Raw genomic sequence first — 69663 nt, 5'->3', positions numbered from 1 at the left:
TCAGATCATCCAAGAGCCTTTATGCTTTTCTAGCTTTCAAGAACATATCAATTACCAGGCTGGATGCAGGGACCGATTGTCTAGGGCTCTGTTTCAACAACACTTTGTGGGCGACAGAGGGATTGTGTCGAGGCAAGCTTGGACCTGGCTTCCTTGGAATGAAAATCCGAGTTGATAGCCGTGATTTCCATCAATGGCTCCTCTACTGAAAGTCTTCAAGTTGGCTCTCTGGTGGTAGAGAACAGCACATGAATTATCAAGTATTTTATGTCTAATTTTAGAAGTATATCTTTCATTCACACGGACGAAAAGTTGCATGCTTGTGGAAGGGGGACTTGCCGTTTGTCTAAAATTTAAAGGAGCTCCTTGTTATTTCCAATAACATCCCTTGTTTCTGTGGCTTCCCCATTCTGTTTGCATGTAATTATATGGATTACTTGCGTGTGGTTGGTACCTTCCCTAGGTCGTTGACTCTCGTCCTTTCCACAAGGCGCCCTCCTTGTGGACTGGCCTGTTTCCCAGTCAACGTAACCTTAGGTGCATGCTTTAGTTCAAAATGGACAGCACTCCTCAGACGTGGAAATGTTCCAAATGGCGTAAAGAGAAGAGCTAGGCTTGCACCACCGGTTTGCATCCCTATGGAAGCCTTCCTAGTACATTTACCCTCTTCTCTCTGACAGGCCGGCACCCAAGAGGATCCCGACGAAGGAGGACCGTTTTGAATCCGAGTCAAAGGGATGCTCTGCAAGCATTGTTTCAACAGAACCCCTACCCCGGGATCGCCACCAGAGAACGACTGGCCCAAGAAATTGACATTCCGGAAGCCAGAGTCCAGGTAGGCTTGAGTTTCTCTCTCATCCTCTCCCAGGCTCAAGGTACAGACACAATCGGAGCTAAGCAATCTGCAGTCAGTCTCTTTGGTCAGGGAGTTGGCTTAGAAGCTTTTTTTCTGCTTGTGTCATGCCATGCGAAGAACGCAATCACAACAACAAGACACGTGTCTATGCCTTTCACCAACGCTGGAAATCTTGGTTTGGTGTACTCACTGATGGAGGAAGGGAGTACACTGGGTCATTCACCAGAGAGCCAAACGTTCAGTCATATGTGGTCACTCGAGAGGATTTAAGCCATGGGGTCAACATGGTCGTGATATGTTGCGCTTGATCACTGCCGTCGCTACTACAGAAGACGGAGTACCCTGCAGCACTGAGTCCTCTGGTTAAGAGTTGATGGGTGTCCCGGGTTCTCAGAGCGGTTTTTGTTTTGTTTTGACACTTGCTTTAGTGCTACCAAGGGTTTCAAATGGGTCGGGCACATGGGACAGTTTAAAGCCCAACCCCATATTGAATGATTGTCCAAGCAGTGGTCGATAGAGAAAGGAAAGTCAACCTAATGTCTCCCCTGACCAAAGAGACAGCTGGGAAGTACACGCTCACTCTAGGAGAAGCCGGCTTCAGATCGCCAACCAAGAATTTAAGGCGACTTAGCAGAGGCAGGTATTGAAGGCGGGGTTTTTGGATTTGCTCTAGTCCCCGATGAGCCACGGGGTATGGGGACTTCAATTTGAGGGCCTGCTCGGGAGGAGGCCTATTTCATTCTCTTGACGCTCCCCTTCTGGGTGTCCAAGACAACACTGACTCAAATCCTAGTACTGAATGTGCCTCCCTTGGCAGCACTTGGCCATAGGTGGTTGAGTGTCTCTGGGCCCATTTGAATCCATGGTCAGGCAGGAAAGTCCCCGAAACCATAAAGGATGAGGCTGGCTGTGCCACGGCATTTGTCCCTTTACTCCTTGCCCCCAAGGAACCACCTGTCAGGTTTGAAGTAAGTCACCAAGGAATCAGAAGTAACACTTGAGCACAATGCCTGGGACATTAGAAGAGGCCAACAGACATTGGATGTCTTTCACTCTAGACATTTCTCCTGAGAGTAGTCAAATTTTCCACACGAAACCGTCAGAAATGATTGGTGGAAGAAAATTTTAGAAAACCACTGCTCTTCTGTCTCTGGTACTGAGGAAAAACGTACCTCATCCCATTGTTTATGAGAGTGACACTCGGTTCCAAAATAGGTATGGGTATGTCAGAGCCTCCTAACCTAGAGGTGACTGTGGAATGAACTCAGTAAGAGCCAACTCTGAATGAGTCTCTCCCTAACAGCACAGGCTAGTCATTATTGACCTCCTGCTGCAGTGAATTTATTACTTCGCACTTCCCCATGTATTGTGTGTCAGGAAATAGTATTGCCTGTAGGAACAAGAGACAGGTGAAGAAACGGTAATCAGGCACTGAGCACAGCAAAGATGAGGCGCAAAGAGCCAGAGAGAGCAAGGGAGAGAAGAGGGAGGGGGGAGAGAGGGAGACAGAGACAGAGAGACAGGGACAGGAAGAGAGAGAGACAGAGATGGACAGACAGAGAGAAAGAGAGACAGAAAGGCAGAGAGAGAAACCGGTATGGTTCAAGAAAATAGGAGAGGGAGAGTGAGGACACGTTGGCGAGCTCGTTCTGCCTTTGGCAAGGCAAGCATTGTCTCCTCAATCAGGGGCATTCACTTTGGAGAGCAGGGAGATGACCAAAGAAGCAATGATTCTTTCCACGGATTGCAGATTGTGTCTTTTCCCACATTTCGTGCTCTCCTTTGGAGAGGAAAGCATTCTCCTTTGGATAATATAGTGCCTTCGAATTATAAACGTGTCCACGCTGGGCAGACAGCTATTTCGGGGTTTTCCTTAGTCAGTTAGTTAGTTAGTTCTTAGTTAGTTAGTTAGGTTGTTTGTTCTCTTTTGAATCACTGCAAAAGATCTCTGGAATTCTGCTGACAAGAGTTGCATAACAATTGATTCTTCTTCTGGCACTCAGATTTGGTTTCAAAACCAACGCAGGAGACATCTAAGGCAGGGCCGATTGGGGTCCACAGACTCTGCGGGAGAAGGGCAATTGCATGGAGTGGAGCAGCCTCAAGCTTGCACTGCAAGTGAGTACTCAGCATTCCAGAAGCATTTGCTCCGAGGATCTCCTTCCCAAGCAAAACTCACTGCAGGGGGTTGCCAAATGTTTGGCAAGGAGCGCTTAGGAGAAGAGCCAAAGATATCTTCTTCCGGCTCCCTCAGTGTTCCAGATAGGAGCACCGTGCCCCTCTTTGGCCAGCGGGCTGTTTCTTGGCCAGGAAGGGTTTGAACCCTCTGCTCCCAAAACTGCTAGGTAGTGCAGATTCCTCTTCTCCCATCACCTCGGGGGTTTTCTCCAAGGGCTACGTAGCACTGGTCAATGACTGTCTCAGAGGACTCAGTGGGAGGAAAGGTGGTGGGAAAAAAATATAGATGTAGATACACGTGCCCACACAAACACACAGACACACACACACCAATTTCTGTTTCACGTTGAATGTGCCATCCGCCTAAAATGCCTCTTTTCTTCCTTTGTTCCCCTTTAGAATGCCACCCAAAAGAAGGCAGGAGACAGCGGACACGCATCACTCCATCGCAAACCAGGATCCTCGTTCAAAACTTCGAGAAGAACCGATTTCCCGGCATTGCTGCCAGGGAAGAACTGGCCAGACTAACAGGCATCCCAGAGTCGAGAATTCAGGTAAGCTCTCAGTGTGTGACACACGGTTTGTCCCACGTGGAAGGGGTCTTGGCCGTTTAGTTGCTGCCGGCTAAAAGTGGGCTCTTTGGGGTCATCCCGCTGATCCAGGGCCAAGACATGGTGTGGAAAGCCCTGGCCTGGCGAGTGAGAGTCCACCCGAAGGAGGAATTTCCAAATCCAATTGGTGGTTGTGCCCATGCATGTAAAAGCAGTGGCAGGACAAAAGTGGGAAACCGTGAAGGCCGCTAGCTATTTTGAGAAAACCCTGTCTGTCAGGGCTTCTCAAGCTTAGCAGTGCTGGCATCTGGGCCCAGAGATTTCTTTGTGGTGAGGGGGGGAGCTGTCCTGTGGGTGGTGGCACGTTGCTCAGTGTCTTGGGCCTCGAGGCCCTAGGAGCCCGTAGGGACCCGGCCAACCACGCGACTCTAGCCCTTTCCCCCTCCCTTCTGCCCCCTCCCCCCTGAAGATAAGCTAATCATCTAGGGTCATTGGCCTTATCCTGGCTGGGGGTGGGGGCACCTTCACGGTTGGTTGTGAACTCTTGCTCTCCCTAAGTCATGGAGACAGTGGTTTGGGGTACATAAACTAGGAAGCAGGTTCGTAGTTGTTTCGAGACAGAGCCTCTGAAACACTCTCACTTGGATCCAAGAACCTGTGGCTCTGCTTCAACGGGCTGACAAGGCCCTGTGTTCTTGCCTCCGTTCTCCATGGATGGGGAGGAAACTGAACCACTTCGGGAGAGCTCCTTTTCTGAGGCAGCCATGGAAATCGAGGGCCCATTCTAGACCCAGGTGTTGTTCACCTGGATTCGGTGGCTGCCTGTGTCTGGACCTCCCTCCACAATTGATTGGCTTGTAGACGTGTCAAGTGGAGATGTGTGCTGGAGGCATGGGTTTCAACCCAGGCCTGAACCAGCAAAGGCATCTGAGCCAGAGAAGGTGACTTTTCATTTGCATCACAGCCATTGGCAGACAGGGGATAGCTTGGTTTTGAGGAAGGCCTGTAGAGCTGACAACTTGGAGTCTTCTGGGTAAGGAAGGGGAGGGGGGCCTCTTAAGAATTTACCTCAAGGCTCATAAGGTGGGTGATACGAAGGCATGGACTCCCAGGGAGTGAGAGGGCAAGAGAGCTAGGGAGCAGGGTGTGAAGGGCCTGCCATTCTAGAAAATCAAGGTGGGATCCACACTGTTAGGCAGATGTCAGCAGTTGCCCTGAACGGGCACCTAGTTTGCAAGGACCAGGTGAAAGGTATAGATAGAATCCCCTTGAGATTAGGCCTCACGGACTTTGCCCACTGCCTGACAGATCGGGGGGCAGATAGAGCTGGAATCCCTTACTTCTTCTGATGTCCATGTCTCTCTTTTTCTGTCCCAGGTATGGTTTCAGAACCGAAGAGCTCGGCACCCAGAGAAGACGAGGAGTGGACCCGTGAAAGCCTTGATGCAAGGCCCCAATGCCAGGCCTCCTCTGGCTGCTCTGCAGGACCAAAGCAACCTGTCCACTGTCCCCAGCAGCTCACCTCCTCTCCCTGCCTGCAATCCTCTCAGGAGCATCCAATCGCTTGCTATAGCAGCTCCTCCTCTCTGCCCGACGTGCTTCCTTCCTTGGTTTTCTCCTGCTGCCTCTGTAGGCCAGTCCCCGGGGCCCCTGGTGGTCCTGCCCACGCAGCCTGTGCAGGGAAAGGAGAACACTCACCCTCCTGGGACACTTGCGTGCCACTGGTCAACCAGACCAACTCTGGGAGGGGCTCTCCCGCCTACTCACCCTCCTCTCCTGCCCCCATACCGAGGAATATGCCAGGAGCACAATGAGCACACTGGCATGGCAGCGCTGCCCTTCCAAGACTCCCCTCAGCCTGACCCTGACAATCCTAAGCAACAGTTGCAGGATCTGGCTCAGCCAGGCACATCCCACGCTATGCAGCAGTGGGGCGAGGGGCCTCAGGTTGTCACGGCCAGAGAGGAGCCTCAGGAAAGGGCAGTTCTGCAGCCTGCGCACACTGACACACACGTGTGGCAGCAGCAGGTGTTATGGGCCAAAGAGCCCGCTCCTGCGCCAGGCCAACAGCACCAGCGCTCTGCAGAAACCTCCAGCCTCTTAGATGAAGTCCTCGCAGATGCAGAGGTTCAGGAAAAGGCACAACCTTTTCTGAATGGGGATCTGCAGGCAGAGGAGCCTCCAGGAACACCGGAAGAACTTCTCAGCGGAGAAGAATTTCAGGCTCTGTTCGACATGCTGCAATGCTCACCAGGGCCTCCGATTTAGGGGCAGGAAGGCATCATTTCCCACACCCCCATTCAGGCTTCTCCTCCAGTGGTGCCAAGCCAGCATGACCAGGAAGGAGGAGAGACAAGGAACACTCAGCGTGGTCAGGAGGGAGGCCAAGGCTGGAAGCATTGTCCATCACTTGGGATCCCAAAGAGAGCATGTCCCCCTGTCCTGTGGGCCCCACCGCATTGCCTCCACGACTGTTGCCAAGCTCCACAGGGCCTCTGGAGGCACCATGGGCACCAGGCTGTGGGTGCCCTCCCTGAAGTCTGATGGAGCTAAAGCCTTGTCAGGACACACGTGACCTCCTCCTCTCCTCGGCCATCTGGACCATCCCGGAACTGGAACCCAATCGAGGCCAGGGCCATAAGTCTAAGAAGGACACACGCACGCGTGTTTCCCTTCTGGCATGCCTGGAAGTCAAACATGACCTCAGCTTGGGGCGTGCTTAGAAAAGGAGGGCATGCTACATTTCTTAAACGAGTGAGTCCAGGAAGGTGTGATTTTATCCTAGCTGTGAGTTTTGAACCTGGCACCTGGAAGCGACTTCAGTCTCCATCTATCAATGATTCATTTGAAGATCAAGTCCATACTCCCATGGAGTATTTGCCTAGGAGTTTCCCTGGGAGCATTGAACTTGTACAGAAAACGGCAGGGAAAGATACAATAGCAACACCAAGCAATCACTCAGGAAAGTGGATGAAGCTCACTCTTCGGTCATTTTCACATTTGTGCATGTATGGGCATGAATAGCTCCCTATATTCTTTCCTAGTGTTTTGTAGAGAAGGTGTCCGTTATCTCAGAGCCCCTCGGCAGTCTTCCTTCATCCATGGCTCCTCCCTTCCCTTCAAGTGGTACTTTGAGCAATGCCTCTTGCACTTTCAGGTGGCATGTGACTCTCCTTAGGTACAATAAAAATATCTTTGAAAATGTAATGTGACTTCTTGGTTGTGATTTGGTCCACACGCCCTCTGTCTCATCTGTCATGCAATTCTTCGGAGATTGGCAATGCCTCCTTTGCCTGGGACGGTGCGAGAAGGAGGTCGGGATGCCCAGCTCTAGTTCAAAGCTTCTGTCTACAAAGATACCAGATTGGAATCACTAAAATCGTCCCGCAGTGAACAACCTTACCTTCGATTTGGGCAGCCTAATGCGCAAGCCTTCCTCAAGGCTGTATACATTGAGTACAAGTGCCACAATAATCCCAGCACACTCTTTATGAACAGATTATACTCAGCAGAGGTCATGTCAACCCCTAAGGCTGATGGTATTATGTAGGCCATAAAATCGACCCTCCAGGTCTCCTTGCCCCTCTCTTTATCTCTAAATCTCCCTCCCTGCCTCTCTCTCTCTCTCTTCCTCACCGAGTCTCTTTCTCTCTTTCTCTCTCTTTCTCTCTCTCTCTCTCTCTCACACACACACACACACACACACACAAACACCCAAAAGCATTTTGAAGCATACTGTGAATGCCAGTAGCTCACTTCCCTGGTTATCTCATTCTGTCTCAAGACCGTTCCCCAGTATGCTCTGAGGTAAGACATTCTGAACACACTAGCTTCATGCCCATATTTCCTACTCCCATGTGATTAGACTTGGCCAATAATGAAAGAATTCTGATACTGACCAATGAAAGCCCATACACAACTATATCTGTATCTCTGTCTACATCTGCCTCCACCTCTATTTGTCTAGAGAGTGTATCACTCTATAGATATATCTAGTCCTAAAAATCCCTGCCCATCTCTCCTCCCCTAGGTTCCCCTTTGGCCATATCTCTCTATATGACAATCTACCTGTAATTTCTGTAGAGACAGGGAAAGAATGTGTTTCGCTGGCTGAACGTGTTCGGATAGAGCTTCTGAAACAAGAGTCTGGCCACGGTGGGCTCAAGACAAATGGGACTGGCTCTTTAGCAAAGGAAGCCACCTGGAGGAATGGCCCTTTTAAGAGGGGAAGAGGAAAGCTGTCTCAGGGTGCCTGGAAGCCTCAGTTCCGTTGTGTGCCGGCCTTCCGCGGACGGTGTAGCTACATCGAAGAGGCAGGTTTCAGTCCTGTGAGGATGCAATGCTGACTCCTGCAGAGGAGTCTGAGAGCCGGGGCTGGGCCATCGGAGCCTACACTGTCAATGGATGTCCTGGGCGAAAACACATCTGGGCGCTCTCAGGAGGCCCTGGCTGCTCTGCATAAGGCAGCTGCCACGCTCACGAACAACCTGCCAGACGAGGTGTCCTAGTGGGAGCTGGTGGATGTCTGACAACTAGCACGTCTGCAGGAGTAGCACTCTACGGTGAGGTTCCAGGTGCTTTTCTCTGCAAGGAGATCCGCACCCAAACCTGGGAGAGCCGCCATGAGCCCAACAAGATGATGGCATCGCCCTCTGATGTCCCGTGCCTCACAACTAGGGTCCGGGATTCGGATATATTGAACACATCCTCCTGGGACTCTTAGGCCACGTCCAGTCCCCTTGGCATCCACCCTCGGGCTCCACCTAGTGAGCACCTACATGTGGGCAAATAGTTTAAGAAATATACACATCAATGAATAAATAAATGAATGAATATACACATAAGTAAATGAAAGAGAGAATCAGAGAGTAAGGATGCCATAGCGAGCAGATTGGACATTTGGCCTCTGGAGCCAAGATCAGAACTTTGCTCCTGTACCAGGTTGGGGGTTTTATGCTTTTGGGGAAGGCTCCGCAGTTAGGGCGTCACCCCTGCAAATGAAATTGACCCCTTCGTGGAGCCTCCCTGCCCACCTGACACCTTCTGCTGTATGGCAGCTCTCTAACACAATCCTGCTGAAACCCACGGTCTGAGAACAACCTATTAAATGGCAAGGATCCTGTCCTTCCACATCGCCTTACTTCTATTTATATTTACTTCCTTTTTTTGTTTTTGTAATTGCAGTAACATTGGTTGGTAACATTGTGTAAATTTCAGGCATACCGCTATTTCTGCATTGATTACACCACGTCCACCACCCAAATACTAATTACAGTCCATCACCACACACATGTGCCTAATCATCCCTTTCGCCACCCCCCTCCTCCCCTCTGGTAAGCACCAATCTAATCTCTGTCTCTATGTGTTGATTTGTTGTGGTTTTCTTCTTCTACTTATGAGTGAGATCGTACCGTATTTGACCTTCTCCCTCTGACTTATTTCGCTTGGCGTAATACCCTCAATGTCCATCCATGTTGTCACAAATGGCTGGCTTTCATTGTTTCTAAGTGCCCATCAAGGGACGAATGGATGAAGGAGTTGTGGTCTATATACACAATGGAATACTCCTTACTCGTATTTAAATAGGCGATGTTTCTTCTATGTCAAGCCGGTGGCCTTTCTGCTACCTAAAAATACACACATACACACACAGACACAAAAGCACACTCCTCCCTAGTACTATTTTAAAATAATTGAATGCATTTAGTTTCTGGTATAAATAGTCTCATCTTCACTTCATTCTCCTTAGGCTGATTTTCTTCCTCTTAGCACACAGAGTTGGGTTTCACAGCCTTGGGTGGCAAAAGTATACACTAGTGTTCGAAGGTTGGTCGTTTGGTTGGTTGGTTGCTTGCCTTGCTTGCTTCCCTCGATTTTGGGGGTTTCCTAAAAGTTATCTGGAGCATATACTCGATTGAAATGATTGACTGGTAACACTTTTTTATCCAACCATTCCTTTCAACCACAGCTGTCACATCCACCGTCTAAGCTTTTGCTTTTATAAACCCCTCATTTTTTTTAACATAAATCGGCACTTTTGGTTTCTAGTTTGTTTTCATTTTCTATGAAAGAAAGGTCTATCTTCAAAGACATGGGACTCCTGTCAGCATTCTCATGTTCTTTGAATTGTCTTCCCCCTCTCCCGTGTTGTTAAGCAGTGCTATCCTTTTCTGACCTCTTGAATCTCTTGACCTACCCTGACAATAGGCATCAAGAACAGTAGAAACCAGCTAGAGATAGTCTGTTTCCCTTCCTTCAAACCATAAAAAGTATTATGTTTCATTCCGACTTTTGAGGTTTTGACAGCAGACAATGCTTCAGCCTCCATTTCGACGTGCATGACCTGGGTTGACCTCAGCCTAGCCTTCAATGCCCTTGGGCATGACTCATGGGTAAAACCCAGAAAACGATTCACCTGTTGAATTTTAAGTATTCGTTCCTCACCCGAAAGTAAAAGGAAATGCTTCGAGGTTGGAAAAAAGTGCATTCCGGGGCATGCTGAGGGAAATGTGCAAAGTACACGATCAAAGCAAGGCTCTCCGCATTGGATATACGACGGTTATCCGCAATCACGGAAAACCCAGAGGAATGGAACGTATCAGGGAGCAAACTGTTTCTACGTGTGCAAAGTCGTCAGCCTGAAGTCAAAGTTATACTGGGAAAAGGATTATGACGGTTGCAAAGGTCCCCGCTAGCCTCTCAACTGGCCCTTAACGGTCAACTTCCACCTGTTTGGTGGGATCCCCGCAAGGTCATAAATATTGAATGAAGCGCTACCATAGGAAGCTATTGAAAGAAATAGGGGCGGGCCAAGCTGGGCCTTGATAAGCCCTGTGCTTCCGGGTACCGCTCAGTTGGCCAGCCGTCTCTGTGGAATCCAAGTGACTCTCCCAAGATGGATTCGAGCAGCTCATTAAGCGGTAAGTTCCCATCTGCATCTCGGCTCTGTAGTCAGATCATCCAAGAGCCTTCATGCTTTTCTAGCTTTCAAGAACATATCAATTACCAGGCTGGATGCAGGGACCGATTGTCTAGGGCTCTGTTTCAGCGACACTTTGTGGGCGACAGAGGGATTGTGTCGAGACAAGCTTGGACCTGGCTTCCTTGGAATGAAAATCCGAGTTGATAGCCGTGATTTCCATCAATGGCTCCTCTACTGAAAGTCTTCAAGTTGGCTCTCTGGTGGTAGAGAACAGCACATGAATTATCAAGTATTTTATGTCTAATTTTAGAAGTATATCTTTCATTCACACGGACGAAAAGTTGCATGCTTGTGGAAGGGGGACTTGCCGTTTGTCTAAAATTTAAAGGAGCTCCTTGTTATTTCCAGTAACATCCCTTGTTTCTGTGGCTTCCCCATTCTGTTTGCATGTAATTATATGGATTACTTGCGTGTGGTTGGTACCTTCCCTAGGTCGTTGACTCTCGTCCTTTCCACAAGGCGCCCTCCTTGTGGACTGGCCTGTTTCCCAGTCAACGTAACCTTAGGTGCATGCTTTAGTTCAAAATGGACAGCACTCCTCAGACGTGGAAATGTTCCAAATGGCGTAAAGAGAAGAGCTAGGCTTGCACCACCGGTTTGCATCCCTATGGAAGCCTTCCTAGTACGTTTACCCTCTTCTCTCTGACAGGCCGGCACCCAAGAGGATCCCGACGAAGGAGGACCGTTTTGAATCCGAGTCAAAGGGATGCTCTGCAAGCATTGTTTCAACAGAACCCCTACCCCGGGATCGCCACCAGAGAACGACTGGCCCAAGAAATTGACATTCCGGAAGCCAGAGTCCAGGTAGGCTTGAGTTTCTCTCTCATCCTCTCCCAGGCTCAAGGTACAGACACAATCGGAGCTAAGCAATCTGCAGTCAGTCTCTTTGGTCAGGGAGTTGGCTTAGAAGCTTTTTTTCTGCTTGTGTCATGCCATGCGAAGAACGCAATCACAACAACAAGACACGTGTCTATGCCTTTCACCAACGCTGGAAATCTTGGTTTGGTGTACTCACTGATGGAGGAAGGGAGTACACTGGGTCATTCACCAGAGAGCCAAACGTTCAGTCATATGTGGTCACTCGTGAGGATTTAAGCCATGGGGTCAACATGGTCGTGATATGTTGCGCTTGATCACTGCCGTCGCTACTACAGAAGACGGAGTACCCTGCAGCACTGAGTCCTCTGGTTAAGAGTTGATGGGTGTCCCGGGTTCTCAGAGCGGTTTTTGTTTTGTTTTGACACTTGCTTTAGTGCTACCAAGGGTTTCAAATGGGTCGGGCACATGGGACAGTTTAAAGCCCAACCCCATATTGAATGATTGTCCAAGCAGTGGTCGATAGAGAAAGGAAAGTCAACCTAATGTCTCCCCTGACCAAAGAGACAGCTGGGAAGTACACGCTCACTCTAGGAGAAGCCGGCTTCAGATCGCCAACCAAGAATTTAAGGCGACTTAGCAGAGGCAGGTATTGAAGGCGGGGTTTTTGGATTTGCTCTAGTCCCCGATGAGCCACGGGGTATGGGGACTTCAATTTGAGGGCCTGCTCGGGAGGAGGCCTATTTCATTCTCTTGACGCTCCCCTTCTGGGTGTCCAAGACAACACTGACTCAAATCCTAGTACTGAATGTGCCTCCCTTGGCAGCACTTGGCCATAGGTGGTTGAGTGTCTCTGGGCCCATTTGAATCCATGGTCAGGCAGGAAAGTCCCCGAAACCATAAAGGATGAGGCTGGCTGTGCCACGGCATTTGTCCCTTTACTCCTTGCCCCCAAGGAACCACCTGTCAGGTTTGAAGTAAGTCACCAAGGAATCAGAAGTAACACTTGAGCACAATGCCTGGGACATTAGAAGAGGCCAACAGACATTGGATGTCTTTCACTCTAGACATTTTTCCTGAGAGTAGTCAAATTTTCCACACGAAACCGTCAGAAATGATTGGTGGAAGAAAATTTTAGAAAACCACTGCTCTTCTGTCTCTGGTACTGAGGAAAAACGTACCTCATCCCATTGTTTATGAGAGTGACACTCAGTTCCAAAATAGGTATGGGTATGTCAGAGCCTCCTAACCTAGAGGTGACTGTGGAATGAACTCAGTAAGAGCCAACTCTGAATGAGTCTCTCCCTAACAGCACAGGCTAGTCATTATTGACCTCCTGCTGTAGTGAATTTATTACTGGGGCACTTCCCCATGTATTGTGTGTCAGGAAATAGTACTGCCTGTGGGAACAAGAGACAGGTGAAGAAACGGTAATCAGGCACTGAGCACAGCAAAGATGAGGCGCAAAGAGCCAGAGAGAGCAAGGGAGAGAAGAGGGAGGGGGGAGAGAGAGAGACAGAGACAGAGAGACAGGGACAGGAAGAGAGAGAGACAGAGATGGACAGACAGAGAGAAAGAGAGACAGAAAGACAGAGAGAGAAACTGGTATGGTTCAAGAAAATAGGAGAGGGAGAGTGAGGACACGTTGGCGAGCTCGTTCTGCCTTGGGCAAGGCAAGCATTGTCTCCTCAATCAGGGGCATTCACTTTGGAGAGCAGGGAGATGACCAAAGAAGCAATGATTCTTTCCACGGATTGCAGATGGTGTCTTTTCCCACATTTCGTGCTCTCCTTTGGAGAGGAAAGCATTCTCCTTTGGATAATATAGTGCCTTCGAATTATAAACGTGTCCACTCTGGGCAGACAGCTATTTCGGGGTTTTCCTTAGTCAGTTAGTTAGTTAGTTCTTAGTTAGTTAGTTAGGTTGTTTGTTCTCTTTTGAATCACTGCAAAAGATCTCTGGAATTCTGCTGACAAGAGTTGCATAACAATTGATTCTTCTTCTGGCACTCAGATTTGGTTTCAAAACCAACGCAGGAGACATCTAAGGCAGGGCTGATTGGGGTCTACAGACTCTGCGGGAGAAGGGCAATTGCATGGAGTGGAGCAGCCTCAAGCTCGCACTGCAAGTGAGTACTCAGCATTCCAGAAGCATTTGCTCCGAGGATCTCCTTCCCAAGCAAAACTCACTGCAGGGGGTTGCCAAATGTTTGGCAAGGAGCGCTTAGGAGAAGAGCCAAAGATATCTTCTTCCGGCTCCCTCAGTGTTCCAGATAGGAGCACCGTGCCCCTCTTTGGCCAGCGGGCTGTTTCTTGGCCAGGAAGGGTTTGAACCCTCTGCTCCCAAAACTGCTAGGAAGTGCAGATTCCTCTTCTCCCATCACCTCGGGGGTTTTCTCCAAGGGCTACGTAGCACTGGTCAATGACTGTCTCAGAGGACTCAGTGGGAGGAAAGGTGGTGGGAAAAAAATATAGATGTAGATACACGTGCCCACACAAACACACAGACACACACACACCAATTTCTGTTTCACGTTGAATGTGCCATCCGCCTAAAATGCCTCTTTTCTTCCTTTGTTCCCCTTTAGAATGCCACCCAAAAGAAGGCAGGAGACAGCGGACACGCATCACTCCATCGCAAACCAGGATCCTCGTTCAAAACTTCGAGAAGAACCGATTTCCCGGCATTGCTGCCAGGGAAGAACTGGCCAGACTAACAGGCATCCCAGAGTCGAGAATTCAGGTAAGTTCTCAGTGTGTGACACACGGTTTGTCCCACGTGGAAGGGGTCTTGGCCGTTTAGTTGCTGCCGGCTAAAAGTGGGCTCTTTGGGGTCATCCCGCTGATCCAGGGCCAAGACATGGTGTGGAAAGCCCTGGCCTGGCGAGTGAGAGTCCACCCGAAGGAGGAATTTCCAAATCCAATTGGTGGTTGTGCCCATGCATGTAAAAGCAGTGGCAGGACAAAAGTGGGAAACCGTGAAGGCCGCTAGCTATTTTGAGAAAACCCTGTCTGTCAGGGCTTCTCAAGCTTAGCAGTGCTGGCATCTGGGCCCAGAGATTTCTTTGTGGTGAGGGGGGGAGCTGTCCTGTGGGTGGTGGCACGTTGCTCAGTGTCTTGGGCCTCGAGGCCCTAGGAGCCCGTAGGGACCCGGCCAACCACGCGACTCTAGCCCTTTCCCCCTCCCTTCTGCCCCCTCCCCCCTGAAGATAAGCTAATCATCTAGGGTCATTGGCCTTATCCTGGCTGGGGGTGGGGGCACCTTCACGGTTGGTTGTGAACTCTTGCTCTCCCTAAGTCATGGAGACAGTGGTTTGGGGTACATAAACTAGGAAGCAGGTTCGTAGTTGTTTCGAGACAGAGCCTCTGAAACACTCTCACTTGGATCCAAGAACCTGTGGCTCTGCTTCAACGGGCTGACAAGGCCCTGTGTTCTTGCCTCCGTTCTCCATGGATGAGGAGGAAACTGAACCACTTCGGGAGAGCTCCTTTTCTGAGGCAGCCATGGAAATCGAGGGCCCATTCTAGACCCAGGTGTTGTTCACCTGGATTCGGTGGCTGCCTGTGTCTGGACCTCCCTCCACAATTGATTGGCTTGTAGACGTGTCAAGTGGAGATGTGTGCTGGAGGCATGGGTTTCAACCCAGGCCTGAACCAGCAAAGGCATCTGAGCCAGAGAAGGTGACTTTTCATTTGCATCACAGCCATTGGCAGACAGGGGATAGCTTGGTTTTGAGGAAGGCCTGTAGAGCTGACAACTTGGAGTCTTCTGGGTAAGGAAGGGGAGGGGGGCCTCTTAAGAATTTACCTCAAGGCTCATAAGGTGGGTGATACGAAGGCATGGACTCCCAGGGAGTGAGAGGGCAAGAGAGCTAGGGAGCAGGGTGTGAAGGGCCTGCCATTCTAGAAAATCAAGGTGGGATCCACACTGTTAGGCAGATGTCAGCAGTTGCCCTGAACGGGCACCTAGTTTGCAAGGACCAGGTGAAAGGTATAGATAGAATCCCCTTGAGATTAGGCCTCACGGACTTTGCCCACTGCCTGACAGATCGGGGGGCAGATAGAGCTGGAATCCCTTACTTCTTCTGATGTCCATGTCTCTCTTTTTCTGTCCCAGGTATGGTTTCAGAACCGAAGAGCTCGGCACCCAGAGCAGACGAGGAGTGGACCCGTGAAAGCCTTGATGCAAGGCCCCAATGCCAGGCCTCCTCTGGCTGCTCTGCAGGACCAAAGCAACCTGTCCACTGTCCCCAGCAGCTCACCTCCTCTCCCTGCCTGCAATCCTCTCAGGAGCATCCAATCGCTTGCTATAGCAGCTCCTCCTCTCTGCCCGACGTGCTTCCTTCCTTGGTTTTCTCCTGCTGCCTCTGTGGGCCAGTCCCCGGGGCCCCTGGTGGTCCTGCCCACGCAGCCTGTGCAGGGAAAGGAGAACACTCACCCTCCTGGGACACTTGCGTGCCACTGGTCAACCAGACCAACTCTGGGAGGGGCTCTCCCGCCTACTCACCCTCCTCTCCTGCCCCCATACCGAGGAATATGCCAGGAGCACAATGAGCACACTGGCATGGCAGCGCTGCCCTTCCAAGACTCCCCTCAGCCTGACCCTGACAATCCTAAGCAACAGTTGCAGGATCTGGCTCAGCCAGGCACATCCCACGCTATGCAGCAGTGGGGCGAGGGGCCTCAGGTTGTCACGGCCAGAGAGGAGCCTCAGGAAAGGGCAGTTCTGCAGCCTGCGCACACTGACACACACGTGTGGCAGCAGCAGGTGTTGTCGGCCAAAGAGCCCGCTCCTCCGCCAGGCCAACAGCACCAGCGCTCTGCAGAAACCTCCAGCCTCTTAGATGAACTCCTCGCAGATGCAGAGGTTCAGGAAAAGGCACAACCTTTTCTGAATGGGGATCTGCAGGCAGAGGAGCCTCCAGGAACACCGGAAGAACTTCTCAGCGGAGAAGAATTTCAGGCTCTGCTCGACATGCTGCAATGCTCACCAGGGCCTCCGGTTTAGGGGCAGGAAGGCATCATTTCCCACACCCCCATTCAGGCTTCTCCTCCAGTGGTGCCAAGCCAGCATGACCAGGAAGGAGGAGAGACAAGGAACACTCAGCGTGGTCAGGAGGGAGGCCAAGGCTGGAAGCATTGTCCATCACTTGGGATCCCAAAGGGAGCATGTCCCCCTGTCCTGTGGGCCCCACCGCATTGCCTCCACGACTGTTGCCAAGCTCCACAGGGCCTCTGGAGGCACCATGGGCACCAGGCTGTGGGTGCCCTCCCTGAAGTCTGATGGAGCTAAAGCCTTGTCAGGACAAACGTGACCTCCTCCTCTCCTCGGCCATCTGGACCATCCCGGAACTGGAACCCAATCGAGGCCAGGGCCATAGGTCTAAGAAGGACACACGCACGCGTGTTTCCCTTCTGGCATGCCTGGAAGTCAAACATGACCTCAGCTTGGGGCATGCTTAGAAAAGGAGGGCATGCTACATTTCTTAAACGAGTGAGTCCAGGAAGGTGAGATTTTATGCTAGCTGTGAGTTTTGAACCTGGCACCTGGAAGCGACTTCAGTCTCCATCTATCAATGATTCATTTGAAGATCAAGTCCATACTCCCATGGAGTCTTTGCCTAGGAGTTTCCCTGGGAGCATTGAACTTGTACAGAAAACGGCAGGGAAAGATACAATAGCAACACCAAGCAATCACTCAGGAAAGTGGATGAAGCTCACTCTTCGGTCATTTTCACATTTGTGCATGTATGGGCATGAATAGCTCCCTATATTCTTTCCTAGTGTTTTGTAGAGAAGGTGTCCGTTATCTCAGAGCCCCTCGGCAGTCTTCCTTCATCCATGGCTCCTCCCTTCCCTTCAAGTGGTACTTTGAGCAATGCCTCTTGCACTTTCAGGTGGCATGTGACTCTCCTTAGGTACAATAAAAATATCTTTGAAAATGTAATGTGACTTCTTGGTTGTGATTTGGTCCACACGCCCTCTGTCTCATCTGTCATGCAATTCTTCGGAGATTGGCAATGCCTCCTTTGCCTGGGACGGTGCGAGAAGGAGGTCGGGATGCCCAGCTCTAGTTCAAAGCTTCTGTCTACAAAGATACCAGATTGGAATCACTAAAATCGTCCCGCAGTGAACAACCTTACCTTCGATTTGGGCAGCCTAATGCGCAAGCCTTCCTCAAGGCTGTATACATTGAGTACAAGTGCCACAATAATCCCAGCACACTCTTTATGAACAGATTATACTCAGCAGAGGTCATGTCAACCCCTAAGGCTGATGGTATTATGTAGGCCATAAAATCGACCCTCCAGGTCTCCTTGCCCCTCTCTTTATCTCTAAATCTCCCTCCCTGCCTCTCTCTCTCTCTCTTCCTCACCGAGTCTCTTTCTCTCTTTCTCTCTCTTTCTCTCTCTCTCTCTCACACACACACACACACACACACACACAAACACCCAAAAGCATTTTGAAGCATACTGTGAATGCCAGTAGCTCACTTCCCTGGTTATCTCATTCTGTCTCAAGACCGTTCCCCAGTATGCTCTGAGGTAAGACATTCTGAACACACTAGCTTCATGCCCATATTTCCTACTCCCATGTGATTAGACTTGGCCAATAATGAAAGAATTCTGATACTGACCAATGAAAGCCCATACACAACTATATCTGTATCTCTGTCTACATCTGCCTCCACCTCTATTTGTCTAGAGAGTGTATCACTCTATAGATATATCTAGTCCTAAAAATCCCTGCCCATCTCTCCTCCCCTAGGTTCCCCTTTGGCCATATCTCTCTATATGACAATCTACCTGTAATTTCTGTAGAGACAGGGAAAGAATGTGTTTCGCTGGCTGAACGTGTTCGGATAGAGCTTCTGAAACAAGAGTCTGGCCACGGTGGGCTCAAGACAAATGGGACTGGCTCTTTAGCAAAGGAAGCCACCTGGAGGAATGGCCCTTTTAGGAGGGGAAGAGGAAAGCTGTCTCAGGGTGCCTGGAAGCCTCAGTTCCGTTGTGTGCCGGCCTTCCGCGGACGGTGTAGCTACATCGAAGAGGCAGGTTTCAGTCCTGTGAGGATGCAATGCTGACTCCTGCAGAGGAGTCTGAGAGCCGGGGCTGGGCCATCGGAGCCTACACTGTCAATGGATGTCCTGGGCGAAAACACATCTGGGCGCTCTCAGGAGGCCCTGGCTGCTCTGCATAAGGCAGCTGCCACGCTCACGAACAACCTGCCAGACGAGGTGTCCTAGTGGGAGCTGGTGGATGTCTGACAACTAGCACGTCTGCAGGAGTAGCACTCTACGGTGAGGTTCCAGGTGCTTTTCTCTGCAAGGAGATCCGCACCCAAACCTGGGAGAGACGCCATGAGCCCAACAAGATGATGGCATCGCCCTCTGATGTCCCGTGCCTCACAACTAGGGTCCGGGATTCGGATATATTGAACACATCCTCCTGGGACTCTTAGGCCACGTCCAGTCCCCTTGGCATCCACCCTCGGGCTCCACCTAGTGAGCACCTACATGTGGGCAAATAGTTTAAGAAATATACACATCAATGAATAAATAAATGAATGAATATACACATAAGTAAATGAAAGAGAGAATCAGAGAGCAAGGATGCCATAGCGGGCAGATTGGACATTTGGCCTCTGGAGCCAAGATCAGAACTTTGCTCCTGTACCAGGTTGGGGGTTTTATGCTTTTGGGGAAGGCTCCGCAGTTAGGGCGTCACCCCTGCAAACGAAATTGACCCCTTCGTGGAGCCTCCCTGCCCACCTGACACCTTCTGCTGTATGGCAGCTCTCTAACACAATCCTGCTGAAACCCACGGTCTGAGAACAACCTATTAAATGGCAAGGATCCTGTCCTTCCACATCGCCTTACTTCTATTTATATTTACTTCCTTTTTTTGTTTTTGTAATTGCAGTAACATTGGTTGGTAACATTGTGTAAATTTCAGGCATACCGCTATTTCTGCATTGATTACACCACGTCCACCACCCAAATACTAATTACAGTCCATCACCACACACATGTGCCTAATCATCCCTTTCGCCACCCCCCTCCTCCCCTCTGGTAAGCACCAATCTAATCTCTGTCTCTATGTGTTGATTTGTTGTGGTTTTCTTCTTCTACTTATGAGTGAGATCGTACCGTATTTGACCTTCTCCCTCTGACTTATTTCGCTTGGCATAATACCCTCAATGTCCATCCATGTTGTCACAAATGGCTGGCTTTCATTGTTTCTAAGTGCCCATCAAGGGACGAATGGATGAAGGAGTTGTGGTCTATATACACAATGGAATACTCCTTACTCGTATTTAAATAGGCGATGTTTCTTCTATGTCAAGCCGGTGGCCTTTCTGCTACCTAAAAATACACACACACACACACACACACACACAGACACAAAAGCACACTCCTCCCTAGTACTATTTTAAAATAATTGAATGCATTTTGTTTCTGGTATAAATAGTCTCATCTTCACTTCATTCTCCTTAGGCTGATTTTCTTCCTCTTAGCACACAGAGTTGGGTTTCACAGCCTTGGGTGGCAAAAGTATACACTAGTGTTCGAAGGTTGGTCGTTTGGTTGGTTGGTTGCTTGCCTTGCTTGCTTCCCTCGATTTTGGGGGTTTCCTAAAAGTTATCTGGAGCATATACTCGATTGAAATGATTGACTGGTAACACTTTTTTATCCAACCATTCCTTTCAACCACAGCTGTCACATCCACCGTCTAAGCTTTTGCTTTTATAAACCCCTCATTTTTTTTAACATAAATCGGCACTTTTGGTTTCTAGTTTGTTTTCATTTTCTATGAAAGAAAGGTCTATCTTCAAAGACATGGGACTCCTGTCAGCATTCTCATGTTCTTTGAATTGTCTTCCCCCTCTCCCGTGTTGTTAAGCAGTGCTATCCTTTTCTGACCTCTTGAATCTCTTGACCTACCCTGACAATAGGCATCAAGAACAGTAGAAACCAGCTAGAGATAGTCTGTTTCCCTTCCTTCAAGCCATAAAAAGTATTATGTTTCATTCCGACTTTTGAGGTTTTGACAGCAGACAATGCTTCAGCCTCCATTTCGACGTGCATGACCTGGGTTGACCTCAGCCTAGCCTTCAATGCCCTTGGGCATGACTCATGGGTAAAACCCAGAAAACGATTCACCTGTTGAATTTTAAGTATTCGTTCCTCACCCGAAAGTAAAAGGAAATGCTTCGAGGTTGGAAAAAAGTGCATTCCGGGGCATGCTGAGGGAAATGTGCAAAGTACACGATCAAAGCAAGGCTCTCCGCATTGGATATACGACGGTTATCCGCAATCACGGAAAACCCAGAGGAATGGAACGTATCAGGGAGCAAACTGTTTCTACGTGTGCAAAGTCGTCAGCCTGAAGTCAAAGTTATACTGGGAAAAGGATTATGACGGTTGCAAAGGTCCCCGCTAGCCTCTCAACTGGCCCTTAACGGTCAACTTCCACCTGTTTGGTGGGATCCCCGCAAGGTCATAAATATTGAATGAAGCGCTACCATAGGAAGCTATTGAAAGAAATAGGGGCGGGCCAAGCTGGGCCTTGATAAGCCCTGTGCTTCCGGGTACCGCTCAGTTGGCCAGCCGTCTCTGTGGAATCCAAGTGACTCTCCCAAGATGGATTCGAGCAGCTCATTAAGCGGTAAGTTCCCATCTGCATCTCGGCTCTGTAGTCAGATCATCCAAGAGCCTTCATGCTTTTCTAGCTTTCAAGAACATATCAATTACCAGGCTGGATGCAGGGACCGATTGTCTAGGGCTCTGTTTCAGCGACACTTTGTGGGCGACAGAGGGATTGTGTCGAGACAAGCTTGGACCTGGCTTCCTTGGAATGAAAATCCAAGTTGATAGCCGTGATTTCCATCAATGGCTCCTCTACTGAAAGTCTTCAAGTTGGCTCTCTGGTGGTAGAGAACAGCACATGAATTATCAAGTATTTTATGTCTAATTTTAGAAGTATATCTTTCATTCACACGGACGAAAAGTTGCATGCTTGTGGAAGGGGGACTTGCCGTTTGTCTAAAATTTAAAGGAGCTCCTTGTTATTTCCAATAACATCCCTTGTTTCTGTGGCTTCCCCATTCTGTTTGCATGTAATTATATGGATTACTTGCGTGTGGTTGGTACCTTCCCTAGGTCGTTGACTCTCGTCCTTTCCACAAGGCGCCCTCCTTGTGGACCGGCCTGTTTCCCAGTCAACGTAACCTTAGGTGCATGCTTTAGTTCAAAATGGACAGCACTCCTCAGACGTGGAAATGTTCCAAATGGCGTAAAGAGAAGAGCTAGGCTTGCACCACCGGTTTGCATCCCTATGGAAGCCTTCCTAGTACGTTTACCCTCTTCTCTCTGACAGGCCGGCACCCAAGAGGATCCCGACGAAGGAGGACCGTTTTGAATCCGAGTCAAAGGGATGCTCTGCAAGCATTGTTTCAACAGAACCCCTACCCCGGGATCGCCACCAGAGAACGACTGGCCCAAGAAATTGACATTCCGGAAGCCAGAGTCCAGGTAGGCTTGAGTTTCTCTCTCATCCTCTCCCAGGCTCAAGGTACAGACACAATCGGAGCTAAGCAATCTGCAGTCAGTCTCTTTGGTCAGGGAGTTGGCTTAGAAGCTTTTTTTCTGCTTGTGTCATGCCATGCGAAGAACGCAATCACAACAACAAGACACGTGTCTATGCCTTTCACCAACGCTGGAAATCTTGGTTTGGTGTACTCACTGATGGAGGAAGGGAGTACACTGGGTCATTCACCAGAGAGCCAAACGTTCAGTCATATGTGGTCACTCGAGAGGATTTAAGCCATGGGGTCAACATGGTCGTGATATGTTGCGCTTGATCACTGCCGTCGCTACTACAGAAGACGGAGTACCCTGCAGCACTGAGTCCTCTGGTTAAGAGTTGATGGGTGTCCCGGGTTCTCAGAGCGGTTTTTGTTTTGTTTTGACACTTGCTTTAGTGCTACCAAGGGTTTCAAATGGGTCGGGCACATGGGACAGTTTAAAGCCCAACCCCATATTGAATGATTGTCCAAGCAGTGGTCGATAGAGAAAGGAAAGTCAACCTAATGTCTCCCCTGACCAAAGAGACAGCTGGGAAGTACACGCTCACTCTAGGAGAAGCCGGCTTCAGATCGCCAACCAAGAATTTAAGGCGACTTAGCAGAGGCAGGTATTGAAGGCGGGGTTTTTGGATTTGCTCTAGTCCCCGATGAGCCACGGGGTATGGGGACTTCAATTTGAGGGCCTGCTCGGGAGGAGGCCTATTTCATTCTCTTGACGCTCCCCTTCTGGGTGTCCAAGACAACACTGACTCAAATCCTAGTACTGAATGTGCCTCCCTTGGCAGCACTTGGCCATAGGTGGTTGAGTGTCTCTGGGCCCATTTGAATCCATGGTCAGGCAGGAAAGTCCCCGAAACCATAAAGGATGAGGCTGGCTGTGCCACGGCATTTGTCCCTTTACTCCTTGCCCCCAAGGAACCACCTGTCAGGTTTGAAGTAAGTCACCAAGGAATCAGAAGTAACACTTGAGCACAATGCCTGGGACATTAGAAGAGGCCAACAGACATTGGATGTCTTTCACTCTAGACATTTTTCCTGAGAGTAGTCAAATTTTCCACACCAAACCGTCAGAAATGATTGGTGGAAGAAAATTTTAGAAAACCACTGCTCTTCTGTCTCTGGTACTGAGGAAAAACGTACCTCATCCCATTGTTTATGAGAGTGACACTCGGTTCCAAAATAGGTATGGGTATGTCAGAGCCTCCTAACCTAGAGGTGACTGTGGAATGAACTCAGTAAGAGCCAACTCTGAATGAGTCTCTCCCTAACAGCACAGGCTAGTCATTATTGACCTCCTGCTGTAGTGAATTTATTACTGGGGCACTTCCCCATGTATTGTGTGTCAGGAAATAGTACTGCCTGTGGGAACAAGAGACAGGTGAAGAAACGGTAATCAGGCACTGAGCACAGCAAAGATGAGGCGCAAAGAGCCAGAGAGAGCAAGGGAGAGAAGAGGGAGGGGGGAGAGAGAGAGACAGAGACAGAGAGACAGGGACAGGAAGAGAGAGAAACAGAGATGGACAGACAGAGAGAAAGAGAGACAGAAAGACAGAGAGAGAAACTGGTATGGTTCAAGAAAATAGGAGAGGGAGAGTGAGGACACGTTGGCGAGCTCGTTCTGCCTTGGGCAAGGCAAGCATTGTCTCCTCAATCAGGGGCATTCACTTTGGAGAGCAGGGAGATGACCAAAGAAGCAATGATTCTTTCCACGGATTGCAGATGGTGTCTTTTCCCACATTTCGTGCTCTCCTTTGGAGAGGAAAGCATTCTCCTTTGGATAATATAGTGACTTCGAATTATAAACGTGTCCACTCTGGGCAGACAGCTATTTCGGGGTTTTCCTTAGTCAGTTAGTTAGTTAGTTCTTAGTTAGTTAGTTAGGTTGTTTGTTCTCTTTTGAATCACTGCAAAAGATCTCTGGAATTCTGCTGACAAGAGTTGCATAACAATTGATTCTTCTTCTGGCACTCAGATTTGGTTTCAAAACCAACGCAGGAGACATCTAAGGCAGGGCCGATTGGGGTCCAGAGACTCTGCGGGAGAAGGGCAATTGCATGGAGTGGAGCAGCCTCAAGCTCGCACTGCAAGTGAGTACTCAGCATTCCAGAAGCATTTGCTCCGAGGATCTCCTTCCCAAGCAAAACTCACTGCAGGGGGTTGCCAAATGTTTGGCAAAGAGCGCTTAGGAGAAGAGCCAAAGATATCTTCTTCCGGCTCCCTCAGTGTTCCAGATAGGAGCACCGTGCCCCTCTTTGGCCAGCGGGCTCTTTCTTGGCCAGGAAGGGTTTGAACCCTCTGCTCCCAAAACTGCTAGGAAGTGCAGATTCCTCTTCTCCCATCACCTCGGGGGTTTTCTCCAAGGGCTACGTAGCACTGGTCAATGACTGTCTCAGAGGACTCAGTGGGAGGAAAGGTGGTGGGAAAAAAATATAGATGTAGATACACGTGCCCACACAAACACACAGACACACACACACCAATTTCTGTTTCACGTTGAATGTGCCATCCGCCTAAAATGCCTCTTTTCTTCCTTTGTTCCCCTTTAGAATGCCACCCAAAAGAAGGCAGGAGACAGCGGACACGCATCACTCCATCGCAAACCAGGATCCTCGTTCAAAACTTCGAGAAGAACCGATTTCCCGGCATTGCTGCCAGGGAAGAACTGGCCAGACTAACAGGCATCCCAGAGTCGAGAATTCAGGTAAGTTCTCAGTGTGTGACACACGGTTTGTCCCACGTGGAAGGGGTCTTGGCCGTTTAGTTGCTGCCGGCTAAAAGTGGGCTCTTTGGGGTCATCCCGCTGATCCAGGGCCAAGACATGGTGTGGAAAGCCCTGGCCTGGCGAGTGAGAGTCCACCCGAAGGAGGAATTTCCAAATCCAATTGGTGGTTGTGCCCATGCATGTAAAAGCAGTGGCAGGACAAAAGTGGGAAACCGTGAAGGCCGCTAGCTATTTTGAGAAAACCCTGTCTGTCAGGGCTTCTCAAGCTTAGCAGTGCTGGCATCTGGGCCCAGAGATTTCTTTGTGGTGAGGGGGGGAGCTGTCCTGTGGGTGGTGGCACGTTGCTCAGTGTCTTGGGCCTCGAGGCCCTAGGAGCCCGTAGGGACCCGGCCAACCACGCAACTCTAGCCCTTTCCCCCTCCCTTCTGCCCCCTCCCCCCTGAAGATAAGCTAATCATCTAGGGTCATTGGCCTTATCCTGGCTGGGGGTGGGGGCACCTTCACGGTTGGTTGTGAACTCTTGCTCTCCCTAAGTCATGGAGACAGTGGTTTGGGGTACATAAACTAGGAAGCAGGTTCGTAGTTGTTTCGAGACAGAGCCTCTGAAACACTCTCACTTGGATCCAAGAACCTGTGGCTCTGCTTCAACGGGCTGACAAGGCCAAGTGTTCTTGCCTCCGTTCTCCATGGATGGGGAGGAAACTGAACCACTTCGGGAGAGCTCCTTTTCTGACGCAGCCATGGAAATCGAGGGCCCATTCTAGACCCAGGTGTTGTTCACCTGGATTCGGTGGCTGCCTGTGTCTGGACCTCCCTCCACAATTGATTGGCTTGTAGACGTGTCAAGTGGAGATGTGTGCTGGAGGCATGGGTTTCAACCCAGGCCTGAACCAGCAAAGGCATCTGAGCCAGAGAAGGTGACTTTTCATTTGCATCACAGCCATTGGCAGACAGGGGATAGCTTGGTTTTGAGGAAGGCCTGTAGAGCTGACAACTTGGAGTCTTCTGGGTAAGGAAGGGGAGGGGGGCCTCTTAAGAATTTACCTCAAGGCTCATAAGGTGGGTGATACGAAGGCATGGACTCCCAGGGAGTGAGAGGGCAAGAGAGCTAGGGAGCAGGGTGTGAAGGGCCTGCCATTCTAGAAAATCAAGGTGGGATCCACACTGTTAGGCAGATGTCAGCAGTTGCCCTGAACGGGCACCTAGTTTGCAAGGACCAGGTGAAAGGTATAGATAGAATCCCCTTGAGATTAGGCCTCACGGACTTTGCCCACTGCCTGACAGATCGGGGGGCAGATAGAGCTGGAATCCCTTACTTCTTCTGATGTCCATGTCTCTCTTTTTCTGTCCCAGGTATGGTTTCAGAACCGAAGAGCTCGGCACCCAGAGCAGACGAGGAGTGGACCCGTGAAAGCCTTGATGCAAGGCCCCAATGCCAGGCCTCCTCTGGCTGCTCTGCAGGACCAAAGCAACCTGTCCACTGTCCCCAGCAGCTCACCTCCTCTCCCTGCCTGCAATCCTCTCAGGAGCATCCAATCGCTTGCTATAGCAGCTCCTCCTCTCTGCCCGACGTGCTTCCTTCCTTGGTTTTCTCCTGCTGCCTCTGTGGGCCAGTCCCCGGGGCCCCTGGTGGTCCTGCCCACGCAGCCTGTGCAGGGAAAGGAGAACACTCACCCTCCTGGGACACTTGCGTGCCACTGGTCAACCAGACCAACTCTGGGAGGGGCTCTCCCGCCTACTCACCCTCCTCTCCTGCCCCCATACCGAGGAATATGCCAGGAGCACAATGAGCACACTGGCATGGCAGCGCTGCCCTTCCAAGACTCCCCTCAGCCTGACCCTGACAATCCTAAGCAACAGTTGCAGGATCTGGCTCAGCCAGGCACATCCCACGCTATGCAGCAGTGGGGCGAGGGGCCTCAGGTTGTCACGGCCAGAGAGGAGCCTCAGGAAAGGGCAGTTCTGCAGCCTGCGCACACTGACACACACGTGTGGCAGCAGCAGGTGTTGTCGGCCAAAGAGCCCGCTCCTGCGCCAGGCCAACAGCACCAGCGCTCTGCAGAAACCTCCAGCCTCTTAGATGAACTCCTCGCAGATGCAGAGGTTCAGGAAAAGGCACAACCTTTTCTGAATGGGGATCTGCAGGCAGAGGAGCCTCCAGGAACACCGGAAGAACTTCTCAGCGGAGAAGAATTACAGGCTCTGCTCGACATGCTGCAATGCTCACCAGGGCCTCCGATTTAGGGGCAGGAAGGCATCATTTCCCACACCCCCATTCAGGCTTCTCCTCCAGTGGTGCCAAGCCAGCATGACCAGGAAGGAGGAGAGACAAGGAACACTCAGCGTGGTCAGGAGGGAGGCCAAGGCTGGAAGCATTGTCCATCACTTGGGATCCCAAAGGGAGCATGTCCCCCTGTCCTGTGGGCCCCACCGCATTGTCTCCACGACTGTTGCCAAGCTCCACAGGGCCTCTGGAGGCACCATGGGCACCAGGCTGTGGGTGCCCTCCCTGAAGTCTGATGGAGCTAAAGCCTTGTCAGGACAAACGTGACCTCCTCCTCTCCTCGGCCATCTGGACCATCCCGGAACTGGAACCCAATCGAGACCAGGGCCATAGGTCTAAGAAGGACACACGCACGCGTGTTTCCCTTCTGGCATGCCTGGAAGTCAAACATGACCTCAGCTTGGGGCATGCTTAGAAAAGGAGGGCATGCTACATTTCTTAAACGAGTGAGTCCAGGAAGGTGAGATTTTATGCTAGCTGTGAGTTTTGAACCTGGCACCTGGAAGCGACTTCAGTCTCCATCTATCAATGATTCATTTGAAGATCAAGTCCATACTCCCATGGAGTCTTTGCCTAGGAGTTTCCCTGGGAGCATTGAACTTGTACAGAAAACGGCAGGGAAAGGTACAATAGCAACACCAAGCAATCGCTCACGAAAGTGGATGAAGCTCACTCTTCGGTCATTTTCACATTTGTGCATGTATGGGCATGAATAGCTCCCTATATTCTTTCCTAGTGTTTTGTAGAGAAGGTGTCCGTTATCTCAGAGCCCCTCGGCAGTCTTCCTTCATCCATGGCTCCTCCCTTCCCTTCAAGTGGTACTTTGAGCAATGCCTCTTGCACTTTCAGGTGGCATGTGACTCTCCTTAGGTACAATAAAAATATCTTTGAAAATGTAATGTGACTTCTTGGTTGTGATTTGGTCCACACGCCCTCTGTCTCATCTGTCATGCAATTCTTCGGAGATTGGCAATGCCTCCTTTGCCTGGGACGGTGCGAGAAGGAGGTCGGGATGCCCAGCTCTAGTTCAAAGCTTCTGTCTACAAAGATACCAGATTGGAATCACTAAAATCGTCCCGCAGTGAACAACCTTACCTTCGATTTGGGCAGCCTAATGCGCAAGCCTTCCTCAAGGCTGTATACATTGAGTACAAGTGCCACAATAATCCCAGCACACTCTTTATGAACAGATTATACTCAGCAGAGGTCATGTCAACCCCTAAGGCTGATGGTATTATGTAGGCCATAAAATCGACCCTCCAGGTCTCCTTGCCCCTCTCTTTATCTCTAAATCTCCCTCCCTGCCTCTCTCTCTCTCTCTTCCTCACCGAGTCTCTTTCTCTCTTTCTCTCTCTTTCTCTCTCTCTCTCTCACACACACACACACACACACACACACAAACACCCAAAAGCATTTTGAAGCATACTGTGAATGCCAGTAGCTCACTTCCCTGGTTATCTCATTCTGTCTCAAGACCGTTCCCCAGTATGCTCTGAGGTAAGACATTCTGAACACACTAGCTTCATGCCCATATTTCCTACTCCCATGTGATTAGACTTGGCCAATAATGAAAGAATTCTGATACTGACCAATGAAAGCCCATACACAACTATATCTGTATCTCTGTCTACATCTGCCTCCACCTCTATTTGTCTAGAGAGTGTATCACTCTATAGATATATCTAGTCCTAAAAATCCCTGCCCATCTCTCCTCCCCTAGGTTCCCCTTTGGCCATATCTCTCTATATGACAATCTACCTGTAATTTCTGTAGAGACAGGGAAAGAATGTGTTTCGCTGGCTGAACGTGTTCGGATAGAGCTTCTGAAACAAGAGTCTGGCCACGGTGGGCTCAAGACAAATGGGACTGGCTCTTTAGCAAAGGAAGCCACCTGGAGGAATGGCCCTTTTAGGAGGGGAAGAGGAAAGCTGTCTCAGGGTGCCTGGAAGCCTCAGTTCCGTTGTGTGCCGGCCTTCCGCGGACGGTGTAGCTACATCGAAGAGGCAGGTTTCAGTCCTGTGAGGATGCAATGCTGACTCCTGCAGAGGAGTCTGAGAGCCGGGGCTGGGCCATCGGAGCCTACACTGTCAATGGATGTCCTGGGCGAAAACACATCTGGGCGCTCTCAGGAGGCCCTGGCTGCTCTGCATAAGGCAGCTGCCACGCTCACGAACAACCTGCCAGACGAGGTGTCCTAGTGGGAGCTGGTGGATGTCTGACAACTAGCACGTCTGCAGGAGTAGCACTCTACGGTGAGGTTCCAGGTGCTTTTCTCTGCAAGGAGATCCGCACCCAAACCTGGGAGAGCCGCCATGAGCCCAACAAGATGATGGCATCGCCCTCTGATGTCCCGTGCCTCACAACTAGGGTCCGGGATTCGGATATATTGAACACATCCTCCTGGGACTCTTAGGCCACGTCCAGTCCCCTTGGCATCCACCCTCGGGCTCCACCTAGTGAGCACCTACATGTGGGCAAATAGTTTAAGAAATATACACATCAATGAATAAATAAATGAATGAATATACACATAAGTAAATGAAAGAGAGAATCAGAGAGCAAGGATGCCATAGCGGGCAGATTGGACATTTGGCCTCTGGAGCCAAGATCAGAACTTTGCTCCTGTACCAGGTTGGGGGTTTTATGCTTTTGGGGAAGGCTCCGCAGTTAGGGCGTCACCCCTGCAAACGAAATTGACCCCTTCGTGGAGCCTCCCTGCCCACCTGACACCTTCTGCTGTATGGCAGCTCTCTAACACAATCCTGCTGAAACCCACGGTCTGAGAACAACCTATTAAATGGCAAGGATCCTGTCCTTCCACATCGCCTTACTTCTATTTATATTTACTTCCTTTTTTTGTTTTTGTAATTGCAGTAACATTGGTTGGTAACATTGTGTAAATTTCAGGCATACCGCTATTTCTGCATTGATTACACCACGTCCACCACCCAAATACTAATTACAGTCCATCACCACACACATGTGCCTAATCATCCCTTTCGCCACCCCCCTCCTCCCCTCTGGTAAGCACCAATCTAATCTCTGTCTCTATGTGTTGATTTGTTGTGGTTTTCTTCTTCTACTTATGAGTGAGATCGTACCGTATTTGACCTTCTCCCTCTGACTTATTTCGCTTGGCATAATACCCTCAATGTCCATCCATGTTGTCACAAATGGCTGGCTTTCATTGTTTCTAAGTGCCCATCAAGGGACGAATGGATGAAGGAGTTGTGGTCTATATACACAATGGAATACTCCTTACTCGTATTTAAATAGGCGATGTTTCTTCTATGTCAAGCCGGTGGCCTTTCTGCTACCTAAAAATACACACACACACACACACACACAGACACAAAAGCACACTCCTCCCTAGTACTATTTTAAAATAATTGAATGCATTTAGTTTCTGGTATAAATAGTCTCATCTTCACTTCATTCTCCTTAGGCTGATTTTCTTCCTCTTAGCACACAGAGTTGGGTTTCACAGCCTTGGGTGGCAAAAGTATACACTAGTGTTCGAAGGTTGGTCGTTTGGTTGGTTGGTTGCTTGCCTTGCTTGCTTCCCTCGATTTTGGGGGTTTCCTAAAAGTTATCTGGAGCATATACTCGATTGAAATGATTGACTGGTAACACTTTTTTATCCAACCATTCCTTTCAACCACAGCTGTCACATCCACCGTCTAAGCTTTTGCTTTTATAAACCCCTCATTTTTTTTAACATAAATCGGCACTTTTGGTTTCTAGTTTGTTTTCATTTTCTATGAAAGAAAGGTCTATCTTCAAAGACATGGGACTCCTGTCAGCATTCTCATGTTCTTTGAATTGTCTTCCCCCTCTCCCGTGTTGTTAAGCAGTGCTATCCTTTTCTGACCTCTTGAATCTCTTGACCTACCCTGACAATAGGCATCAAGAACAGTAGAAACCAGCTAGAGATAGTCTGTTTCCCTTCCTTCAAACCATAAAAAGTATTATGTTTCATTCCGACTTTTGAGGTTTTGACAGCAGACAATGCTTCAGCCTCCATTTCGACGTGCATGACCTGGGTTGACCTCAGCCTAGCCTTCAATGCCCTTGGGCATGACTCATGGGTAAAACCCAGAAAACGATTCACCTGTTGAATTTTAAGTATTCGTTCCTCACCCGAAAGTAAAAGGAAATGCTTCGAGGTTGGAAAAAAGTGCATTCCGGGGCATGCTGAGGGAAATGTGCAAAGTCCACGATCAAAGCAAGGCTCTCCGCATTGGATATACGACGGTTATCCGCAATCACGGAAAACCCAGAGGAATGGAACGTATCAGGGAGCAAACTGTTTCTACGTGTGCAAAGTCGTCAGCCTGAAGTCAAAGTTATACTGGGAAAAGGATTATGACGGTTGCAAAGGTCCCCGCTAGCCTCTCAACTGGCCCTTAACGGTCAACTTCCACCTGTTTGGTGGGATCCCCGCAAGGTCATAAATATTGAATGAAGCGCTACCATAGGAAGCTATTGAAAGAAATAGGGGCGGGCCAAGCTGGGCCTTGATAAGCCCTGTGCTTCCGGGTACCGCTCAGTTGGCCAGCCGTCTCTGTGGAATCCAAGTGACTCTCCCAAGATGGATTCGAGCAGCTCATTAAGCGGTAAGTTCCCATCTGCATCTCGGCTCTGTAGTCAGATCATCCAAGAGCCTTCATGCTTTTCTAGCTTTCAAGAACATATCAATTACCAGGCTGGATGTAGGGACCGATTGTCTAGGGCTCTGTTTCAGCGACACTTTGTGGGCGACAGAGGGATTGTGTCGAGACAAGCTTGGACCTGGCTTCCTTGGAATGAAAATCCGAGTTGATAGCCGTGATTTCCATCAATGGCTCCTCTACTGAAAGTCTTCAAGTTGGCTCTCTGGTGGTAGAGAACAGCACATGAATTATCAAGTATTTTATGTCTAATTTTAGAAGTATGTCTTTCATTCACACGGACGAAAAGTTGCATGCTTGTGGAAGGGGGACTTGCCGTTTGTCTAAAATTTAAAGGAGCTCCTTGTTATTTCCAGTAACATCCCTTGTTTCTGTGGCTTCCCCATTCTGTTTGCATGTAATTATATGGATTACTTGCGTGTGGTTGGTACCTTCCCTAGGTCGTTGACTCTCGTCCTTTCCACAAGGCGCCCTCCTTGTGGACCGGCCTGTTTCCCAGTCAACGTAACCTTAGGTGCATGCTTTAGTTCAAAATGGACAGCACTCCTCAGACGTGGAAATGTTCCAAACGGCGTAAAGAGAAGAGCTAGGCTTGCACCACCGGTTTGCATCCCTATGGAAGCCTTCCTAGTACGTTTACCCTCTTCTCTCTGACAGGCCGGCACCCAAGAGGATCCCGACGAAGGAGGACCGTTTTGAATCCGAGTCAAAGGGATGCTCTGCAAGCATTGTTTCAACAGAACCCCTACCCCGGGATCGCCACCAGAGAACGACTGGCCCAAGAAATTGACATTCCGGAAGCCAGAGTCCAGGTAGGCTTGAGTTTCTCTCTCATCCTCTCCCAGGCTCAAGGTACAGACACAATCGGAGCTAAGCAATCTGCAGTCAGTCTCTTTGGTCAGGGAGTTGGCTTAGAAGCTTTTTTTCTGCTTGTGTCATGCCATGCGAAGAACGCAATCACAACAACAAGACACGTGTCTATGCCTTTCACCAACGCTGGAAATCTTGGTTTGGTGTACTCACTGATGGAGGAAGGGAGTACACTGGGTCATTCACCAGAGAGCCAAACGTTCAGTCATATGTGGTCACTCGAGAGGATTTAAGCCATGGGGTCAACATGGTCGTGATATGTTGCGCTTGATCACTGCCGTCGCTACTACAGAAGACGGAGTACCCTGCAGCACTGAGTCCTCTGGTTAAGAGTTGATGGGTGTCCCGGGTTCTCAGAGCGGTTTTTGTTTTGTTTTGACACTTGCTTTAGTGCTACCAAGGGTTTCAAATGGGTCGGGCACATGGGACAGTTTAAAGCCCAACCCCATATTGAATGATTGTCCAAGCAGTGGTCGATAGAGAAAGGAAAGTCAACCTAATGTCTCCCCTGACCAAAGAGACAGCTGGGAAGTACACGCTCACTCTAGGAGAAGCCGGCTTCAGATCGCCAACCAAGAATTTAAGGCGACTTAGCAGAGGCAGGTATTGAAGGCGGGGTTTTTGGATTTGCTCTAGTCCCCGATGAGCCACGGGGTATGGGGACTTCAATTTGAGAGCCTGCTCGGGAGGAGGCCTATTTCATTCTCTTGACGCTCCCCTTCTGGGTGTCCAAGACAACACTGACTCAAATCCTAGTACTGAATGTGCCTCCCTTGGCAGCACTTGGCCATAGGTGGTTGAGTGTCTCTGGGCCCATTTGAATCCATGGTCAGGCAGGAAAGTCCCCGAAACCATAAAGGATGAGGCTGGCTGTGCCACGGCATTTGTCCCTTTACTCCTTGCCCCCAAGGAACCACCTGTCAGGTTTGAAGTAAGTCACCAAGGAATCAGAAGTAACACTTGAGCACAATGCCTGGGACATTAGAAGAGGCCAACAGACATTGGATGTCTTTCACTCTAGACATTTTTCCTGAGAGTAGTCAAATTTTCCACACGAAACCGTCAGAAATGATTGGTGGAAGAAAATTTTAGAAAACCACTGCTCTTCTGTCTCTGGTACTGAGGAAAAACGTACCTCATCCCATTGTTTATGAGAGTGACACTCAGTTCCAAAATAGGTATGGGTATGTCAGAGCCTCCTAACCTAGAGGTGACTGTGGAATGAACTCAGTAAGAGCCAACTCTGAATGAGTCTCTCCCTAACAGCACAGGCTAGTCATTATTGACCTCCTGCTGTAGTGAATTTATTACTGGGGCACTTCCCCATGTATTGTGTGTCAGGAAATAGTACTGCCTGTGGGAACAAGAGACAGGTGAAGAAACGGTAATCAGGCACTGAGCACAGCAAAGATGAGGTGCAAAGAGCCAGAGAGAGCAAGGGAGAGAAGAGGGAGGGGGGAGAGAGAGAGACAGAGACAGAGAGACAGGGACAGGAAGAGAGAGAGACAGAGATGGACAGACAGAGAGAAAGAGAGACAGAAAGACAGAGAGAGAAACTGGTATGGTTCAAGAAAATAGGAGAGGGAGAGTGAGGACACGTTGGCGAGCTCGTTCTGCCTTGGGCAAGGCAAGCATTGTCTCCTCAATCAGGGGCATTCACTTTGGAGAGCAGGGAGATGACCAAAGAAGCAATGATTCTTTCCACGGATTGCAGATGGTGTCTTTTCCCACATTTCGTGCTCTCCTTTGGAGAGGAAAGCATTCTCCTTTGGATAATATAGTGCCTTCGAATTATAAACGTGTCCACTCTGGGCAGACAGCTATTTCGGGGTTTTCCTTAGTCAGTTAGTTAGTTAGTTCTTAGTTAGTTAGTTAGGTTGTTTGTTCTCTTTTGAATCACTGCAAAAGATCTCTGGAATTCTGCTGACAAGAGTTGCATAACAATTGATTCTTCTTCTGGCACTCAGATTTGGTTTCAAAACCAACGCAGGAGACATCTAAGGCAGGGCCGATTGGGGTCCAGAGACTCTGCGGGAGAAGGGCAATTGCATGGAGTGGAGCAGCCTCAAGCTCGCACTGCAAGTGAGTACTCAGCATTCCAGAAGCATTTGCTCCGAGGATCTCCTTCCCAAGCAAAACTCACTGCAGGGGGTTGCCAAATGTTTGGCAAAGAGCGCTTAGGAGAAGAGCCAAAGATATCTTCTTCCGGCTCCCTCAGTGTTCCAGATAGGAGCACCGTGCCCCTCTTTGGCCAGCGGGCTGTTTCTTGGCCAGGAAGGGTTTGAACCCTCTGCTCCCAAAACTGCTAGGAAGTGCAGATTCCTCTTCTCCCATCACCTCGGGGGTTTTCTCCAAGGGCTACGTAGCACTGGTCAATGACTGTCTCAGAGGACTCAGTGGAAGGAAAGGTGGTGGGAAAAAAGATATAGATGTAGATACACGTGCCCACACAAACACACAGACACACACACACCAATTTCTGTTTCACGTTGAATGTGCCATCCGCCTAAAATGCCTCTTTTCTTCCTTTGTTCCCCTTTAGAATGCCACCCAAAAGAAGGCAGGAGACAGCGGACACGCATCACTCCATCGCAAACCAGGATCCTCGTTCAAAACTTCGAGAAGAACCGATTTCCCGGCATTGCTGCCAGGGAAGAACTGGCCAGACTAACAGGCATCCCAGAGTCGAGAATTCAGGTAAGTTCTCAGTGTGTGACACACGGTTTGTCCCACGTGGAAGGGGTCTTGGCCGTTTAGTTGCTGCCGGCTAAAAGTGGGCTCTTTGGGGTCATCCCACTGATCCAGGGCCAAGACATGGTGTGGAAAGCCCTGGCCTGGCGAGTGAGAGTCCACCCGAAGGAGGAATTTCCAAATCCAATTGGTGGTTGTGCCCATGCATGTAAAAGCAGTGGCAGGACAAAAGTGGGAAACCGTGAAGGCCGCTAGCTATTTTGAGAAAACCCTGTCTGTCAGGGCTTCTCAAGCTTAGCAGTGCTGGCATCTGGGCCCAGAGATTTCTTTGTGGTGAGGGGGGGAGATGTCCTGTGGGTGGTGGCACGTTGCTCAGTGTCTTGGGCCTCGAGGCCCTAGGAGCCCGTAGGGACCCGGCCAACCACGCGACTCTAGCCCTTTCCCCCTCCCTTCTGCCCCCTCCCCCCTGAAGATAAGCTAATCATCTAGGGTCATTGGCCTTATCCTGGCTGGGGGTGGGGGCACCTTCACGGTTGGTTGTGAACTCTTGCTCTCCCTAAGTCATGGAGACAGTGGTTTGGGGTACATAAACTAGGAAGCAGGTTCGTAGTTGTTTCGAGACAGAGCCTCTGAAACACTCTCACTTGGATCCAAGAACCTGTGGCTCTGCTTCAACGGGCTGACAAGGCCCTGTGTTCTTGCCTCCGTTCTCCATGGATGGGGAGGAAACTGAACCACTTCGGGAGAGCTCCTTTTCTGAGGCAGCCATGGAAATCGAGGGCCCATTCTAGACCCAGGTGTTGTTCACCTGGATTCGGTGGCTGCCTGTGTCTGGACCTCCCTCCACAATTGATTGGCTTGTAGACGTGTCAAGTGGAGATGTGTGCTGGAGGCATGGGTTTCAACCCAGGCCTGAACCAGCAAAGGCATCTGAGCCAGAGAAGGTGACTTTTCATTTGCATCACAGCCATTGGCAGACAGGGGATAGCTTGGTTTTGAGGAAGGCCTGTAGAGCTGACAACTTGGAGTCTTCTGGGTAAGGAAGGGGAGGGGGGCCTCTTAAGAATTTACCTCAAGGCTCATAAGGTGGGTGATACGAAGGCATGGACTCCCAGGGAGTGAGAGGGCAAGAGAGCTAGGGAGCAGGGTGTGAAGGGCCTGCCATTCTAGAAAATCAAGGTGGGATCCACACTGTTAGGCAGATGTCAGCAGTTGCCCTGAACGGGCACCTAGTTTGCAAGGACCAGGTGAAAGGTATAGATAGAATCCCCTTGAGATTAGGCCTCACGGACTTTGCCCACTGCCTGACAGATCGGGGGGCAGATAGAGCTGGAATCCCTTACTTCTTCTGATGTCCATGTCTCTCTTTTTCTGTCCCAGGTATGGTTTCAGAACCGAAGAGCTCGGCACCCAGAGCAGACCAGGAGTGGACCCGTGAAAGCCTTGATGCAAGGCCCCAATGCCAGGCCTCCTCTGGCTGCTCTGCAGGACCAAAGCAACCTGTCCACTGTCCCCAGCAGCTCACCTCCTCTCCCTGCCTGCAATCCTCTCAGGAGCATCCAATCGCTTGCTATAGCAGCTCCTCCTCTCTGCCCGACGTGCTTCCTTCCTTGGTTTTCTCCTGCTGCCTCTGTGGGCCAGTCCCCGGGGCCCCTGGTGGTCCTGCCCACGCAGCCTGTGCAGGGAAAGGAGAACACTCACCCTCCTGGGACACTTGCGTGCCACTGGTCAACCAGACCAACTCTGGGAGGGGCTCTCCCGCCTACTCACCCTCCTCTCCTGCCCCCATACCGAGGAATATGCCAGGAGCACAATGAGCACACTGGCATGGCAGCGCTGCCCTTCCAAGACTCCCCTCAGCCTGACCCTGACAATCCTAAGCAACAGTTGCAGGATCTGGCTCAGCCAGGCACATCCCACGCTATGCAGCAGTGGGGCGAGGCGCCTCAGGTTGTCACGGCCAGAGAGGAGCCTCAGGAAAGGGCAGTTCTGCAGCCTGCGCACACTGACACACACGTGTGGCAGCAGCAGGTGTTGTCGGCCAAAGAGCCCGCTCCTCCGCCAGGCCAACAGCACCAGCGCTCTGCAGAAACCTCCAGCCTCTTAGATGAACTCCTCGCAGATGCAGAGGTTCAGGAAAAGGCACAACCTTTTCTGAATGGGGATCTGCAGGCAGAGGAGCCTCCAGGAACACCGGAAGAACTTCTCAGCGGAGAAGAATTTCAGGCTCTGCTCGACATGCTGCAATGCTCACCAGGGCCTCCGATTTAGGGGCAGGAAGGCATCATTTCCCACACCCCCATTCAGGCTTCTCCTCCAGTGGTGCCAAGCCAGCATGACCAGGAAGGAGGAGAGACAAGGAACACTCAGCGTGGTCAGGAGGGAGGCCAAGGCTGGAAGCATTGTCCATCACTTGGGATCCCAAAGGGAGCATGTCCCCCTGTCCTGTGGGCCCCACCGCATTGTCTCCACGACTGTTGCCAAGCTCCACAGGGCCTCTGGAGGCACCATGGGCACCAGGCTGTGGGTGCCCTCCCTGAAGTCTGATGGAGCTAAAGCCTTGTCAGGACAAACGTGACCTCCTCCTCTCCTCGGCCATCTGGACCATCCCGGAACTGGAACCCAATCGAGGCCAGGGCCATAGGTCTAAGAAGGACACACGCACGCGTGTTTCCCTTCTGGCATGCCTGGAAGTCAAACATGACCTCAGCTTGGGGCATGCTTAGAAAAGGAGGGCATGCTACATTTCTTAAACGAGTGAGTCCAGGAAGGTGAGATTTTATGCTAGCTGTGAGTTTTGAACCTGGCACCTGGAAGCGACTTCAGTCTCCATCTATCAATGATTCATTTGAAGATCAAGTCCATACTCCCATGGAGTCTTTGCCTAGGAGTTTCCCTGGGAGCATTGAACTTGTACAGAAAACGGCAGGGAAAGATACAATAGCAACACCAAGCAATCACTCAGGAAAGTGGATGAAGCTCACTCTTCGGTCATTTTCACATTTGTGCATGTATGGGCATGAATAGCTCCCTATATTCTTTCCTAGTGTTTTGTAGAGAAGGTGTCCGTTATCTCAGAGCCCCTCGGCAGTCTTCCTTCATCCATGGCTCCTCCCTTCCCTTCAAGTGGTACTTTGAGCAATGCCTCTTGCACTTTCAGGTGGCATGTGACTCTCCTTAGGTACAATAAAAATATCTTTGAAAATGTAATGTGACTTCTTGGTTGTGATTTGGTCCACACGCCCTCTGTCTCATCTGTCATGCAATTCTTCGGAGATTGGCAATGCCTCCTTTGCCTGGGACGGTGCGAGAAGGAGGTCGGGATGCCCAGCTCTAGTTCAAAGCTTCTGTCTACAAAGATACCAGATTGGAATCACTAAAATCGTCCCGCAGTGAACAACCTTACCTTCGATTTGGGCAGCCTAATGCGCAAGCCTTCCTCAAGGCTGTATACATTGAGTACAAGTGCCACAATAATCCCAGCACACTCTTTATGAACAGATTATACTCAGCAGAGGTCATGTCAACCCCTAAGGCTGATGGTATTATGTAGGCCATAAAATCGACCCTCCAGGTCTCCTTGCCCCTCTCTTTATCTCTAAATCTCCCTCCCTGCCTCTCTCTCTCTCTCTTCCTCACCGAGTCTCTTTCTCTCTTTCTCTCTCTTTCTCTCTCTCTCTCTCACACACACACACACACACACACACACACACAAACACCCAAAAGCATTTTGAAGCATACTGTGAATGCCAGTAGCTCACTTCCCTGGTTATCTCATTCTGTCTCAAGACCGTTCCCCAGTATGCTCTGAGGTAAGACATTCTGAACACACTAGCTTCATGCCCATATTTCCTACTCCCATGTGATTAGACTTGGCCAATAATGAAAGAATTCTGATACTGACCAATGAAAGCCCATACACAACTATATCTGTATCTCTGTCTACATCTGCCTCCACCTCTATTTGTCTAGAGAGTGTATCACTCTATAGATATATCTAGTCCTAAAAATCCCTGCCCATCTCTCCTCCCCTAGGTTCCCCTTTGGCCATATCTCTCTATATGACAATCTACCTGTAATTTCTGTAGAGACAGGGAAAGAATGTGTTTCGCTGGCTGAACGTGTTCGGATAGAGCTTCTGAAACAAGAGTCTGGCCACGGTGGGCTCAAGACAAATGGGACTGGCTCTTTAGCAAAGGAAGCCACCTGGAGGAATGGCCCTTTTAAGAGGGGAAGAGGAAAGCTGTCTCAGGGTGCCTGGAAGCCTCAGTTCCGTTGTGTGCCGGCCTTCCGCGGACGGTGTAGCTACATCGAAGAGGCAGGTTTCAGTCCTGTGAGGATGCAATGCTGACTCCTGCAGAGGAGTCTGAGAGCCGGGGCTGGGCCATCGGAGCCTACACTGTCAATGGATGTCCTGGGCGAAAACACATCTGGGCGCTCTCAGGAGGCCCTGGCTGCTCTGCATAAGGCAGCTGCCACGCTCACGAACAACCTGCCAGACGAGGTGTCCTAGTGGGAGCTGGTGGATGTCTGACAACTAGCACGTCTGCAGGAGTAGCACTCTACGGTGAGGTTCCAGGTGCTTTTCTCTGCAAGGAGATCCGCACCCAAACCTGGGAGAGACGCCATGAGCCCAACAAGATGATGGCATCGCCCTCTGATGTCCCGTGCCTCACAACTAGGGTCCGGGATTCGCATATATTGAACACATCCTCCTGGGACTCTTAGGCCACGTCCAGTCCCCTTGGCATCCACCCTTGGGCTCCACCTAGTGAGCACCTACATGTGGGCAAATAGTTTAAGAAATATACACATCAATGAATAAATAAATGAATGAATATACACATAAGTAAATGAAAGAGAGAATCAGAGAGTAAGGATGCCATAGCGGGCAGATTGGACATTTGGCCTCTGGAGCCAAGATCAGAACTTTGCTCCTGTACCAGGTTGGGGGTTTTATGCTTTTGGGGAAGGCTCCGCAGTTAGGGCGTCACCCCTGCAAACGAAATTGACCCCTTCGTGGAGCCTCCCTGCCCACCTGACACCTTCTGCTGTATGGCAGTTCTCTAACACAATCCTGCTGAAACCCAAGGTCTGAGAACAACCTATTAAATGGGAAGGATCCTGTCCTTCCACATCGCCTTACTTCTATTTATATTTACTTCCTTTTTTTGTTTTTGTAATTGCAGTAACATTGGTTGGTAACATTGTGTAAATTTCAGGCATACCGCTATTTCTGCATTGATTACACCACGTCCACCACCCAAATACTAATTACAGTCCATCACCACACACATGTGCCTAATCATCCCTTTCGCCACCCCCCTCCTCCCCTCTGGTAAGCACCAATCTAATCTCTGTCTCTATGTGTTGATTTGTTGTGGTTTTCTTCTTCTACTTATGAGTGAGATCGTAACGTATTTGACCTTCTCCCTCTGACTTATTTCGCTTAGCATAATACCCTCAATGTCCATCCATGTTGTCACAAATGGCTGGCTTTCATTGTTTCTAAGTGCCCATCAAGGGACGAATGGATGAAGGAGTTGTGGTCTATATACACAATGGAATACTCCTTACTCGTATTTAAATAGGCGATGTTTCTTCTATGTCAAGCCGGTGGCCTTTCTGCTACCTAAAAATACACACACACACACACACACACACAGACACAAAAGCACACTCCTCCCTAGTACTATTTTAAAATAATTGAATGCATTTTGTTTCTGGTATAAATAGTCTCATCTTCACTTCATTCTCCTTAGGCTGATTTTCTTCCTCTTAGCACACAGAGTTGGGTTTCACAGCCTTGGGTGGCAAAAGTATACACTAGTGTTCGAAGGTTGGTCGTTTGGTTGGTTGGTTGCTTGCCTTGCTTGCTTCCCTCGATTTTGGGGGTTTCCTAAAAGTTACCTGGAGCATATACTCGATTGAAATGATTGACTGGTAACACGTTTTTATCCAACCATTCCTTTCAACCACAGCTGTCACATCCACCGTCTAAGCTTTTGCTTTTATAAACCCCTCATTTTTTTTAACATAAATCGGCACTTTTGGTTTCTAGTTTGTTTTCATTTTCTATGAAAGAAAGGTCTATCTTCAAAGACATGGGACTCCTGTCAGCATTCTCATGTTCTTTGAATTGTCTTCCCCCTCTCCCGTGTTGTTAAGCAGTGCTATCCTTTTCTGACCTCTTGAATCTCTTGACCTACCCTGACAATAGGCATCAAGAACAGTAGAAACCAGCTAGAGATAGTCTGTTTCCCTTCCTTCAAACCATAAAAAGTATTATGTTTCATTCCGACTTTTGAGGTTTTGACAGCAGACAATGCTTCAGCCTCCATTTCGACGTGCATGACCTGGGTTGACCTCAGCCTAGCCTTCAATGCCCTTGGGCATGACTCATGGGTAAAACCCAGAAAACGATTCACCTGTTGAATTTTAAGTATTCGTTCCTCACCCGAAAGTAAAAGGAAATGCTTCGAGGTTGGAAAAAAGTGCATTCCGGGGCATGCTGAGGGAAATGTGCAAAGTCCACGATCAAAGCAAGGCTCTCCGCATTGGATATACGACGGTTATCCGCAATCACGGAAAACCCAGAGGAATGGAACGTATCAGGGAGCAAACTGTTTCTACGTGTGCAAAGTCGTCAGCCTGAAGTCAAAGTTATACTGGGAAAAGGATTATGACGGTTGCAAAGGTCCCCGCTAGCCTCTCAACTGGCCCTTAACGGTCAACTTCCACCTGTTTGGTGGGATCCCCGCAAGGTCATAAATATTGAATGAAGCGCTACCATAGGAAGCTATTGAAAGAAATAGGGGCGGGCCAAGCTGGGCCTTGATAAGCCCTGTGCTTCCGGGTACCGCTCAGTTGGCCAGCCGTCTCTGTGGAATCCAAGTGACTCTCCCAAGATGGATTCGAGCAGCTCATTAAGCGGTAAGTTCCCATCTGCATCTCGGCTCTGTAGTCAGATCATCCAAGAGCCTTCATGCTTTTCTAGCTTTCAAGAACATATCAATTACCAGGCTGGATGCAGGGACCGATTGTCTAGGGCTCTGTTTCAGCGACACTTTGTGGGCGACAGAGGGATTGTGTCGAGACAAGCTTGGACCTGGCTTCCTTGGAATGAAAATCCGAGTTGATAGCCGTGATTTCCATCAATGGCTCCTCTACTGAAAGTCTTCAAGTTGGCTCTCTGGTGGTAGAGAACAGCACATGAATTATCAAGTATTTTATGTCTAATTTTAGAAGTATATCTTTCATTCACACGGACGAAAAGTTGCATGCTTGTGGAAGGGGGACTTGCCGTTTGTCTAAAATTTAAAGGAGCTCCTTGTTATTTCCAGTAACATCCCTTGTTTCTGTGGCTTCCCCATTCTGTTTGCATGTAATTATATGGATTACTTGCGTGTGGTTGGTACCTTCCCTAGGTCGTTGACTCTCGTCCTTTCCACAAGGCGCCCTCCTTGTGGACCGGCCTGTTTCCCAGTCAACGTAACCTTAGGTGCATGCTTTAGTTCAAAATGGACAGCACTCCTCAGACGTGGAAATGTTCCAAACGGCGTAAAGAGAAGAGCTAGGCTTGCACCACCGGTTTGCATCCCTATGGAAGCCTTCCTAGTACGTTTACCCTCTTCTCTCTGACAGGCCGGCACCCAAGAGGATCCCGACGAAGGAGGACCGTTTTGAATCCGAGTCAAAGGGATGCTCTGCAAGCATTGTTTCAACAGAACCCCTACCCCGGGATCGCCACCAGAGAACGACTGGCCCAAGAAATTGACATTCCGGAAGCCAGAGTCCAGGTAGGCTTGAGTTTCTCTCTCATCCTCTCCCAGGCTCAAGGTACAGACACAATCGGAGCTAAGCAATCTGCAGTCAGTCTCTTTGGTCAGGGAGTTGGCTTAGAAGCTTTTTTTCTGCTTGTGTCATGCCATGCGAAGAACGCAATCACAACAACAAGACACGTGTCTATGCCTTTCACCAACGCTGGAAATCTTGGTTTGGTGTACTCACTGATGGAGGAAGGGAGTACACTGGGTCATTCACCAGAGAGCCAAACGTTCAGTCATATGTGGTCACTCGAGAGGATTTAAGCCATGGGGTCAACATGGTCGTGATATGTTGCGCTTGATCACTGCCGTCGCTACTACAGAAGACGGAGTACCCTGCAGCACTGAGTCCTCTGGTTAAGAGTTGATGGGTGTCCCGGGTTCTCAGAGCGGTTTTTGTTTTGTTTTGACACTTGCTTTAGTGCTACCAAGGGTTTCAAATGGGTCGGGCACATGGGACAGTTTAAAGCCCAACCCCATATTGAATGATTGTCCAAGCAGTGGTCGATAGAGAAAGGAAAGTCAACCTAATGTCTCCCCTGACCAAAGAGACAGCTGGGAAGTACACGCTCACTCTAGGAGAAGCCGGCTTCAGATCGCCAACCAAGAATTTAAGGCGACTTAGCAGAGGCAGGTATTGAAGGCGGGGTTTTTGGATTTGCTCTAGTCCCCGATGAGCCACGGGGTATGGGGACTTCAATTTGAGGGCCTGCTCGGGAGGAGGCCTATTTCATTCTCTTGACGCTCCCCTTCTGGGTGTCCAAGACAACACTGACTCAAATCCTAGTACTGAATGTGCCTCCCTTGGCAGCACTTGGCCATAGGTGGTTGAGTGTCTCTGGGCCCATTTGAATCCATGGTCAGGCAGGAAAGTCCCCGAAACCATAAAGGATGAGGCTGGCTGTGCCACGGCATTTGTCCCTTTACTCCTTGCCCCCAAGGAACCACCTGTCAGGTTTGAAGTAAGTCACCAAGGAATCAGAAGTAACACTTGAGCACAATGCCTGGGACATTAGAAGAGGCCAACAGACATTGGATGTCTTTCACTCTAGACATTTCTCCTGAGAGTAGTCAAATTTTCCACACGAAACCGTCAGAAATGATTGGTGGAAGAAAATTTTAGAAAACCACTGCTCTTCTGTCTCTGGTACTGAGGAAAAACGTACCTCATCCCATTGTTTATGAGAGTGACACTCGGTTCCAAAATAGGTATGGGTATGTCAGAGCCTCCTAACCTAGAGGTGACTGTGGAATGGACTCAGTAAGAGCCAACTCTGAATGAGTCTCTCCCTAACAGCACAGGCTAGTCATTATTGACCTCCTGCTGTAGTGAATTTATTACTGGGGCACTTCCCCATGTATTGTGTGTCAGGAAATAGTACTGCCTGTGGGAACAAGAGACAGGTGAAGAAACGGTAATCAGGCACTGAGCACAGCAAAGATGAGGTGCAAAGAGCCAGAGAGAGCAAGGGAGAGAAGAGGGAGGGGGGAGAGAGAGAGACAGAGACAGAGAGACAGGGACAGGAAGAGAGAGAGACAGAGATGGACAGACAGAGAGAAAGAGAGACAGAAAGACAGAGAGAGAAACTGGTATGGTTCAAGAAAATAGGAGAGGGAGAGTGAGGACACGTTGGCGAGCTCGTTCTGCCTTTGGCAAGGCAAGCATTGTCTCCTCAATCAGGGGCATTCACTTTGGAGAGCAGGGAGATGACCAAAGAAGCAATGATTCTTTCCACGGATTGCAGATGGTGTCTTTTCCCACATTTCGTGCTCTCCTTTGGAGAGGAAAGCATTCTCCTTTGGATAATATAGTGCCTTCGAATTATAAACGTGTCCACTCTGGGCAGACAGCTATTTCGGGGTTTTCCTTAGTCAGTTAGTTAGTTAGTTCTTAGTTAGTTAGTTAGGTTGTTTGTTCTCTTTTGAATCACTGCAAAAGATCTCTGGAATTCTGCTGACAAGAGTTGCATAACAATTGATTCTTCTTCTGGCACTCAGATTTGGTTTCAAAACCAACGCAGGAGACATCTAAGGCAGGGCCGATTGGGGTCCAGAGACTCTGCGGGAGAAGGGCAATTGCATGGAGTGGAGCAGCCTCAAGCTCGCACTGCAAGTGAGTACTCAGCATTCCAGAAGCATTTGCTCCGAGGATCTCCTTCCCAAGCAAAACTCACTGCAGGGGGTTGCCAAATGTTTGGCAAGGAGCGCTTAGGAGAAGAGCCAAAGATATCTTCTTCCGGCTCCCTCAGTGTTCCAGATAGGAGCACCGTGCCCCTCTTTGGCCAGCGGGCTGTTTCTTGGCCAGGAAGGGTTTGAACCCTCTGCTCCCAAAACTGCTAGGAAGTGCAGATTCCTCTTCTCCCATCACCTCGGGGGTTTTCTCCAAGGGCTACGTAGCACTGGTCAATGACTGTCTCAGAGGACTCAGTGGGAGGAAAGGTGGTGGGAAATAAGATATAGATGTAGATACACGTGCCCACACAAACACACAGACACACACACACCAATTTCTGTTTCACGTTGAATGTGCCATCCGCCTAAAATGCCTCTTTTCTTCCTTTGTTCCCCTTTAGAATGCCACCCAAAAGAAGGCAGGAGACAGCGGACACGCATCACTCCATCGCAAACCAGGATCCTCGTTCAAAACTTCGAGAAGAACCGATTTCCCGGCATTGCTGCCAGGGAAGAACTGGCCAGACTAACAGGCATCCCAGAGTCGAGAATTCAGGTAAGTTCTCAGTGTGTGACACACGGTTTGTCCCACGTGGAAGGGGTCTTGGCCGTTTAGTTGCTGCCGGCTAAAAGTGGGCTCTTTGGGGTCATCCCGCTGATCCAGGGCCAAGACATGGTGTGGAAAGCCCTGGCCTGGCGAGTGAGAGTCCACCCGAAGGAGGAATTTCCAAATCCAATTGGTGGTTGTGCCCATGCATGTAAAAGCAGTGGCAGGACAAAAGTGGGAAACCGTGAAGGCCGCTAGCTATTTTGAGAAAACCCTGTCTGTCAGGGCTTCTCAAGCTTAGCAGTGCTGGCATCTGGGCCCAGAGATTTCTTTGTGGTGAGGGGGGGAGCTGTCCTGTGGGTGGTGGCACGTTGCTCAGTGTCTTGGGCCTCGAGGCCCTAGGAGCCCGTAGGGACCCGGCCAACCACGCGACTCTAGCCCTTTCCCCCTCCCTTCTGCCCCCTCCCCCCTGAAGATAAGCTAATCATCTAGGGTCATTGGCCTTATCCTGGCTGGGGGTGGGGGCACCTTCACGGTTGGTTGTGAACTCTTGCTCTCCCTAAGTCATGGAGACAGTGGTTTGGGGTACATAAACTAGGAAGCAGGTTCGTAGTTGTTTCGAGACAGAGCCTCTGAAACACTCTCACTTGGATCCAAGAACCTGTGGCTCTGCTTCAACGGGCTGACAAGGCCCTGTGTTCTTGCCTCCGTTCTCCATGGATGGGGAGGAAACTGAACCACTTCGGGAGAGCTCCTTTTCTGAGGCAGCCATGGAAATCGAGGGCCCATTCTAGACCCAGGTGTTGTTCACCTGGATTCGGTGGCTGCCTGTGTCTGGACCTCCCTCCACAATTGATTGGCTTGTAGACGTGTCAAGTGGAGATGTGTGCTGGAGGCATGGGTTTCAACCCAGGCCTGAACCAGCAAAGGCATCTGAGCCAGAGAAGGTGACTTCATTTGCATCACAGCCATTGGCAGACAGGGGATAGCTTGGTTTTGAGGAAGGCCTGTAGAGCTGACAACTTGGAGTCTTCTGGGTAAGGAAGGGGAGGGGGGCCTCTTAAGAATTTACCTCAAGGCTCATAAGGTGGGTGATACGAAGGCATGGACTCCCAGGGAGTGAGAGGGCAAGAGAGCTAGGGAGCAGGGTGTGAAGGGCCTGCCATTCTAGAAAATCAAGGTGGGATCCACACTGTTAGGCAGATGTCAGCAGTTGCCCTGAACGGGCACCTAGTTTGCAAGGACCAGGTGAAAGGTATAGATAGAATCCCCTTGAGATTAGGCCTCACGGACTTTGCCCACTGCCTGACAGATCGGGGGGCAGATAGAGCTGGAATCCCTTACTTCTTCTGATGTCCATGTCTCTCTTTTTCTGTCCCAGGTATGGTTTCAGAACCGAAGAGCTCGGCACCCAGAGCAGACCAGGAGTGGACCCGTGAAAGCCTTGATGCAAGGCCCCAATGCCAGGCCTCCTCTGGCTGCTCTGCAGGACCAAAGCAACCTGTCCACTGTCCCCAGCAGCTCACCTCCTCTCCCTGCCTGCAATCCTCTCAGGAGCATCCAATCGCTTGCTATAGCAGCTCCTCCTCTCTGCCCGACGTGCTTCCTTCCTTGGTTTTCTCCTGCTGCCTCTGTGGGCCAGTCCCCGGGGCCCCTGGTGGTCCTGCCCACGCAGCCTGTGCAGGGAAAGGAGAACACTCACCCTCCTGGGACACTTGCGTGCCACTGGTCAACCAGACCAACTCTGGGAGGGGCTCTCCCGCCTACTCACCCTCCTCTCCTGCCCCCATACCGAGGAATATGCCAGGAGCACAATGAGCACACTGGCATGGCAGCGCTGCCCTTCCAAGACTCCCCTCAGCCTGACCCTGACAATCCTAAGCAACAGTTGCAGGATCTGGCTCAGCCAGGCACATCCCACGCTATGCAGCAGTGGGGCGAGGGGCCTCAGGTTGTCACGGCCAGAGAGGAGCCTCAGGAAAGGGCAGTTCTGCAGCCTGCGCACACTGACACACACGTGTGGCAGCAGCAGGTGTTGTCGGCCAAAGAGCCCGCTCCTGCGCCAGGCCAACAGCACCAGCGCTCTGCAGAAACCTCCAGCCCCTTAGATGAACTCCTCGCAGATGCAGAGGTTCAGGAAAAGGCACAACCTTTTCTGAATGGGGATCTGCAGGCAGAGGAGCCTCCAGGAACACCGGAAGAACTTCTCAGCGGAGAAGAATTTCAGGCTCTGCTCGACATGCTGCAATGCTCACCAGGGCCTCCGATTTAGGGGCAGGAAGGCATCATTTCCCACACCCCCATTCAGGCTTCTCCTCCAGTGGTGCCAAGCCAGCATGACCAGGAAGGAGGAGAGACAAGGAACACTCAGCGTGGTCAGGAGGGAGGCCAAGGCTCGAAGCATTGTCCATCACTTGGGATCCCAAAGGGAGCATGTTCCCCTGTCCTGTGGGCCCCACCGCATTGTCGCCACGACTGTTGCCAAGCTCCACAGGGCCTCTGGAGGCACCATGGGCACCAGGCTGTGGGTGCCCTCCCTGAAGTCTGATGGAGCTAAAGCCTTGTCAGGACAAACGTGACCTCCTCCTCTCCTCGGCCATCTGGACCATCCCGGAACTGGAACCCAATCGAGGCCAGGGCCATAGGTCTAAGAAGGACACACGCACGCGTGTTTCCCTTCTGGCATGCCTGGAAGTCAAACATGACCTCAGCTTGGGGCATGCTTAGAAAAGGAGGGCATGCTACATTTCTTAAACGAGTGAGTCCAGGAAGGTGAGATTTTATGCTAGCTGTGAGTTTTGAACCTGGCACCTGGAAGCGACTTCAGTCTCCATCTATCAATGATTCATTTGAAGATCAAGTCCATACTCCCATGGAGTCTTTGCCTAGGAGTTTCCCTGGGAGCATTGAACTTGTACAGAAAACGGCAGGGAAAGATACAATAGCAACACCAAGCAATCACTCAGGAAAGAGGATGAAGCTCACTCTTCGGTCATTTTCACATTTGTGCATGTATGGGCATGAATAGCTCCCTATATTCTTTCCTAGTGTTTTGTAGAGAAGGTGTCCGTTATCTCAGAGCCCTTCGGCAGTCTTCCTTCATCCATGGCTCCTCCCTTCCCTTCAAGTGGTACTTTGAGCAATGCCTCTTGCACTTTCAGGTGGCATGTGACTCTCCTTAGGTACAATAAAAATATCTTTGAAAATGTAATGTGACTTCTTGGTTGTGATTTGGTCCACACGCCCTCTGTCTCATCTGTCATGCAATTCTTCGGAGATTGGCAATGCCTCCTTTGCCTGGGACGGTGCGAGAAGGAGGTCGGGATGCCCAGCTCTAGTTCAAAGCTTCTGTCTACAAAGATACCAGATTGGAATCACTAAAATCGTCCCGCAGTGAACAACCTTACCTTCGATTTGGGCAGCCTAATGCGCAAGCCTTCCTCAAGGCTGTATACATTGAGTACAAGTGCCACAATAATCCCAGCACACTCTTTATGAACAGATTATACTCAGCAGAGGTCATGTCAACCCCTAAGGCTCATGGTATTATGTAGGCCATAAAATCGACCCTCCAGGTCTCCTTGCCCCTCTCTTTATCTCTAAATCTCCCTCCCTGCCTCTCTCTCTCTCTTCCTCACCGAGTCTCTTTCTCTCTTTCTCTCTCTCTCTCTCTCTCTCTCACACACACACACACACACACACACGCAAACACCCAAAAGCATTTTGAAGCATACTGTGAATGCCAGTAGCTCACTTCCCTGGTTATCTCATTCTGTCTCAAGACCGTTCCCCAGTATGCTCTGAGGTAAGACATTCTGAACACACTAGCTTCATGCCCATATTTCCTACTCCCATGTGATTAGACTTGGCCAATAATGAAAGAATTCTGATATTGACCAATGAAAGCCCATACACAACTATATCTGTATCTCTGTCTACATCTGCATCCACCTCTATTTGTCTAGAGAGTGTATCACTCTATAGATATATCTAGTCCTAAAAATCCCTTCCCATCTCTCCTCCCCTAGGTTCCCCTTTGGCCATATCTCTCTATATGACAATCTACCTGTAATTTCTGTAGAGACAGGGAAAGAATGTGTTTCGCTGGCTGAACGTGTTCGGATAGAGCTTCTGAAACAAGAGTCTGGCCACGGTGGGCTCAAGACAAATGGGACTGGCTCTTTAGCAAAGGAAGCCACCTGGAGGAATGGCCCTTTTAAGAGGGGAAGAGGAAAGCTGTCTCAGGGTGCCTGGAAGCCTCAGTTCCGTTGTGTGCCGGCCTTCCGCGGACGGTGTAGCTACATCGAAGAGGCAGGTTTCAGTCCTGTGAGGATGCAATGCTGACTCCTGCAGAGGAGTCTGAGAGCCGGGGCTGGGCCATCGGAGCCTACACTGTCAATGGATGTCCTGGGCGAAAACACATCTGGGCGCTCTCAGGAGGCCCTGGCTGCTCTGCATAAGGCAGCTGCCACGCTCACGAACAACCTGCCAGACGAGGTGTCCTAGTGGGAGCTGGTGGATGTCTGACAACTAGCACGTCTGCAGGAGTAGCACTCTACGGTGAGGTTCCAGGTGCTTTTCTCTGCAAGGAGATCCGCACCCAAACCTGGGAGAGACGCCATGAGCCCAACAAGATGATGGCATCGCCCTCTGATGTCCCGTGCCTCACAACTAGGGTCCGGGATTCGGATATATTGAACACATCCTCCTGGGACTCTTAGGCCACGTCCAGTCCCCTTGGCATCCACCCTCGGGCTCCACCTAGTGAGCACCTACATGTGGGCAAATAGTTTAAGAAATATACACATCAATGAATAAATAAATGAATGAATATACACATAAGTAAATGAAAGAGAGAATCAGAGAGTAAGGATGCCATAGCGGGCAGATTGGACATTTGGCCTCTGGAGCCAAGATCAGAACTTTGCTCCTGTACCAGGTTGGGGGTTTTATGCTTTTGGGGAAGGCTCCGCAGTTAGGGCGTCACCCCTGCAAACGAAATTGACCCCTTCGTGGAGCCTCCCTGCCCACCTGACACCTTCTGCTGTATGGCAGCTCTCTAACACAATCCTGCTGAAACCCACGGTCTGAGAACAACCTATTAAATGGCAAGGATCCTGTCCTTCCACATCGCCTTACTTCTATTTATATTTACTTCCTTTTTTTGTTTTTGTAATTGCAGTAACATTGGTTGGTAACATTGTGTAAATTTCAGGCATACCGCTATTTCTGCATTGATTACACCACGTCCACCACCCAAATACTAATTACAGTCCATCACCACACACATGTGCCTAATCATCCCTTTCGCCACCCCCCTCCTCCCCTCTGGTAAGCACCAATCTAATCTCTGTCTCTATGTGTTGATTTGTTGTGGTTTTCTTCTTCTACTTATGAGTGAGATCGTACCGTATTTGACCTTCTCCCTCTGACTTATTTCGCTTGGCATAATACCCTCAATGTCCATCCATGTTGTCACAAATGGCTGGCTTTCATTGTTTCTAAGTGCCCATCAAGGGACGAATGGATGAAGGAGTTGTGGTCTATATACACAATGGAATACTCCTTACTCGTATTTAAATAGGCGATGTTTCTTCTATGTCAAGCCGGTGGCCTTTCTGCTACCTAAAAATACACACACACACACACACACACACACAGACACAAAAGCACACTCCTCCCTAGTACTATTTTAAAATAATTGAATGCATTTAGTTTCTGGTATAAATAGTCTCATCTTCACTTCATTCTCCTTAGGCTGATTTTCTTCCTCTTAGCACACAGAGTTGGGTTTCACAGCCTTGGGTGGCAAAAGTATACACTAGTGTTCGAAGGTTGGTCGTTTGGTTGGTTGGTTGCTTGCCTTGCTTGCTTCCCTCGATTTTGGGGGTTTCCTAAAAGTTATCTGGAGCATATACTCGATTGAAATGATTGACTGGTAACACTTTTTTATCCAACCATTCCTTTCAACCACAGCTGTCACATCCACCGTCTAAGCTTTTGCTTTTATAAACCCCTCATTTTTTTTAACATAAATCGGCACTTTTGGTTTCTAGTTTGTTTTCATTTTCTATGAAAGAAAGGTCTATCTTCAAAGACATGGGACTCCTGTCAGCATTCTCATGTTCTTTGAATTGTCTTCCCCCTCTCCCGTGTTGTTAAGCAGTGCTATCCTTTTCTGACCTCTTGAATCTCTTGACCTACCCTGACAATAGGCATCAAGAACAGTAGAAACCAGCTAGAGATAGTCTGTTTCCCTTCCTTCAAACCATAAAAAGTATTATGTTTCATTCCGACTTTTGAGGTTTTGACAGCAGACAATGCTTCAGCCTCCATTTCGACGTGCATGACCTGGGTTGACCTCAGCCTAGCCTTCAATGCCCTTGGGCATGACTCATGGGTAAAACCCAGAAAACGATTCACCTGTTGAATTTTAAGTATTCGTTCCTCACCCGAAAGTAAAAGGAAATGCTTCGAGGTTGGAAAAAAGTGCATTCCGGGGCATGCTGAGGGAAATGTGCAAAGTACACGATCAAAGCAAGGCTCTCCGCATTGGATATACGACGGTTATCCGCAATCACGGAAAACCCAGAGGAATGGAACGTATCAGGGAGCAAACTGTTTCTACGTGTGCAAAGTCGTCAGCCTGAAGTCAAAGTTATACTGGGAAAAGGATTATGACGGTTGCAAAGGTCCCCGCTAGCCTCTCAACTGGCCCTTAACGGTCAACTTCCACCTGTTTGGTGGGATCCCCGCAAGGTCATAAATATTGAATGAAGCGCTACCATAGGAAGCTATTGAAAGAAATAGGGGCGGGCCAAGCTGGGCCTTGATAAGCCCTGTGCTTCCGGGTACCGCTCAGTTGGCCAGCCGTCTCTGTGGAATCCAAGTGACTCTCCCAAGATGGATTCGAGCAGCTCATTAAGCGGTAAGTTCCCATCTGCATCTCGGCTCTGTAGTCAGATCATCCAAGAGCCTTCATGCTTTTCTAGCTTTCAAGAACATATCAATTACCAGGCTGGATGCAGGGACCGATTGTCTAGGGCTCTGTTTCAGCGACACTTTGTGGGCGACAGAGGGATTGTGTCGAGACAAGCTTGGACCTGGCTTCCTTGGAATGAAAATCCGAGTTGATAGCCGTGATTTCCATCAATGGCTCCTCTACTGAAAGTCTTCAAGTTGGCTCTCTGGTGGTAGAGAACAGCACATGAATTATCAAGTATTTTATGTCTAATTTTAGAAGTATATCTTTCATTCACACGGACGAAAAGTTGCATGCTTGTGGAAGGGGGACTTGCCGTTTGTCTAAAATTTAAAGGAGCTCCTTGTTATTTCCAGTAACATCCCTTGTTTCTGTGGCTTCCCCATTCTGTTTGCATGTAATTATATGGATTACTTGCGTGTGGTTGGTACCTTCCCTAGGTCGTTGACTCTCGTCCTTTCCACAAGGCGCCCTCCTTGTGGACTGGCCTGTTTCCCAGTCAACGTAACCTTAGGTGCATGCTTTAGTTCAAAATGGACAGCACTCCTCAGACGTGGAAATGTTCCAAATGGCGTAAAGAGAAGAGCTAGGCTTGCACCACCGGTTTGCATCCCTGTGGAAGCCTTCCTAGTACGTTTACCCTCTTCTCTCTGACAGGCCGGCACCCAAGAGGATCCCGACGAAGGAGGACCGTTTTGAATCCGAGTCAAAGGGATGCTCTGCAAGCATTGTTTCAACAGAACCCCTACCCCGGGATCGCCACCAGAGAACGACTGGCCCAAGAAATTGACATTCCGGAAGCCAGAGTCCAGGTAGGCTTGAGTTTCTCTCTCATCCTCTCCCAGGCTCAAGGTACAGACACAATCGGAGCTAAGCAATCTGCAGTCAGTCTCTTTGGTCAGGGAGTTGGCTTAGAAGCTTTTTTTCTGCTTGTGTCATGCCATGCGAAGAACGCAATCACAACAACAAGACACGTGTCTATGCCTTTCACCAACGCTGGAAATCTTGGTTTGGTGTACTCACTGATGGAGGAAGGGAGTACACTGGGTCATTCACCAGAGAGCCAAACGTTCAGTCATATGTGGTCACTCGAGAGGATTTAAGCCATGGGGTCAACATGGTCGTGATATGTTGCGCTTGATCACTGCCGTCGCTACTACAGAAGACGGAGTACCCTGCAGCACTGAGTCCTCTGGTTAAGAGTTGATGGGTGTCCCGGGTTCTCAGAGCGGTTTTTGTTTTGTTTTGACACTTGCTTTAGTGCTACCAAGGGTTTCAAATGGGTCGGGCACATGGGACAGTTTAAAGCCCAACCCCATATTGAATGATTGTCCAAGCAGTGGTCGATAGAGAAAGGAAAGTCAACCTAATGTCTCCCCTGACCAAAGAGACAGCTGGGAAGTACACGCTCACTCTAGGAGAAGCCGGCTTCAGATCGCCAACCAAGAATTTAAGGCGACTTAGCAGAGGCAGGTATTGAAGGCGGGGTTTTTGGATTTGCTCTAGTCCCCGATGAGCCACGGGGTATGGGGACTTCAATTTGAGGGCCTGCTCGGGAGGAGGCCTATTTCATGCTCTTGACGCTCCCCTTCTGGGTGTCCAAGACAACACTGACTCAAATCCTAGTACTGAATGTGCCTCCCTTGGCAGCACTTGGCCATAGGTGGTTGAGTGTCTCTGGGCCCATTTGAATCCATGGTCAGGCAGGAAAGTCCCCGAAACCATAAAGGATGAGGCTGGCTGTGCCACGGCATTTGTCCCTTTACTCCTTGCCCCCAAGGAACCACCTGTCAGGTTTGAAGTAAGTCACCAAGGAATCAGAAGTAACACTTGAGCACAATGCCTGGGACATTAGAAGAGGCCAACAGACATTGGATGTCTTTCACTCTAGACATTTTTCCTGAGAGTCGTCAAATTTTCCACACGAAACCATCAGAAATGATTGGTGGAAGAAAATTTTAGAAAACGACTGCTCTTCTGTCTCTGGTACTGAGGAAAAACGTACCTCATCCCATTGTTTATGAGAGTGACACTCGGTTCCAAAATAGGTATGGGTATGTCAGAGCCTCCTAACCTAGAGGTGACTGTGGAATGAACTCAGTAAGAGCCAACTCTGAATGAGTCTCTCCCTAACAGCACAGGCTAGTCATTATTGACCTCCTGCTGTAGTGAATTTATTACTGGGGCACTTCCCCATGTATTGTGTGTCAGGAAATAGTACTGCCTGTGGGAACAAGAGACAGGTGAAGAAACGGTAATCAGGCACTGAGCACAGCAAAGATGAGGCGCAAAGAGCCAGAGAGAGCAAGGGAGAGAAGAGGGAGGGGGAGAGAGAGAGACAGAGACAGAGAGACAGGGACAGGAAGAGAGAGAAACAGAGATGGACAGACAGAGAGAAAGAGAGACAGAAAGACAGAGAGAGAAACTGGTATGGTTCAAGAAAATAGGAGAGGGAGAGTGAGGACACGTTGGCGAGCTCGTTCTGCCTTGGGCAAGGCAAGCATTGTCTCCTCAATCAGGGGCATTCACTTTGGAGAGCAGGGAGATGACCAAAGAAGCAATGATTCTTTCCACGGATTGCAGATGGTGTCTTTTCCCACATTTCGTGCTCTCCTTTGGAGAGGAAAGCATTCTCCTTTGGATAATATAGTGCCTTCGAATTATAAACGTGTCCACTCTGGGCAGACAGCTATTTCGGGGTTTTCCTTAGTCAGTTAGTTAGTTAGTTCTTAGTTAGTTAGTTAGGTTGTTTGTTCTCTTTTGAATCACTGCAAAAGATCTCTGGAATTCTGCTGACAAGAGTTGCATAACAATTGATTCTTCTTCTGGCACTCAGATTTGGTTTCAAAACCAACGCAGGAGACATCTAAGGCAGGGCCGATTGGGGTCCACAGACTCTGCGGGAGAAGGGCAATTGCATGGAGTGGAGCAGCCTCAAGCTCGCACTGCAAGTGAGTACTCAGCATTCCAGAAGCATTTGCTCCGAGGATCTCCTTCCCAAGCAAAACTCACTGCAGGGGGTTGCCAAATGTTTGGCAAAGAGCGCTTAGGAGAAGAGCCAAAGATATCTTCTTCCGGCTCCCTCAGTGTTCCAGATAGGAGCACCGTGCCCCTCTTTGGCCAGCGGGCTGTTTCTTGGCCAGGAAGGGTTTGAACCCTCTGCTCCCAAAACTGCTAGGAAGTGCAGATTCCTCTTCTCCCATCACCTCGGGGGTTTTCTCCAAGGGCTACGTAGCACTGGTCAATGACTGTCTCAGAGGACTCAGTGGAAGGAAAGGTGGTGGGAAAAAAGATATAGATGTAGATACACGTGCCCACACAAACACACAGACACACACACACCAATTTCTGTTTCACGTTGAATGTGCCATCCGCCTAAAATGCCTCTTTTCTTCCTTTGTTCCCCTTTAGAATGCCACCCAAAAGAAGGCAGGAGACAGCGGACACGCATCACTCCATCGCAAACCAGGATCCTCGTTCAAAACTTCGAGAAGAACCGATTTCCCGGCATTGCTGCCAGGGAAGAACTGGCCAGACTAACAGGCATCCCAGAGTCGAGAATTCAGGTAAGTTCTCAGTGGGTGACACACGGTTTGTCCCACGTGGAAGGGGTCTTGGCCGTTTAGTTGCTGCCGGCTAAAAGTGGGCTCTTTGGGGTCATCCCGCTGATCCAGGGCCAAGACATGGTGTGGAAAGCCCTGGCCTGGCGAGTGAGAGTCCACCCGAAGGAGGAATTTCCAAATCCAATTGGTGGTTGTGCCCATGCATGTAAAAGCAGTGGCAGGACAAAAGTGGGAAACCGTGAAGGCCGCTAGCTATTTTGAGAAAACCCTGTCTGTCAGGGCTTCTCAAGCTTAGCAGTGCTGGCATCTGGGCCCAGAGATTTCTTTGTGGTGAGGGGGGGAGCTGTCCTGTGGGTGGTGGCACGTTGCTCAGTGTCTTGGGCCTCGAGGCCCTAGGAGCCCGTAGGGACCCGGCCAACCACGCGACTCTAGCCCTTTCCCCCTCCCTTCTGCCCCCTCCCCCCTGAAGATAAGCTAATCATCTAGGGTCATTGGCCTTATCCTGGCTGGGGGTGGGGGCACCTTCACGGTTGGTTGTGAACTCTTGCTCTCCCTAAGTCATGGAGACAGTGGTTTGGGGTACATAAACTAGGAAGCAGGTTCGTAGTTGTTTCGAGACAGAGCCTCTGAAACACTCTCACTTGGATCCAAGAACCTGTGGCTCTGCTTTAACGGGCTGACAAGGCCCTGTGTTCTTGCCTCCGTTCTCCATGGATGGGGAGGAAACTGAACCACTTCGGGAGAGCTCCTTTTCTGAGGCAGCCATGGAAATCGAGGGCCCATTCTAGACCCAGGTGTTGTTCACCCGGATTCGGTGGCTGCCTGTGTCTGGACCTCCCTCCACAATTGATTGGCTTGTAGACGTGTCAAGTGGAGATGTGTGCTGGAGGCATGGGTTTCAACCCAGGCCTGAACCAGCAAAGGCATCTGAGCCAGAGAAGGTGACTTTTCATTTGCATCACAGCCATTGGCAGACAGGGGATAGCTTGGTTTTGAGGAAGGCCTGTAGAGCTGACAGCTTGGAGTCTTCTGGGTAAGGAAGGGGAGGGGGGCCTCTTAAGAATTTACCTCAAGGCTCATAAGGTGGGTGATACGAAGGCATGGACTCCCAGGGAGTGAGAGGGCAAGAGAGCTAGGGAGCAGGGTGTGAAGGGCCTGCCATTCTAGAAAATCAAGGTGGGATCCACACTGTTAGGCAGATGTCAGCAGTTGCCCTGAACGGGCACCTAGTTTGCAAGGACCAGGTGAAAGGTATAGATAGAATCCCCTTGAGACTAGGCCTCACGGACTTTGCCCACTGCCTGACAGATCGGGGGGCAGATAGAGCTGGAATCCCTTACTTCTTCTGATGTCCATGTCTCTCTTTTTCTGTCCCAGGTATGGTTTCAGAACCGAAGAGCTCGGCACCCAGAGCAGACGAGGAGTGGACCCGTGAAAGCCTTGATGCAAGGCCCCAATGCCAGGCCTCCTCTGGCTGCTCTGCAGGACCAAAGCAACCTGTCCACTGTCCCCAGCAGCTCACCTCCTCTCCCTGCCTGCAATCCTCTCAGGAGCATCCAATCGCTTGCTATAGCAGCTCCTCCTCTCTGCCCGACGTGCTTCCTTCCTTGGTTTTCTCCTGCTGCCTCTGTGGGCCAGTCCCCGGGGCCCCTGGTGGTCCTGCCCACGCAGCCTGTGCAGGGAAAGGAGAACACTCACCCTCCTGGGACACTTGCGTGCCACTGGTCAACCAGACCAACTCTGGGAGGGGCTCTCCCGCCTACTCACCCTCCTCTCCTGCCCCCATACCGAGGAATATGCCAGGAGCACAATGAGCACACTGGCATGGCAGCGCTGCCCTTCCAAGACTCCCCTCAGCCTGACCCTGACAATCCTAAGCAACAGTTGCAGGATCTGGCTCAGCCAGGCACATCCCACGCTATGCAGCAGTGGGGCGAGGGGCCTCAGGTTGTCACGGCCAGAGAGGAGCCTCAGGAAAGGGCAGTTCTGCAGCCTGCGCACACTGACACACACGTGTGGCAGCAGCAGGTGTTATCGGCCAAAGAGCCCGCTCCTGCGCCAGGCCAACAGCACCAGCGCTCTGCAGAAACCTCCAGCCTCTTAGATGAACTCCTCGCAGATGCAGAGGTTCAGGAAAAGGCACAACCTTTTCTGAATGGGGATCTGCAGGCAGAGGAGCCTCCAGGAACACCGGAAGAACTTCTCAGCGGAGAAGAATTTCAGGCTCTGCTCGACATGCTGCAATGCTCACCAGGGCCTCCGGTTTAGGGGCAGGAAGGCATCATTTCCCACACCCCCATTCAGGCTTCTCCTCCAGTGGTGCCAAGCCAGCATGACCAGGAAGGAGGAGAGACAAGGAACACTCAGCGTGGTCAGGAGGGAGGCCAAGGCTGGAAGCATTGTCCATCACTTGGGATCCCAAAGGGAGCATGTCCCCCTGTCCTGTGGGCCCCACCGCATTGTCTCCACGACTGTTGCCAAGCTCTACAGGGCCTCTGGAGGCACCATGGGCACCAGGCTGTGGGTGCCCTCCCTGAAGTCTGATGGAGCTAAAGCCTTGTCAGGACAAACGTGACCTCCTCCTCTCCTCGGCCATCTGGACCATCCCGGAACTGGAACCCAATCGAGGCCAGGGCCATAGGTCTAAGAAGGACACACGCACGCGTGTTTCCCTTCTGGCATGCCTGGAAGTCAAACATGACCTCAGCTTGGGGCATGCTTAGAAAAGGAGGGCATGCTACATTTCTTAAACGAGTGAGTCCAGGAAGGTGAGATTTTATGCTAGCTGTGAGTTTTGAACCTGGCACCTGGAAGCGACTTCAGTCTCCATCTATCAATGATTCATTTGAAGATCAAGTCCATACTCCCATGGAGTCTTTGCCTAGGAGTTTCCCTGGGAGCATTGAACTTGTACAGAAAACGGCAGGGAAAGATACAATAGCAACACCAAGCAATCACTCAGGAAAGTGGATGAAGCTCACTCTTCGGTCATTTTCACATTTGTGCATGTATGGGCATGAATAGCTCCCTATATTCTTTCCTAGTGTTTTGTAGAGAAGGTGTCCGTTATCTCAGAGCCCCTCGGCAGTCTTCCTTCATCCATGGCTCCTCCCTTCCCTTCAAGTGGTACTTTGAGCAATGCCTCTTGCACTTTCAGGTGGCATGTGACTCTCCTTAGGTACAATAAAAATATCTTTGAAAATGTAATGTGACTTCTTGGTTGTGATTTGGTCCACACGCCCTCTGTCTCATCTGTCATGCAATTCTTCGGAGATTGGCAATGCCTCCTTTGCCTGGGACGGTGCGAGAAGGAGGTCGGGATGCCCAGCTCTAGTTCAAAGCTTCTGTCTACAAAGATACCAGATTGGAATCACTAAAATCGTCCCGCAGTGAACAACCTTACCTTCGATTTGGGCAGCCTAATGCGCAAGCCTTCCTCAAGGCTGTATACATTGAGTACAAGTGCCACAATAATCCCAGCACACTCTTTATGAACAGATTATACTCAGCAGAGGTCATGTCAACCCCTAAGGCTCATGGTATTATGTAGGCCATAAAATCGACCCTCCAGGTCTCCTTGCCCCTCTCTTTATCTCTAAATCTCCCTCCCTGCCTCTCTCTCTCTCTCTTCCTCACCGAGTCTCTTTCTCTCTCTCTCTCTCTCTCTCTCTCTCTCTCACACACACACACACACACACACACACACAAACACCCAAAAGCATTTTGAAGCATACTGTGAATGCCAGTAGCTCACTTCCCTGGTTATCTCATTCTGTCTCAAGACCGTTCCCCAGTATGCTCTGAGGTAAGACATTCTGAACACACTAGCTTCATGCCCATATTTCCTACTCCCATGTGATTAGACTTGGCCAATAATGAAAGAATTCTGATATTGACCAATGAAAGCCCATACACAACTATATCTGTATCTCTGTCTACATCTGCATCCACCTCTATTTGTCTAGAGAGTGTATCACTCTATAGATATATCTAGTCCTAAAAATCCCTGCCCATCTCTCCTCCCCTAGGTTCCCCTTTGGCCATATCTCTCTATATGACAATCTACCTGTAATTTCTGTAGAGACAGGGAAAGAATGTGTTTCGCTGGCTGAACGTGTTCGGATAGAGCTTCTGAAACAAGAGTCTGGCCACGGTGGGCTCAAGACAAATGGGACTGGCTCTTTAGCAAAGGAAGCCACCTGGAGGAATGGCCCTTTTAAGAGGGGAAGAGGAAAGCTGTCTCAGGGTGCCTGGAAGCCTCAGTTCCGTTGTGTGCCGGCCTTCCGCGGACGGTGTAGCTACATCGAAGAGGCAGGTTTCAGTCCTGTGAGGATGCAATGCTGACTCCTGCAGAGGAGTCTGAGAGCCGGGGCTGGGCCATCGGAGCCTACACTGTCAATGGATGTCCTGGGCGAAAACACATCTGGGCGCTCTCAGGAGGCCCTGGCTGCTCTGCATAAGGCAGCTGCCACGCTCACGAACAACCTGCCAGACGAGGTGTCCTAGTGGGAGCTGGTGGATGTCTGACAACTAGCACGTCTGCAGGAGTAGCACTCTACGGTGAGGTTCCAGGTGCTTTTCTCTGCAAGGAGATCCGCACCCAAACCTGGGAGAGCCGCCATGAGCCCAACAAGATGATGGCATCGCCCTCTGATGTCCCGTGCCTCACAACTAGGGTCCGGGATTCGGATATATTGAACACATCCTCCTGGGACTCTTAGGCCACGTCCAGTCCCCTTGGCATCCACCCTCGGGCTCCACCTAGTGAGCACCTACATGTGGGCAAATAGTTTAAGAAATATACACATCAATGAATAAATAAATGAATGAATATACACATAAGTAAATGAAAGAGAGAATCAGAGAGTAAGGATGCCATAGCGGGCAGATTGGACATTTGGCCTCTGGAGCCAAGATCAGAACTTTGCTCCTGTACCAGGTTGGGGGTTTTATGCTTTTGGGGAAGGCTCCGCAGTTAGGGCGTCACCCCTGCAAACGAAATTGACCCCTTCGTGGAGCCTCCCTGCCCACCTGACACCTTCTGCTGTATGGCAGCTCTCTAACACAATCCTGCTGAAACCCACGGTCTGAGAACAACCTATTAAATGGCAAGGATCCTGTCCTTCCACATCGCCTTACTTCTATTTATATTTACTTCCTTTTTTTGTTTTTGTAATTGCAGTAACATTGGTTGGTAACATTGTGTAAATTTCAGGCATACCGCTATTTCTGCATTGATTACACCACGTCCACCACCCAAATACTAATTACAGTCCATCACCACACACATGTGCCTAATCATCCCTTTCGCCACCCCCCTCCTCCCCTCTGGTAAGCACCAATCTAATCTCTGTCTCTATGTGTTGATTTGTTGTGGTTTTCTTCTTCTACTTATGAGTGAGATCGTACCGTATTTGACCTTCTCCCTCTGACTTATTTCGCTTGGCATAATACCCTCAATGTCCATCCATGTTGTCACAAATGGCTGGCTTTCATTGTTTCTAAGTGCCCATCAAGGGACGAATGGATGAAGGAGTTGTGGTCTATATACACAATGGAATACTCCTTACTCGTATTTAAATAGGCGATGTTTCTTCTATGTCAAGCCGGTGGCCTTTCTGCTACCTAAAAATACACACACACACACACAGACACAAAAGCACACTCCTCCCTAGTACTATTTTAAAATAATTGAATGCATTTAGTTTCTGGTATAAATAGTCTCATCTTCACTTCATTCTCCTTAGGCTGATTTTCTTCCTCTTAGCACACAGAGTTGGGTTTCACAGCCTTGGGTGGCAAAAGTATACACTAGTGTTCGAAGGTTGGTCGTTTGATTGGTTGGTTGCTTGCCTTGCTTGCTTCCCTCGATTTTGGGGGTTTCCTAAAAGTTACCTGGAGCATATACTCGATTGAAATGATTGACTGGTAACACTTTTTTATCCAACCATTCCTTTCAACCACAGCTGTCACATCCACCGTCTAAGCTTTTGCTTTTATAAACCCCTCATTTTTTTTAACATAAATCGGCACTTTTGGTTTCTAGTTTGTTTTCATTTTCTATGAAAGAAAGGTCTATCTTCAAAGACATGGGACTCCTGTCAGCATTCTCATGTTCTTTGAATTGTCTTCCCCCTCTCCCGTGTTGTTAAGCAGTGCTATCCTTTTCTGACCTCTTGAATCTCTTGACCTACCCTGACAATAGGCATCAAGAACAGTAGAAACCAGCTAGAGATAGTCTGTTTCCCTTCCTTCAAACCATAAAAAGTATTATGTTTCATTCCGACTTTTGAGGTTTTGACAGCAGACAATGCTTCAGCCTCCATTTCGACGTGCATGACCTGGGTTGACCTCAGCCTAGCCTTCAATGCCCTTGGGCATAACTCATGGGTAAAACCCAGAAAACGATTCACCTGTTGAATTTTAAGTATTCGTTCCTCACCCGAAAGTAAAAGGAAATGCTTCGAGGTTGGAAAAAAGTGCATTCCGGGGCATGCTGAGGGAAATGTGCAAAGTACACGATCAAAGCAAGGCTCTCCGCATTGGATATACGACGGTTATCCGCAATCACGGAAAACCCAGAGGAATGGAACGTATCAGGGAGCAAACTGTTTCTACGTGTGCAAAGTCGTCAGCCTGAAGTCAAAGTTATACTGGGAAAAGGATTATGACGGTTGCAAAGGTCCCCGCTAGCCTCTCAACTGGCCCTTAACGGTCAACTTCCACCTGTTTGGTGGGATCCCCGCAAGGTCATAAATATTGAATGAAGCGCTACCATAGGAAGCTATTGAAAGAAATAGGGGCGGGCCAAGCTGGGCCTTGATAAGCCCTGTGCTTCCGGGTACCGCTCAGTTGGCCAGCCGTCTCTGTGGAATCCAAGTGACTCTCCCAAGATGGATTCGAGCAGCTCATTAAGCGGTAAGTTCCCATCTGCATCTCGGCTCTGTAGTCAGATCATCCAAGAGCCTTCATGCTTTTCTAGCTTTCAAGAACATATCAATTACCAGGCTGGATGCAGGGACCGATTGTCTAGGGCTCTGTTTCAGCGACACTTTGTGGGCGACAGAGGGATTGTGTCGAGACAAGCTTGGACCTGGCTTCCTTGGAATGAAAATCCAAGTTGATAGCCGTGATTTCCATCAATGGCTCCTCTACTGAAAGTCTTCAAGTTGGCTCTCTGGTGGTAGAGAACAGCACATGAATTATCAAGTATTTTATGTCTAATTTTAGAAGTATATCTTTCATTCACACGGACGAAAAGTTGCATGCTTGTGGAAGGGGGACTTGCCGTTTGTCTAAAATTTAAAGGAGCTCCTTGTTATTTCCAATAACATCCCTTGTTTCTGTGGCTTCCCCATTCTGTTTGCATGTAATTATATGGATTACTTGCGTGTGGTTGGTACCTTCCCTAGGTCGTTGACTCTCGTCCTTTCCACAAGGCGCCCTCCTTGTGGACCGGCCTGTTTCCCAGTCAACGTAACCTTAGGTGCATGCTTTAGTTCAAAATGGACAGCACTCCTCAGACGTGGAAATGTTCCAAATGGCGTAAAGAGAAGAGCTAGGCTTGCACCACCGGTTTGCATCCCTGTGGAAGCCTTCCTAGTACGTTTACCCTCTTCTCTCTGACAGGCCGGCACCCAAGAGGATCCCGACGAAGGAGGACCGTTTTGAATCCGAGTCAAAGGGATGCTCTGCAAGCATTGTTTCAACAGAACCCCTACCCCGGGATCGCCACCAGAGAACGACTGGCCCAAGAAATTGACATTCCGGAAGCCAGAGTCCAGGTAGGCTTGAGTTTCTCTCTCATCCTCTCCCAGGCTCAAGGTACAGACACAATCGGAGCTAAGCAATCTGCAGTCAGTCTCTTTGGTCAGGGAGTTGGCTTAGAAGCTTTTTTTCTGCTTGTGTCATGCCATGCGAAGAACGCAATCACAACAACAAGACACGTGTCTATGCCTTTCACCAACGCTGGAAATCTTGGTTTGGTGTACTCACTGATGGAGGAAGGGAGTACACTGCGTCATTCAAAAGAGAGCCAAACGTTCAGTCATATGTGGTCACTCGAGAGGATTTAAGCCATGGGGTCAACATGGTCGTGATATGTTGCGCTTGATCACTGCCGTCGCTACTACAGAAGACGGAGTACCCTGCAGCACTGAGTCCTCTGGTTAAGAGTTGATGGGTGTCCCGGGTTCTCAGAGCGGTTTTTGTTTTGTTTTGACACTTGCTTTAGTGCTACCAAGGGTTTCAAATGGGTCGGGCACATGGGACAGTTTAAAGCCCAACCCCATATTGAATGATTGTCCAAGCAGTGGTCGATAGAGAAAGGAAAGTCAACCTAATGTCTCCCCTGACCAAAGAGACAGCTGGGAAGTACACGCTCACTCTAGGAGAAGCTGGCTTCAGATCGCCAACCAAGAATTTAAGGCGACTTAGCAGAGGCAGGTATTGAAGGCGGGTTCTTTGGATTTGCTCTAGTCCCCGATGAGCCACGGGGTATGGGGACTTCAATTTGAGGGCCTGCTCGGGAGGAGGCCTATTTTATGCTCTGACGCTCCCCTTCTGGGTGTCCAAGACAACACTGACTCAAATCCTAGTACTGAATGTGCCTCCCTTGGCAGCACTTGGCCATAGGTGGTTGAGTGTCTCTGGGCCCATTTGAATCCATGGTCAGGCAGGAAAGTCCCCGAAACCATAAAGGATGAGGCTGGCTGTGCCACGGCATTTGTCCCTTTACTCCTTGCCCCCAAGGAACCACCTGTCAGGTTTGAAGTAAGTCACCAAGGAATCAGAAGTAACACTTGAGCACAATGCCTGGGACATTAGAAGAGGCCAACAGACATTGGATGTCTTTCACTCTAGACATTTTTCCTGAGAGTAGTCAAATTTTCCACACGAAACCGTCAGAAATGATTGGTGGAAGAAAATTTTAGAAAACCACTGCTCTTCTGTCTCTGGTACTGAGGAAAAACGTACCTCATCCCATTGTTTATGAGAGTGACACTCGGTTCCAAAATAGGTATGGGTATGTCAGAGCCTCCTAACCTAGAGGTGACTGTGGAATGGACTCAGTAAGAGCCAACTCTGAATGAGTCTCTCCCTAACAGCACAGGCTAGTCATTATTGACCTCCTGCTGTAGTGAATTTATTACTGGGGCACTTCCCCATGTATTGTGTGTCAGGAAATAGTACTGCCTGTGGGAACAAGAGACAGGTGAAGAAACGGTAATCAGGCACTGAGCACAGCAAAGATGAGGCGCAAAGAGCCAGAGAGAGCAAGGGAGAGAAGAGGGAGGGGGGGAGAGAGAGAGACAGAGACAGAGAGACAGGGACAGGAAGAGAGAGAGACAGAGATGGACAGACAGAGAGAAAGAGAGACAGAAAGACAGAGAGAGAAACTGGTATGGTTCAAGAAAATAGGAGAGGGAGAGTGAGGACACGTTGGCGAGCTCGTTCTGCCTTTGGCAAGGCAAGCATTGTCTCCTCAATCAGGGGCATTCACTTTGGAGAGCAGGGAGATGACCAAAGAAGCAATGATTCTTTCCACGGATTGCAGATGGTGTCTTTTCCCACATTTCGTGCTCTCCTTTGGAGAGGAAAGCATTCTCCTTTGGATAATATAGTGCCTTCGAATTATAAACGTGTCCACTCTGGGCAGACAGCTATTTCGGGGTTTTCCTTAGTCAGTTAGTTAGTTAGTTCTTAGTTAGTTAGTTAGGTTGTTTGTTCTCTTTTGAATCACTGCAAAAGATCTCTGGAATTCTGCTGACAAGAGTTGCATAACAATTGATTCTTCTTCTGGCACTCAGATTTGGTTTCAAAACCAACGCAGGAGACATCTAAGGCAGGGCCGATTGGGGTCCACAGACTCTGCGGGAGAAGGGCAATTGCATGGAGTGGAGCAGCCTCAAGCTCGCACTGCAAGTGAGTACTCAGCATTCCAGAAGCATTTGCTCCGAGGATCTCCTTCCCAAGCAAAACTCACTGCAGGGGGTTGCCAAATGTTTGGCAAAGAGCGCTTAGGAGAAGAGCCAAAGATATCTTCTTCCGGCTCCCTCAGTGTTCCAGATAGGAGCACCGTGCCCCTCTTTGGCCAGCGGGCTCTTTCTTGGCCAGGAAGGGTTTGAACCCTCTGCTCCCAAAACTGCTAGGAAGTGCAGATTCCTCTTCTCCCATCACCTCGGGGGTTTTCTCCAAGGGCTACGTAGCACTGGTCAATGACTGTCTCAGAGGACTCAGTGGGAGGAAAGGTGGTGGGAAAAAAAATATAGATGTAGATACACGTGCCCACACAAACACACAGACACACACACACCAATTTCTGTTTCACGTTGAATGTGCCATCCGCCTAAAATGCCTCTTTTCTTCCTTTGTTCCCCTTTAGAATGCCACCCAAAAGAAGGCAGGAGACAGTGGACACGCATCACTCCATCGCAAACCAGGATCCTCGTTCAAAACTTCGAGAAGAACCGATTTCCCGGCATTGCTGCCAGGGAAGAACTGGCCAGACTAACAGGCATCCCAGAGTCGAGAATTCAGGTAAGTTCTCAGTGTGTGACACACGGTTTGTCCCACGTGGAAGGGGTCTTGGCCGTTTAGTTGCTGCCGGCTAAAAGTGGGCTCTTTGGGGTCATCCCACTGATCCAGGGCCAAGACATGGTGTGGAAAGCCCTGGCCTGGCGAGTGAGAGTCCACCCGAAGGAGGAATTTCCAAATCCAATTGGTGGTTGTGCCCATGCATGTAAAAGCAGTGGCAGGACAAAAGTGGGAAACCGTGAAGGCCGCTAGCTATTTTGAGAAAACCCTGTCTGTCAGGGCTTCTCAAGCTTAGCAGTGCTGGCATCTGGGCCCAGAGATTTCTTTGTGGTGAGGGGGGGAGCTGTCCTGTGGGTGGTGGCACGTTGCTCAGTGTCTTGGGCCTCGAGGCCCTAGGAGCCCGTAGGGACCCGGCCAACCACGCGACTCTAGCCCTTTCCCCCTCCCTTCTGCCCCCTCCCCCCTGAAGATAAGCTAATCATCTAGGGTCATTGGCCTTATCCTGGCTGGGGGTGGGGGCACCTTCACGGTTGGTTGTGAACTCTTGCTCTCCCTAAGTCATGGAGACAGTGGTTTGGGGTACATAAACTAGGAAGCAGGTTCGTAGTTGTTTCGAGACAGAGCCTCTGAAACACTCTCACTTGGATCCAAGAACCTGTGGCTCTGCTTCAACGGGCTGACAAGGCCCTGTGTTCTTGCCTCCGTTCTCCATGGATGGGGAGGAAACTGAACCACTTCGGGAGAGCTCCTTTTCTGAGGCAGCCATGGAAATCGAGGGCCCATTCTAGACCCAGGTGTTGTTCACCTGGATTCGGTGGCTGCCTGTGTCTGGACCTCCCTCCACAATTGATTGGCTTGTAGACGTGTCAAGTGGAGATGTGTGCTGGAGGCATGGGTTTCAACCCAGGCCTGAACCAGCAAAGGCATCTGAGCCAGAGAAGGTGACTTTTCATTTGCATCACAGCCATTGGCAGACAGGGGATAGCTTGGTTTTGAGGAAGGCCTGTAGAGCTGACAGCTTGGAGTCTTCTGGGTAAGGAAGGGGAGGGGGGCCTCTTAAGAATTTACCTCAAGGCTCATAAGGTGGGTGATACGAAGGCATGGACTCCCAGGGAGTGAGAGGGCAAGAGAGCTAGGGAGCAGGGTGTGAAGGGCCTGCCATTCTAGAAAATCAAGGTGGGATCCACACTGTTAGGCAGATGTCAGCAGTTGCCCTGAACGGGCACCTAGTTTGCAAGGACCAGGTGAAAGGTATAGATAGAATCCCCTTGAGACTAGGCCTCACGGACTTTGCCCACTGCCTGACAGATCGGGGGGCAGATAGAGCTGGAATCCCTTACTTCTTCTGATGTCCATGTCTCTCTTTTTCTGTCCCAGGTATGGTTTCAGAACCGAAGAGCTCGGCACCCAGAGCAGACGAGGAGTGGACCCGTGAAAGCCTTGATGCAAGGCCCCAATGCCAGGCCTCCTCTGGCTGCTCTGCAGGACCAAAGCAACCTGTCCACTGTCCCCAGCAGCTCACCTCCTCTCCCTGCCTGCAATCCTCTCAGGAGCATCCAATCGCTTGCTATAGCAGCTCCTCCTCTCTGCCCGACGTGCTTCCTTCCTTGGTTTTCTCCTGCTGCCTCTGTGGGCCAGTCCCCGGGGCCCCTGGTGGTCCTGCCCACGCAGCCTGTGCAGGGAAAGGAGAACACTCACCCTCCTGGGACACTTGCGTGCCACTGGTCAACCAGACCAACTCTGGGAGGGGCTCTCCCGCCTACTCACCCTCCTCTCCTGCCCCCATACCGAGGAATATGCCAGGAGCACAATGAGCACACTGGCATGGCAGCGCTGCCCTTCCAAGACTCCCCTCAGCCTGACCCTGACAATCCTAAGCAACAGTTGCAGGATCTGGCTCAGCCAGGCACATCCCACGCTATGCAGCAGTGGGGCGAGGGGCCTCAGGTTGTCACGGCCAGAGAGGAGCCTCAGGAAAGGGCAGTTCTGCAGCCTGCGCACACTGACACACACGTGTGGCAGCAGCAGGTGTTATCAGCCAAAGAGCCCGCTCCTGCGCCAGGCCAACAGCACCAGCGCTCTGCAGAAACCTCCAGCCTCTTAGATGAACTCCTCGCAGATGCAGAGGTTCAGGAAAAGGCACAACCTTTTCTGAATGGGGATCTGCAGGCAGAGGAGCCTCCAGGAACACCGGAAGAACTTCTCAGCGGAGAAGAATTTCAGGCTCTGCTCGACATGCTGCAATGCTCACCAGGGCCTCCGGTTTAGGGGCAGGAAGGCATCATTTCCCACACCCCCATTCAGGCTTCTCCTCCAGTGGTGCCAAGCCAGCATGACCAGGAAGGAGGAGAGACAAGGAACACTCAGCGTGGTCAGGAGGGAGGCCAAGGCTGGAAGCATTGTCCATCACTTGGGATCCCAAAGGGAGCATGTCCCCCTGTCCTGTGGGCCCCACCGCATTGTCTCCACGACTGTTGCCAAGCTCCACAGGGCCTCTGGAGGCACCATGGGCACCAGGCTGTGGGTGCCCTCCCTGAAGTCTGATGGAGCTAAAGCCTTGTCAGGACAAACGTGACCTCCTCCTCTCCTCGGCCATCTGGACCATCCCGGAACTGGAACCCAATCGAGGCCAGGGCCATAGGTCGAAGAAGGACACACGCACGCGTGTTTCCCTTCTGGCATGCCTGGAAGTCAAACATGACCTCAGCTTGGGGCGTGCTTAGAAAAGGAGGGCATGCTACATTTCTTAAACGAGTGAGTCCAGGAAGGTGAGATTTTATGCTAGCTGTGAGTTTTGAACCTGGCACCTGGAAGCGACTTCAGTCTCCATC

General features: G+C 50.1%; 4 protein-coding genes across 4 annotated transcripts in view; all 4 read left to right on the top strand.

Moving 5' to 3' along the window:
* The window catches only part of LOC131406874 (double homeobox protein 4-like protein 4), a 5909-nt gene extending 56 nt beyond the window's left edge, over positions 1 to 5853 (top strand). Inside the window, exons 2-6 of the mRNA XM_058542742.1 lie at positions 681 to 835; positions 2860 to 2932; positions 3437 to 3588; positions 4963 to 5077; positions 5378 to 5853. Of these exons, the coding sequence (XP_058398725.1) occupies positions 681 to 835; positions 2860 to 2932; positions 3437 to 3588; positions 4963 to 5077; positions 5378 to 5853 (971 nt within the window). The remainder of the gene's footprint in view (positions 1 to 680; positions 836 to 2859; positions 2933 to 3436; positions 3589 to 4962; positions 5078 to 5377) is intronic.
* A 15172-nt stretch (positions 5854 to 21025) lies between these two features.
* LOC131406873 (double homeobox protein 4-like protein 4) lies at positions 21026 to 26935 on the top strand. The gene is made up of 6 exons (XM_058542741.1): positions 21026 to 21050; positions 21762 to 21916; positions 23942 to 24014; positions 24519 to 24670; positions 26045 to 26159; positions 26460 to 26935. The coding sequence occupies exons 1-6, from the start codon at positions 21026 to 21028 to the stop codon at positions 26933 to 26935; spliced, it is 996 nt and encodes a 331-aa protein (XP_058398724.1).
* Positions 26936 to 31566: 4631 nt separating this feature from the next.
* On the top strand, positions 31567 to 37477 carry LOC131406872 (double homeobox protein 4-like protein 4). Its single transcript, XM_058542740.1, has 6 exons — positions 31567 to 31591; positions 32303 to 32457; positions 34483 to 34555; positions 35061 to 35212; positions 36587 to 36701; positions 37002 to 37477. Exons 1-6 carry the CDS (start codon positions 31567 to 31569, stop codon positions 37475 to 37477), a joined length of 996 nt encoding a protein of 331 aa, XP_058398723.1.
* Positions 37478 to 42114: 4637 nt separating this feature from the next.
* On the top strand, positions 42115 to 48023 carry LOC131406871 (double homeobox protein 4-like protein 4). The gene is made up of 6 exons (XM_058542739.1): positions 42115 to 42139; positions 42851 to 43005; positions 45031 to 45103; positions 45609 to 45760; positions 47133 to 47247; positions 47548 to 48023. Exons 1-6 carry the CDS (start codon positions 42115 to 42117, stop codon positions 48021 to 48023), a joined length of 996 nt encoding a protein of 331 aa, XP_058398722.1.
* Positions 48024 to 69663: the final 21640 nt, after the last annotated feature.

Source organism: Diceros bicornis, chromosome 6 (assembly GCF_020826845.1).
Source record: "Diceros bicornis minor isolate mBicDic1 chromosome 6, mDicBic1.mat.cur, whole genome shotgun sequence".
NCBI classification, from domain to species: domain Eukaryota; kingdom Metazoa; phylum Chordata; class Mammalia; order Perissodactyla; family Rhinocerotidae; genus Diceros; species Diceros bicornis.
Note: the sequence above shows the minus strand (reverse complement) of the source record. Positions and strands in the feature narration are given on the sequence as shown.

Bases quoted from the DNA above. Each gene is read 5' to 3' on its own strand.
- LOC131406873 (XM_058542741.1), top strand. From the start codon at position 21,026: ATGGATTCGAGCAGCTCATTAAGCG. The intron at 21,917-23,941 runs GTAGGCTTGAGT...TCTGGCACTCAG, and splicing joins TTCCGGAAGCCAGAGTCCAG to ATTTGGTTTCAAAACCAACG. The intron at 26,160-26,459 runs GCAACCTGTCCA...CCCCATACCGAG, and splicing joins GGCTGCTCTGCAGGACCAAA to GAATATGCCAGGAGCACAAT.
- LOC131406872 (XM_058542740.1), top strand. From the start codon at position 31,567: ATGGATTCGAGCAGCTCATTAAGCG. The intron at 34,556-35,060 runs GGCAATTGCATG...CCCCTTTAGAAT, and splicing joins CAGAGACTCTGCGGGAGAAG to GCCACCCAAAAGAAGGCAGG. The intron at 36,702-37,001 runs GCAACCTGTCCA...CCCCATACCGAG, and splicing joins GGCTGCTCTGCAGGACCAAA to GAATATGCCAGGAGCACAAT.
- LOC131406871 (XM_058542739.1), top strand. From the start codon at position 42,115: ATGGATTCGAGCAGCTCATTAAGCG. The intron at 43,006-45,030 runs GTAGGCTTGAGT...TCTGGCACTCAG, and splicing joins TTCCGGAAGCCAGAGTCCAG to ATTTGGTTTCAAAACCAACG. The intron at 47,248-47,547 runs GCAACCTGTCCA...CCCCATACCGAG, and splicing joins GGCTGCTCTGCAGGACCAAA to GAATATGCCAGGAGCACAAT.